The 71,379-nt window shown below is 35.0% G+C and overlaps 3 protein-coding genes across 7 annotated transcripts in view; 1 reads left to right on the top strand and 2 right to left on the bottom strand.

Moving 5' to 3' along the window:
- LOC131149745 (glucan endo-1,3-beta-glucosidase 4) overlaps nt 1-7,614 on the bottom strand; it is a 10,488-nt gene extending 2,874 nt beyond the window's left edge. Inside the window, exons 1-4 of one of the 4 annotated variants that reach the window (XM_058100462.1) lie at nt 7,190-7,580; nt 6,428-6,499; nt 6,109-6,237; nt 176-293 (exon numbers count right to left, since the gene is read on the bottom strand). In XM_058100462.1, coding sequence (XP_057956445.1) covers nt 176-242 — 67 coding nt within the window. In that variant the 5' untranslated portion in view covers nt 243-293; nt 6,109-6,237; nt 6,428-6,499; nt 7,190-7,580. Of the gene's footprint in view, nt 1-175; nt 294-6,108; nt 6,238-6,306; nt 6,500-7,189 lie in introns of those variants that run through there. The other 3 variants (XM_058100461.1, XM_058100459.1, XM_058100460.1) reach the window with 3 other exon arrangements.
- Nucleotides 7,615-10,523: 2,909 nt separating this feature from the next.
- On the bottom strand, nt 10,524-20,292 carry LOC131149746 (serine/arginine-rich SC35-like splicing factor SCL33). Its single transcript, XM_058100463.1, has 6 exons — nt 20,162-20,292; nt 17,411-17,572; nt 13,388-13,465; nt 12,373-12,537; nt 11,189-11,317; nt 10,524-10,959 (listed from the first exon to the last, which is right to left on the bottom strand). Exons 2-6 carry the CDS (start codon nt 17,551-17,553, stop codon nt 10,740-10,742), a joined length of 735 nt encoding a protein of 244 aa, XP_057956446.1. The 5' UTR covers nt 17,554-17,572; nt 20,162-20,292; the 3' UTR covers nt 10,524-10,739.
- Nucleotides 20,293-21,522: 1,230 nt separating this feature from the next.
- LOC131149747 (transcription initiation factor TFIID subunit 7) lies at nt 21,523-39,316 on the top strand. 2 transcript variants are annotated; one of them, XM_058100466.1, is made up of 6 exons: nt 21,551-21,899; nt 29,071-29,187; nt 37,894-38,027; nt 38,103-38,222; nt 38,443-38,528; nt 38,867-39,316. In XM_058100466.1, the coding sequence occupies exons 2-6, from the start codon at nt 29,073-29,075 to the stop codon at nt 39,033-39,035; spliced, it is 624 nt and encodes a 207-aa protein (XP_057956449.1). In that variant the 5' UTR covers nt 21,551-21,899; nt 29,071-29,072; the 3' UTR covers nt 39,036-39,316. The 2 variants fall into 2 exon arrangements, with proteins under 2 accessions (XP_057956448.1, XP_057956449.1); XM_058100465.1 differs by having other exon boundaries at nt 21,523-21,899; nt 38,443-39,316.
- The last annotated feature ends 32,063 nt before the right edge of the window (nt 39,317-71,379 follow it).

Consider the following 71,379-nt stretch of genomic DNA (forward strand, 5'->3'; position numbering starts at 1 on the left):
AAACAGGATTGATAGTCACTTCTATTAAGCCTGAAGGGATAAACCTCACATGCACATTTGAAACAGTTTACAAATAAAATTACTTCAAAACACTTCATACGAGGGAAAATAGATATGGGGATTCCCCTGACCACAGACAAATAATATAAGTATCGAAATCCAGATAATAACTTACCAAGTGCTCTGGAAAACATCCCAGCTAGGAGCAGAAACAAACTTCCAAGCCATCTTTTGGGCATCATCCACTGCAAAGTGAAACTTCAGCCTACACTTTCACTCCCACACCTCTAGCCCTTAGGTGGAAGTCAAAATAATAAAGGTTCAGCAATTAAACAAAAAGTGCAATGGAACCCCCAATATCCAAAAGCAATAGAGTTAAATACAGAACTGGAAACTAAGAGTGACATTTGATCACAAGTTTAGAATAACTGGCTTCACACAAGCTACAAATGGAAGCTTTTCAGTAAGCTCTTGTAAAATGAAGTTAGAATGTCACAGAAACAGAACTAACACAAGAAGCAAAAGGAAGAATCTTGTTTCCAAACAAAATACCAGCTGAACACATAAGAGGAAGATATAGAGTCATCATACAAAATAACTACTGAATTTTTACAAGGAATCTGTCAAATGGTATACACTCCATGGTACACACTCTGCATTTGGTAATTAAGAAGTATCAGCTACAAAATCTGTAACAAATAGGGCAAGGGCTCCTCCTAATGTGACATGAAAGTTTCTACATGCATATTGCTTGACCTATTTTGAATCAGTAACAAGTCTTTTTATGACAAAACCATTGCAAAGAAACAATAAACAGTTGCAAAATTTATAAAAATAAAATGAAAAATAACATATTAATGCTAGCTATAAACCTGACTGGCGCGGCATATTTCTGCTATAACTGAGTAGAAATTAAAGAGCATAGCCTATTCCCAGTTTCAGCATTCAGTTTTGACAGAAATCTATTTCACCAAATTCAATATCTAATGATTGCACGTTGCTTACTGTAGAATTGTGCAAGACTAAAATATTAGTATAAACTAAAAAGATGCATCATACTGCAAACAAAAGCCGGTGTAATTGGAAAACCTTAAATAAAATAGGATGATGATAATAACAAAAAATTTACAAACATGGACATCAAATGATATCATAAAGGCTAAGAAGATACAGACCTAAAGATGCCAAGACAAAATGATCAAAACCCCACGATATAGAAGTTTAATCACTTCTAAGTAATCCATTGGCCCAACAATATATTTAATGAATTTAGTATAATGCACCTGATGCAGGAGGCAATCATGAAAATCACCATATATTAACAGCACTAGTGATCCTCCGAAAAAGGAATTATGAATTGGCTCTGTGAGCTCAATCGTGGGCCATTAACATGGCCTAATTGGGTGTAAATTTTGCATTTTCTTCTATCAAGGGCTAGCACTGTCAATGAACCTAATTCAAAATTGTTCTAGTAAAATCCAAATAAGTTTCCCTCCCTCTCAATGAATGGGCAATGTAGATTTGGCTTTGTGAGCTCAAACATAGGTCATTAGCATGGCCCTAATTGGGTGTCGATTTTGCACTTTCTTCCATAAGGGCTAGTGCTGTCAATGAACCCAATTCAAAATTGTTTGAGTAAAATCCAAATAAGTTTGAATCCAAATCCAAAAGTCTCTCCCTCCCTCCCTCTCTCTCTCTCTCTCTCTCTCTCTCTCTCTCTCACACACACACACACACACAATTACAGCTCTCTTTGAATAGTCAAGTTCCAAAATTAATTCAAGGCATCCTTTCAAAAATAAGCATCTCCACCCCCCCCCCCAAAAAAAACCAAAAATTAGCTCAAGTTTGAACAGTCAAGTTCTAAAATTTTTTTAAGCCGTTCTTTAAAAAATAAGCAAATCCCTCCCTCCCCCCCCCCCCTTCTCTCTCTTATTACATTTTTAGCTCAAGTTTGAATACTCGAGTTCCAAAATCAACTTAAGGTGTCCTCTCAAAATAAACATCTCCCTCCCTCCCTATTTAGCTCTTTGAATAGTCAAGTTCCAAAATTAATTCAAGGCATCCTTTCATAAATAAGCATCTCCACCCCACTCCCCCCCCCCCCCCCAAAAAAAAAAAAAAAAATTAGCTCATGTTTGATTAGTCAAGTTCTAAAATTAATTTAAGGCGTTCTTTCAAAAATAAGCAAATCCCTCCCTCCTCCCTCCTTTTCTTACTAAGGCCATATACAGGTTATAACTCCATTCCAAATTGTCAAGGTCCCACATTGGATGTGTACTAAGAAAAACTTGGGCTTATAAGGATGGTTCTGATGTCAACTATCTGAGGTGCCTCTTATAAGACAAAATTGTGAGACCAATGGGTCAAAGACTCAAAGCAGATAATGCCTCATCAAAGTTGGACCGAGACCATTACATTTGGTATCAAAATCACCCTCGGGATACTACCATGTGGGTGGATCCTACATAGAGGTGTGGGTCACTATGATGAGGGCATTAAAAATCTAACAAAAGAGCATGTCACAATCCCACATCAGATGTGTACCATGAGGATCTTGGGCTTTTAAGCATGGAAGAACTGTTTGACCTAATAAAAAAAATTTCATAACTTTACACACACACCCTATAAGTGCATGCATTTCAAAACTGCAGGGAATTAAATCAAAATTCCCAAATCCTGTAAGAAACAAAATAGAAGAAATAGACACGCCAAAGAAAAATCAATTACACGCACAAGGTAGTGTTTACGTGGTTCGGCAATTTTGCTTACATCCATAGAGTTGCAGGGATTTCACTATTATCAGGAAGAAAATACAAAGAGTGCAGCAGTACAATATTTTCTCTCACACTCTCTCTCAAACTGCAATGACCAAAATTAACCCTAATCACCATAACAACGAATTTATATCCTACGCAAACCAATGGGCTACAAAATGGGCCCAAAAATTTTTCCCTTTGGGCCTATCGGCCCAATTCTTTGCTCCATAGACTAAACCATAGGATAAAAATCTCTCATTAAAAGACCACGCAACATTATTTCCGGTCAGGTCATCATTCAGATCAAACACAACTAGGCTCCACAAAACCCAACAAAAACCAAACAGATGGCTAAAATAAGAAAAGAAGGCCTCAAAGGCTCAAAGCTAGCTCTAATCAATTAACTCCAGCAGTCTAGAGCATAGTTAGTTGGGTGAGAGAAGACAGCTTCCGGCTGCTGGGTGAGGGAAGAGTACTATGCCTGCAGCTGCAATGGTGGATGAATTCAAACAAGTGGAGAGGGAGAGAGAGAAGGGAGGGAGGCAGGGCAGAGCTGTTTGAGTGACTAAGGACTTTACCTCCCCCCCACCCCCCCCTTGGTGTGGAAAGAAGGAATGCCAACAGTAGTCTTTGACATTCACCCCTGATTGTCTTTGAAACATAGAGGTGCTCAAAGAATCGTCCAATGCAACGCATGCAACCCAAAACACGCATAAGGAATGGTTATGGAAGTGTTTGGGTTGGGTAGCAAATTGGAATTTCATAAAAACCAAGCATGTGGATTGTTGACGAGTTCACTGTGCAAACCGCCCATCCCAAATATGATGGCAAAAAAGCAAAAGTAAACAAGTAAATAAATAAAAGGAGAGAAGGATGAAGACTGCATATTGCTACTGTTGCTCTAAGGCTGAGATTCCATGAAACTCTTTCCAATTTAATCTTCATATTTCAAGCCATTAGAGATTTAACCCTATTACCTAAGTTTTTCACACTTGTTTTCACATTGGATGGTCAGGATTGCACTCCTACAGCATTAGCTTCAACAGTTGATCCTATTGCTTCTCAAGTTGACTATATCACTCCAAGGTCAAATCTCACTTTATATTTTTCAATGACCTTGCAGATGTTTTACAAAATTGCAATCTCACTCATACTCTTCCTATTATTTGTTTCTTTAAAAAAATTGATGAATAAACTAAACCACTAACCCAACCCATGGTACAGAACCAATCCAAATTGCATCCAAGACAGCTCAACTTCGATTTGGGTTTTTTCTCAACCCGATCTAGTCAGTTTGATTGGAATTGTGAGCACAACTCAACCCAAAAACAGTCCTAATGAAAATGGTACATTATTTGAGTACAACCAGTAATTTATAAATTTTATTTTTTTAGATTAATTTGCTTATTTAAAGAGTTAACAGCTTTGTTCACTTAACAGTATAATATTACTGTGAAAAAATCAACACATTTTTTATTTATTTCAGAAGAAATAAATTAATTTACTAATGGTTGTTCATTTATAATATATATAATTTACTTGAGTAAGAATAACATCGATGTTTTCCATCCTAGGTAAATAATTCAAAATCCGAAATTTAACATAGCATACCAACTACCCAAGTAAGTGGTGTACCAACTACCTGTACCTCCTAAGAACCATGTACCTCTTAAGTAGCACCCCATCCCCATACCCATACCACGACCCAAGATGCACAGCTTTTGGGGTAACTGGTATAGAGATAAGAGTTCAATGAACAAAAATGGCACCACAGCAATTGCAGGGATATATAAATCCATGTATTCACAAAAACTGAATATGTGAGAGAAAGAAATAGAGTTACAGGGATGAGAAGCAGTCAATACTTAAAATTGAAAAGAAATAAGAGGTACAAGTGTACAACATTCCAATAAAAATAAAGAATATGAATAACAAATAATAATTAGAAAGATAAAAAACACAAAAAAATAATAATAATAAGGGCAAAAGACTCTGACCTCCCCTGAGGTTTTGCAAAAAAATACTGATCTCTCCTAAAGTTGCAAAAATTCTAGGGACCTCTCCTAAAGTTTCAAGAATTCCACAGACCTCTCCTAAGGTTTGTCAAAAGGATGGAAACTTGCTCTTATATTTTGCAAAAAGACTAAGACTTTTGAGCGGTGTAAGTATTTCAAAAATCAAATGTCAAAAGAGGTCCATGGGATTTTGAAAACTTAGGGGAGGTTTGTGGAACTTTTGAAGCCTCAAGGGATGTTAGTGTCTTTTTGTCAAACCTCAGGGGAAGTTAGTGTCTTTCGTCCAAATAAGTAATAACAATAATAATAATAATAATAATAATAATAGCAACAAGTAATAACAACAATAATAACAATAAAATAAAAGATACAACATCTCAATAACAATAAAGAATATAACAAATAACAATGAGAAAGATAAAAAAACACATATGTTGATGTTGGTAATACTACAATAACAACAACTACTACTACTACGAGATCCTTAAAGTTTTATCTTCCTCAAGTAACCATCCACTTCTCGTAAGACAGTCTTTTATCTGGTCGATAACTAGGATGGGACTGCAACTTCAAAATTGAAATACCAAGCAGTTGGGAGCTCAATTCAATGTTCACCCAGAGTAGTGTAGTCCATGCATGTCATTTTTCTAAATTTCTCTCAGCATGAAATTTGGTTAAACAACATTGCAAGCAGATTTTAAAAAAGGTATATTATTTAGAGAAAGTGAAGACACAACAGAGGAACAAGCCGATTTCTAACCCGAAACTTTAAGAAAGTTATAAAACAATCCAGGGAATGCAAATTTGTTAAGAAACTACAAATAAACCATAATAACACCCTCATTATGTACCATAAAGATTAATATTCGCAGCATTTCCAAAACCAAACTAAAACAGGACATTAGCATGGCCCTAACTGGGTGTAAATTTTGCACTTTCTTCTATAAGGGCTAGTGCTGTCAATGAACCCAATTCGCAGCATTTCCAAAACCAAACTAAAACAGGACAGTTACTCATCCTCAATATCACTGCACCTACCTAAAAACATAAACTCAGAGCAGCTTACCTCTGAGTTAAAGGAAAAACAAAAACAAAAACAAAAGGAAAAGGGAAAAAAAAAAAAGAAGGTAACTCTTGAGCCCATACAAGAACAACAAAAACCCAGGAACCCAGATGTCAAAACCATAACAAAACATAAAATAACTGCTTAATTGGGAAAAATATCCAAACCCCAGCGCAGTCACCTCACTCAAGCAGAACAGAGGTTCCCAAACCCTCAAAGACGAAAAAAGAACCAACAAGCTGGAGTCAACAAAAAATTAAGGAAAATGTACCTGATTCAATTTGCCCACCTCAAGAAAATCAGCAATCTACCCTTCTTAGACTTTTCCGAAGTATAGGTAAAACCCTAGAAAGAACCCGCTTACAGATATTATTTTCCGACAGAACCCAGTGCCCTGTACCTGCAAAAAAGAGAATCAAAGTGAGAATTCTAAAAGATTTAAAAAGCTCCATTAAGTAAAGCCTCATACTTATGTGGGAACCAGAACAGCATGCAAGCATGTAATACTTCAGATTCTTGCAAACCATACCCCACCGAAAAAACTAAAATAGAATAAGAATAAATGCAATAAACAAGATAGCTACCGAAACCTCCAAATCTGTAATGGGAGCTCCTCTGTAATCTCAGCTCAGCTCAACGACAAGCACAAATCTGCAAATTTGCTGTACGTATTTTGTCCTTTTGTTAGAACTATTTTTGAAATTAAGGAAATCTTTTTGGGTTTAATCTGCGAATGTACAACTCATAGAAATCGTCGCCGTCTATTGCCATTATTAAAATTTTAAAATTATTTTAAAGAAATTAAACACTGAGGAGCCCCCTCTTTTCATTTTACCTTTGGATTTCCCTCCAAAAGGTTTTTTTTTTTTGGTTTTTTTTAAGATTGAAACCTGAAAGAAGGCATAAAGTCTTGAGACGGTTTCAAATATGGAAAGGTGGCGGTGTGAATGAGTGGAAAATGCATTTACTGTGATTCAGAGAGGGGTGGGGTCGAAACCGTGATTCGTCCGTCCATTTAGATCGGTTTGTGCTTTTATACAAATTGACCCATTTATAAACGAGTTTATCCGGAATCAACCCGTTTATAAACGGGTTAATCCGGATTCGGGTTCGGGTCACCCGCACATGAAACCTAATTTCCATCCACCCTTCGCACGCCACTCTGCACTCCACTGGCCGCGTCGGTCTGCCCAGCACACCGACTTTATCAACCAGTTTAACAAGCAAATACAATTTCTAGGAGGGAATCACAAATTCATCTACCACGCCCAACTCCTCCATTGCAGCCATAACAGCTACAGAACACAAAAAGACCCAAACTGGGAAGTGGCAAAGCTTGAGGCTGGAAGTACCTGAATTTTAGGACTAACAGCACACCTCACGCCAAGCCAAGCTCCCCCCCTCACGACGGTGAGCGGTGGTCGGTGTTCGGTGGTCGGTGGCCTGATTCTTTTGATTCTTCTGAAAGCTCCCTCCCTCACGACGCTCGGACGGTGGATATCCGTAGTGCTGTTCGGCGTTCGTTTCGGCGAAGTGTTCACTGTTTCAGCAACGGAAAAGAAGATCCAAAGGAGAACTGTGCATTCTTGGGAGTAATTTCTACTCGGCTTTGCTCGAGTGCTCGAACTCGAATCAAAGCCGAAGATGTGGTTCCAGGATCCAGTATTGGGTTCGAGCGCAAGGTGTTTGACGTTTTGCCTGTGAGGAGTTACGGGCCACGGGCCAAGCTCATAGAAATCGCCCATCAACTCATCAAGGAGGGAGCCAAATGGATTGTTTTTTAAAAAAAAAAAAAAAAAAATCATTTTATATGCAATGCTTAAAAAATTTTAAAATAAAAAAATTTATATTTTTTAAACAAATAACCCGTGACCCGCCCGTTTATTAAGTTAGGATTGACATCGTTATGGTCTATTTAATCTTGACCCGATTACGATCCGATCCATTTACAACCCGTACGAATTCGTCGGGAACCCATTTTACCATCCTAGATTGGGGACTCTGTTTTTCAAATGTTATTTAATGATTGTTTATTTGAGGGAGAGATTATAAAGAGTCTTAGTTTTCACTTTACACTATGCAAAGAGTTGGGGAATGAGAACTTAATAGTAAAATAATAGATCAACTTTGTTAATTTAAGGTATTGGAATAAAGAGTTGGGCAATTTAAACATCTTGATTTTATCTTGATTTAAAAAAAAATGCATTGTATAAAATAAAATCCATATTTAAATAAAAAAAAAAGAATTAAAAATGAACGATTATTCTTAAATTTCTTAATGAATTTCTTTACCGTTCTACATTAGATGGAATAATACAAACTTTTGCATAAGTAGTTTGTTTCGAAATTAGTGCATTCCTATATAATTGTCATTACATTTTTATAGTATTTCATATAGTCAATAGGTATTATATGAATCAAATGGAACTTAAGGTAGTGTTTGGGAAATAAATTTCAAATGTTTGATTTGGGTTTAACCTTATAGTTAGAGAGCTTTTAGATTTGGATAAGATGTAATATAAAATTATATTAAAATTCATTTAAATATATTCAAATCCGATTTCGAGATCCTAAATTTATACTCTCAAAAGTCGGCATTAGTGAATTTGAAAGAAATTTAGTATAATTTTGTATTATCTAAATATGCACAAATCCAAATCCAAAACTAAAAGTTCACTCTCCAAAACTCAGGATCAATGTTATATCCAAATCCTTTTGGTATCAAAGTAATAATAAGTTATATTAATAGAAATGAGACTTTTTTATTTTGTTATTATGTTTTTGCCTGATTTTTAAAATTTGAAATACCCTCATAATTGCATTTTCCCCCCAACTTAAAAACTAAAGTACCATAATAAAACAAAACACAATTATTTTTAAAATCGATGCTTTTTTAAATTTCTAAAATGCTTCTACTCGTCTTCTATACTTTGAAAAAATAAAACTATTTTTATTATTTTCAACAATAAAAATATATATGTGGCTATTTTAAAATTAAAAATAAAAAATCAAAGAAATGTTGATCAACGTGTACATATTCCCTAATAACAATAACAACAATAATCTACATTATTAATTAAAGGAATACTTAATTGTGTTTCAATCTATGTTTTTACCCATTACGCTTCAAAATGACTTTCTCTTACAAATTTCTACTGAGTGACAAGTTGCGCACCCAACTATCGATGTGTGGTAGGTTCAAGCTTATTAATACAAAAAACAACAATGATAACTAGTTAATTGATCGAAGGGTTAGTTCCTAATAGAATTCTTGGACCCCTTTAAGTCATTAGGGTGTTGGGGTAAATAAATGGATTAAACCAACACAAATGGTGGCCACCAAGGGAAGCAAAGTTTCATGGATAAGGGTTTCCAAAGAGTTATAGCTGCGTTTGGTAGCATGGATTCAAATTTCGTTGGATGATTTTAGGCAAATTTCAGTACAATTTTATATCATATTTTGTTTAAATTCAACACAAATACATATCTAAGGTCTCCCCAAACATAAAAAAAATAGTGCAAATTTGGATTTGTGTACGAGTTGGGAAATGTTTGATCCCTGGCAACTAGGCAGGAGGAGGATTGTTTCAGCCTCAGCCCCCTGGATTTTTAGGGAACATAGCCTCCAAGAAAATCTTAAGGGCAGTGGATTTCCACCATGTGGCAAATCACTTGAGCAACAGGAGGGGACTTAAACTTGAATTTTATTTAAATTCAATACAAATGCGAATCTAGAATCTCTCTAACTATAGAAATTGTGCAGATTTGGATTTGTGCACTAGTAGGGAAATTTTGATCCCTGACAACCAAGCAGGAGGAGGATTGTTTCAGCCTCAGCCCTCAGGGTCTTTAGGGATCAAAGCTGGCATACAGATTAAACCCAAGGGTACCTCCCCCTGTTCCACGTTTGGAAAGGGAATTCTGCATTTTCATTTGGGGAAAAAACAAAAGGGTACGTTGAAAAAGCTGGCTACGGGGGACAAGAATCATGTGGTCTGTGTGAGGACTCCAATTCCGATGCGGGATCCATTTCATTTTTAGGTCACTTTAGCCCCTCTTTCAAAAATTTTATCCACGTTTACCTTCCATGCCGATCCAAGAAAAGATAAAAATAAAAACAAATGTAGAGCAAGATAAAAGAGAACGTTCTCTGCTTCTCAATTCAAATATTGTATCAAACACTTTGCTCCTCAATTAATTTGTTGAATGAAACTCAAGCTTGGGGATCCTACTCACCAAGCTGATCTCATGCTGACTAAAATTTTGCACTTTGTATACAATTAATCAATTATCATATAGAAACACTGCGTAATCAATTCTGAAAATAACTGCATTCTCCGAACACCCAACCAAACTTACAGCTTTAGAGTTGCCTTCAACCATTTATTTTTCAGGCCAAACTAAATTCAAATATTCCTTGGCAAAGCATAATTCAAGCCTTCCATGATCAGGCAAAGCACAGGTCAGGATGCAAAATGAGTCTCAGATACCAAAGGCAAAAGTGGGAAACCAAAAAGAACATAATAAAAACATCTCTTAGTTGTAAAGCGAGACGGAGACAATGTCAAAAGTCATTCTTTTAAAGCTGTTTTTCCACATCAAAAGGATTCCTTCCCTTTTCCCCAAGCAGACAAACCACCAGCCCAATGGCTGTGTAAAATCAAATTAGTCGCAGACATCTCGAAATTCAGAAAATGTAACTGTTATAAGCCATTATCAACTACTCAAAAAGGCTAGTTCATACACACTCAAAGTCCAGAAGATACCTACACAATCCAAACTGTAACAGCTACTAGAACTTCAAAACCCAGTCGATAGTACATTGCCCAAGTTAAACTACAGAAGTTTTCAAATCCACCCAGAAAAGCAGTGGCACAAACTATACTGTTTTCCCATGGAGACTCACTCACTAGGAGATTCGTCCCTGTTCGGTTCCCTAGAGTATTCTAGGCTGGGGCTGTGGCTCGGACTCCTACTCCGGCTCTGGCTTCTGACTGGACTTTCACCAGGGCTCCTTGAACCATTTTCAATCGGAGAGTGTGAGCGTGAGTACGACCTCTCTCGACTGTATCGGGAATGTGATCTCTCTCGACTGTACCTCTTACCTTGGGGGGAGATGGACCTACCTCAAAATGAAAGACCAGATCAGTGTCTTGGAGGCAAAAGAAGCCCATTATGGGAAGGTAGTGAGTAAAACTTTTTATAAAAATTCACTTGTGTGTGAATGTGAAAAAAGACTTAGTCCTAACAGGCAAAATGCAGCATCACCAACTTGATACCCCGACACCAAGTAGGAAAACATTTGCACACAAGAGAATGGGAATTATAATGGAAGCGTATTTATTACATACTTTGAATAATGCCTCCGTTTAGGAGAAGGGGAGTAGTAGTCGCGGCTGCGGGACCGAGATCTTGCATAGCGTGGGGGTGGAGAACGGGAATACCGACGAGGAGATCTCCTTCGATCATAAAACCGTCCCCTGCAGCAGCACAAAGAAAAAGGAGAAATATGACTACCACAATGCTCAATAAAAACAATTTATGTGCAGTACCAACATTGGAATTATTAGAAAATGTCAGTGATGAATGAATAAGAAAATCTTTATGATAAAAACATTTATATTATAGCAGACCAAAGACAACTTTAAATAAAGCTTCAATCTGTGAAAAAACTGGCTGGCCTCATTAGAGGGTCAAGCAAACCAACCTTGTAAGATGTTATAGAACCAAACCAAAAACAGTAACTGTAATACATGTACGAGGGAAGATGGAAATGATGTCGTTTCATGGGAATCTTGATCAGGATCTAATAAGTCTAATTTTGACTTTGCACCTAAAAAATGACCTAATACCAAGACAAGCATTCTCATTTGGATAAATTAAAAGAATACTTCAAAAAATAAAAGAATATAATTACATTTTATGAATTCTCATTTGGATAAATTAAAAGAATAGAATTTCAATTATTCCCACTTGTGTAAATTAAAAGGGCATTCTTTTTTTTTTAATGATAAGAGTGATTCTTTTGTAATCAACTCAAATATCATAATTCATTTTAAAGAGAACATTTGTCCGTTCAAGTATAAACAGTTAAATATATATCAGGAAACAGCAAGAGTACACATACATGGCATCAACAAGCTCCACTGTGCCTTATCTTTCTAAAGAGAGCACTTGATTAAAACTAGATTTTCTCTCTCTCAACTTTGTAAATGTTAAAAATCCCCTTTTAATGTTGAATGTCCATTTCCATTCAGTTCAATCTTTTGCACGCACTAGGTTGAAATTTAATGTCAGAGAATTCAGTTACATTTTGTTCCAAGTTCTAAAAAGCTCAAAAATGCCTCTATAACCCAATCAAGTAAAATGATCAAAAAGTACTGTTAAGGTTTTCAGCAAAATGGGGAAATTGTTTAAAAGATTGTTCATGCCTATCAAGAACAAATTGCAAAATTTCAACTTCATAGAAATTTTTTTGGACAAAAAAAAGAAAGGGAGGAGGAAAAAAATCAGGAATAGATGAGGAAAAATGTACCTCACTCGTTCCCTTGCCCTCATATCAGCAGGTTTTTTCCTATTCTCCTCTGCAAATACAACTGTCAATTCTCTTCCATTAAGAATTTGACCATCCATTTGATATTTGGCTTCTGCAGCATCAGCTGGATCAACATATTGCACAAAACCAAATCCTCGAGGCTCCCTGCCAGATAAGGCAATAAAAAAACAAACAAAACAAAACAAAATACATGCTGTTAAAAAAGAGGTTGAGGGAAAGTAAAATACTAAGACCCCTTAACTGCGTACGCCATTAACCTTTGCATCAATTAAATTTGGCAAAATAATCCCCAGATATATGGAAGGTCATGATAAGCACGTAAAAGCAAGTGCTTGGCTGCTGACCTTGCAAGTGTCAATTTTAAGATGACTTGAAATTCTTCAAGACTTGAAATCTTCACAATGTATTCAAAACCAAGACTTGACTTCAAGACTTGAGATCTTCACAATGTATTCAAACTCAACTTCCTTCCCATCTTCACTACCATTAACATCACCTTCAACAGAACTCTTATTACTTGATTGATGTCTTCATAACTTTAATTTCACTGTTATAACTCAAGAACTTTAATAAAAACGCCCAATTTGATAATACAACATATGATCATTTAGGGGAAGCCCCCCAGCGACAAAGCAGAGTTCTTTAATGAAGAAAAGCAAATAGAAAGGAGGGATGGAAATTGATTTCATGAATCCATGTGACAAAAGAAACCAAAAAAGATAAAATTAAAAATAAATCAAAATAATTCAAGGATCCATGTTAACATAAGAAAAAAAAGATGCAAGTTCTTTTTAAACAAAAAAATATTAACGAAGAAAACAAAAAAAAAGAGTGTAAAATTCAAACTAAACCAACAAAATTAAGTACATATAGACATATATGTATATACATATAGAAAACCTTCACACCCATGGGAAGGTCAGTCATTTTGGCAACCTCACAGAAGTCAGAGCATTTAGCCAACAAGTTCTATATAGTTAGTAGACATGCTCACCCAGTGTAATAGTCCCTAGGCAAGTAAATGTCCTTGAGAGGACCAAACTGCCCAAACGGCCTCCGAAGGTCTTCCGGCCTGCATTACAGCATAAATTCAAGAATATAAGTGGTGAATCAGTTGAGAAGAATACGCTAACAAAAACTGAAATATACAGAACTTGAACAACAACATTTCCATGTCGTGAAAAAGCTTATCCCTACATCAGAAGTCCACAAGAATATGTTAACAAAAACTGATTAACTGAAATATAACAGCATTCAAACAACAACATACCCATATTGTAGAAAAGCTTCTCTACATCATCCACAAGGATAAAAAGTTAACGCAAATTACCACATTCAATTTAAACACACAGTATTGCTCCTAATAAGGCAAGTACACGGTAAAACATAATAATATAAATGGATAGTTACAGATACATGCACTTATAATACACCCACAAAAGGAGAAATTCCTCTCAAGTTCAATCAAACATAATGATATAAGGGTACATTTGGTTTGCCTCCTAGGCAGGGCTGGGCTATGCTAGGCTAATGGCTCTTAGCCCATGTTTGGTATAGTACATAGGTAGAATGAGACTGGCCAAGAAGGGGAGGCTTGGCCCATTTGTGTGTAATATGGTTGGCCATTTCCACCACCCACCACCAAAACAAGTCAGTCCTGGCTAAGTCATGATCTGTCCAAATTGAATAATATCTTCTCCATCCTGACACCCCAACACAAGCTATCCTCCCTCAAACCTTCTGTTCATCTGCCTTCAACGAGGAATTCCTCAATTGCGTTGATCATCTAGTGGCTCACTGTCGTCTTACCCAACAAGGTTAGCCTCCCCTCTCTTCCTCCCTCACACTCTCTTTCTGGCCAGATATAGAAACATTTTGTACTCAGAACTGTGCACAAATGACAAATATGCCCATTATGGCCATGAAAGCCTCTATTGCATAACCAAATTGACAAAGAAGGCGATGTGTGAAGGAAATTGTCTGAAAATCGATATGTTGTTCAATCAAAGAAGGCAAGTGCACAATTACCAATTATGTCTACCATCCCATTCAAATCTCAAGACGACCTTCTTGCTTTTCCATTCTGGATCCAAATTCCGGCAATCATTCTCCACCAAAAATTCTCTAGGGAGAAAGTGAAGAGAGAAAAAAAGGAACTCTAGACCAAGAAACGAAGGGAACCACAAGCAAGGAAAATTGGGGTCATAAAATGTAAACACCTTACTAATACCACAAGCTTAGAGCTCATAGTCTGCCATCCTCTCCATTTGAGCTCCATATCAAAAATTTGAACAAGCCTTAGCAGTCCAGGGTGTCACAATCGGAAACCCTTTCTCAAACTGTTTTGTGTAGGAAATCCTTTCTAGAACTGTTTTGAGCTTGATTAAAGAATGTGGAGATGGTATCTTAAAGTCAAAATCTAACATCTAAAATAACAATTTTATGCTTTATTTTGCGAAGGGGTATTTTGGTCTCTTAAATGATTACCCTATTCAAAGAAAAAAAAAAAAAAGCAATTACAAAAAATTGGAACGATGTCTCACTTTCTCTCTTGTCCCCTCTCTCTTCTCCCCTCTCACAAAACAATCTCTCCCTCTCAAATGTACAGCAATATGGAGTCTTATGCAGCAGGTCATGCTGTATCAGTTGATCCAGATCAGAGGAAAATCTTTTCGATCTGCGCATGGATAAGGTTGGGGAGCTCTCTTCTTTGCTTGTGGTTGAGAATAACGTGATGCATAGCAGATGGATTAGGTTTTCTAGTAAGGTAGTTTCTTGGTTTGCTAATGGGTTGTTAGTGTTCAGCCAGATGAAAAGGAGGTGTTGGAGTTTTCGTAAGGGTAGTATGCAGTATTGGAAGTCAATTAGATGGACAAAGGTTGGGAAAGTTTATAGAGTTAGGGTTGAGACGGAAAGGAAGGAAATTTTCTGTGTTCAATCCCAGTGGTGGAAAGGGTGAGGGTTGGCAAAACTTTGCAAGCAACTTCTGCGAGATGGCAAAGGAATTTTGGAAGGAATCTGAAGCTGTAGATGCAGATGACGCAACACATCCCCGCTCATGGAGTCAGGCAGTGCTGGGAGGCAAAATGGGCAAAGCAGTGGATTGTAGTAGCCAATCTTGCTCTGGAAATCAGGGTATGGTGGTTGGAAAAGAAGATCCGTGTTGTTGGTGTGGATGTATGATGCAGTAGAAAGAACCTGGGTTTCTGAAGTCAGCATTTATTGCAGACCAACCAAAATTATTTGATCAGACTGGCAAGGAAAGCTAGAGTTTTGGCAGAAGCGGGGATCTCCTCAGTTTCAGTCAGGGCTGCATTTGAAGAGACTGCAAAGAGGAATGGGCCAAGCTATATTTTTATGGTTTTTGATCTGGCTCAAATAATAGAAAAAGAAGGCAACCTTTTATAATGCGCGCCAATTATTTGGTCAGGCCCAATTTATAGGTAAGTAAGAAGTGGACTCAAAGGGAGAGACTGCTCCTTTGGGCTTCATGCATATCGGCCAAGGGGGAGGCAAGCTTATGTCTTAGATAATAGTGATCCAGGTACTTCATTGCTAGATACCAAAAATGGGCAGGCCCAAAATACTATTTCTAGAAACCAGAAATCGAGTATTGATAAGGACACTCTACCTTTTGATAGTACAATACATTCTCAGTCTATAGATTTCCAAGTTATGAGTCGAATTGATCAAGATTTGGAACAAACTAGGATTAGCAGTAGTGAAGATTTGAAACAAGATTGAGGTGTTAAAAATGCAGCAAGTTTTGAAGAGGGATTAGAAAGTGATGTGGAAAAGACTAAAAGATTAGAAGTTGATTTGGGGGCCTTCTATGGGTACTGAAATGAGGAAGGTGTTTGAAGATAAGAGAGAAGAATCTGGTGAGTCAGTGCCAAAGTTATTAAAAGAGATTCTAAAAAAAAATCCTAGTATAGTGGAAGATTCTCATGCTAAGGAGGCTGAATGTAGTAATTGGGTAAGTTAAGAAAAAAAAGGGAAATAAATGGGAGACTTCTCAGATTCAAAAAGTAATCATATTAGTGAGTTTGATTGTGGTAGGGGGTTGTTGTTGGATGAGATTCAAGAACAATATGGACACGTTTCAAATTCTTTTGAAGAGAGAGGGGATTTATACTATCCATCCACCCCCATTGGAAGGCCTTGAGGGAGTTCTATATTTGATTATGATGGTCTCATTAACAATTCACAGAGAAAGGATGGAATTTTGCCCATGGAGGAGGTTCCTAAGAAGGACTTAGAAGCTCAAGATCTTTCGGATAAAATGGGATAAAAGTTGACTGGTTTTGGAGAAAATGTAATGCACATGGTGGCAAAATTTGAAAGTTGAAGGGACAAAGGGAATTAGCAAAATTGAAGAGGTCAAAAATTATGACAGGGAGGGTCGAAAAGGGGTTTCCTTGGTTTATATTTTGTAGTGTTTTTTGGTTTTGCTCTTTTTTTTTTTCATTTTTCTTTTTCTTTGGGGTTTTCTTGTTTTTATTTGGTGTTCTTGTCCTGCACATTGTACCATCCTTTCTTTCTATCTATCTAATATAGTTTCTTTTTTATCCCAAAAAAGAAATTGATAGCCTATTCAATGGGTGTCACAGTCCAGAGATGGGATGGGATTATAATCATAGTCAAGCCAGTCCAGTTCTATAAGCCTTAGCCATTGATCCAAATGCACTCCAAATGGGTATTGAGCAATTGGGAGGATGTTTGAAGGGCAATTTCATTTTATGCGAATTCTACAAATGGATCACATTGAACAAAATAAAACACAGAACATATTTTGAAAAATAAACATAAATGAAGACATAATTATGCAAAGCAATGTAAACTTCCACACCAAAATCTACGATACTGGAAGGATTATAACTAAAACAATAACAATTTCTGCGAATAAAAAAAAAATTGATGAAAACACAAGATATTATATTGCAGTAACAATAACATTAAGTTTAGCTTAAAGTAGGGGAAAAACCAAATGGGCGAAGAAAAGTTATTGAAACCTAACCTACAATCATGGCGAAGGTTACGAACTAAAAGACTGGTAGGAAGATCTCTACCCCGACCTCCATAGCGACCCCTGGGGCTAGGGCTTCGGCCTCTTCTGCCATATCCCCTGGGCGGTGATGGACTATAACTCCTTCCCCTCATTTGTAATGAATTGTTTCGTCTATATATAATTCAAAATGCACGAGTAGAACTTCAAGTAAACAAGAAGCATAAAAATGTAAAACAAATGTCTACATCAAGTAACATGTAACGAACATGAGATACATGAATCACTAGATTCAAAGGGAAAAATCTTAAATGGACTAACCTGCACAAATTCAAATAAAAAGAAACAAGGAAAATATTGCTTTTTCAACACATTAATAATTCAACAACAGAATATAGACATAAAACAGAATATCAAAATTTTACATCTAAATCAAAGCATATTTGCAGAAACCCTTAGTACTGTTCTAAGCTGAAAAGTTTTCACCAAAACTGCGTGATATATTTATTTGCTTCAAGATACTATGGTTTATGAATCGATACATATGAAGCTACTCCCAAGAAAATAGAATAAATGCATTGATGTGTTGTTAACATTTTCCATGGTAATTGTTGCCCCAATGTTTCATCAGCACTTTTGAAGAAGACAACAAATTTGTGATAATCTTAATAGTCAAAAGATATTTCATTCACTCAATAAAGTTGTTGTGAACATTTGCTTAATATCCACCATCTGTTATGTGGACATAAAATTTCAGTTAATTGGATAATTTTATTTTAGTATCTAGTTATGCTAAAATCATGGCTAAGATCCTTTAATTTTAGTCATCTCATTTTGTCGTTTTGGATGAATTGTACATCACATAAAGAAGTTTCTATTGCTCTATGATTTTGGACAACCTCAAACAGATTTGAGAAATCTAGAATCAGATAATCATTGACTTTGCATTACTTTAACATCCACATATTATTATTGTTTAATTATAGGATTTTTTTCAAGACTATTTAGCTCCAATGAAACAATTTTTTATTTGCAATAAATAAAAATTGATCAACGATCCATGATTACTCATTATCTTGTTTTAAATGTGAATCTGACTATGGAAAGGTCTGAAGTGTCTTGTCTCTTGAATGAAATAAGATATACTGCAACCCTAACAAATTACTGATGGGACTTAGAAGCTTAGGGATTTTCATATCTGAGTGCTCTTTTTTAATAACAAAACATTTGAATGATTTTTATTTTAATCTAAAATATTTGCAATCGATACACACCAAATATTTGGGGCAAATGCTTGATTAGGACCAAACAACTAGCACACTTTCTGAATAAGGATCTCTAACAAGGAGAGTTTGAGAAAGCTTACTTTATGATGCTCAAAATTTGAAGAACAACATAGACACATCTTATACTGGGGTGGAGGTGCAAATAGACAGTCTTTGGTGTGGCCAGGATAGGATCCATGTGGAAGGGTGTTCTTCATTAGTTTGTGGGAAAACAAATCATAACGTTAGCATGATCTTTATATCAGCCTAAATAACTTGATCTTCACAATTTTCCAAGAAATTCAAGTATTAGTAAATTCTGAATAAGAATCTCAGGGAGTGGACTTTGGCCTTGACTTTGAGCCAAGCCACTATAATTAGTAATTTCTTTCTTATCCCCAACTCTTTTTTATGCATTGTTATATTAGAGCATGATCCTCTATATGCTTCATATTTAATTAATTTAAGCATAAAAATGAATTCTCTTTTAAGCATCGTCCCAATACGTAACCTCTCCCCTCTTGGATTGCTAATAGGGCAAACTGCTACCTTACATTATCCAGTAGCATCCATGCATTTCTCTTTGAGAAGTAAAATGCTTATTTTTATTCTGAGTTGAGTTTCATACACTCCATTTTCCCAAAAAATGTGAAAATACATTCCTTTTGATTCTTCTCCTTACCTCACTGCCAAAAACAATAACATTTAAAATTAACTACAACCATCAAATGGAACTTTATCCCACACAGAGTAGTGGAATACAAGTCACACAACAAGTATACATACAAGACTATGAACAGTGGGTCTCATAAATAAGCAAATTCTTCACATATGTCAAGCAATAAAACACCAAGAAAAAAAATATTGCAGGGTATGGTGTATGAGTCAGCTAAAACCTTGGAATCCAGAGCACCGAAAAGTTTTTATAAAACAATGGATTAGCTGGAATGGGGAGATAAAAGATCAAGCCGAGATATCTGTAATGTAGGCCATCGAGAGTGTAATTTTTTAAGTAAACGCAATGCTTGCAGTAAAAACCCTACACCCTACAGAGCGAACACACATTCTAAAACCTACAACGGACTATTTCAGTTGAGATATCAAATGCATGCAAATATCCTTAAATGCCCTAAAGAAATACAAGTACACAAAACAAATCAAACAAATCTGGGTTTTTGTTAATTTCTCCAGCAGAGAAATCAAACCCCCGCGATTTCCCCAACCAGTCATCTTACCCTACGTTTCTCGAGTTTACGATAACAAGCAATAACAGGCGATACTTGTAAAATTAGCCATGAAAAACAAAAAACCCAGATTTCATAAGCCCACAAGATTCCCAACCCACCTCTCCCAAAAAGAAAAAAAGGGAAAAAGAAATCAAGAAAGAGAGAAGGAAATCAACCATGTTTGTCAAACAGCATCATCCACATTACAACTTACTGAAATCCCACAAGGAGAGAGAGAGAGAGAGAGAGAGAGAGAGAGAGAGCGAGCTTACCGGTAGAATTATCGAGAAGCAGGGAGGTGGGCGGCTGTGCACGGGGAGGTTCGCGTGTGTAGTCGGAAATGAGGGAAGAGGTAAATAGGGTTTGGGGATTTTGTATGTACTAATTTGGGCTTTTCTTCTTTGTTAAGGGCAAATGTGTCATGTGGTATTAATTAGGATGGGCAATGTGCAATGTTTGTCTAATGGGTTAAATTTTTAAATAAAGTAGTAATGAGTTAATTATCTAAAAATTTTGGATTCTAATTTTGTTGTTGTGTATATTGTATATTGTTTTAAAAAAATTATTATATTTTGTACTATAAGTGTTATTTTTCGTGTGTTATCTGTTTATGTTGTCGAAAATGTTAAAATTTGATGTACATTCTTGACACACGACCTAATAACTTAAAATTTTAAATAAATTGATAATCTAACAAGTTTTAAATGTGATTATCATAATCTTGAGTAATTATTATAATTATAGATAGAAAATTGTCAACTAACAATCAGTGTTTAGAAGTTTAAATTTTAGATTTTAAATTTTAAAAAAATTATTATAATTTTATATTATATTTTGTCTAATTCACACAAAAACCTAAAATCTCTATCAAATGTAGAATAAGTAAATATTTTATTTTTATTCTAAATTTATCGAAATTAGAGGATGTTTTTGGAATATAATGGGTGAAAATGTAAATTTAAAATTAGCACAATACTTCTTTGTGTTTGGGTAACTACGAATATTATGTATAGTTTGTATGAAAATTATGGAAAATCATATGCAGTCACTGAAAATTAGAATCTATTTACATTATTATTTTAAAAAAATATATATGTTGTTCTTGATATGCATTTTTGCTCATTATGTTTCAAAAAAGTAATTCAATTTTTGTAATTTTTTTATTGGGAACAAATTCTAAGTTGGGATCTACCTATTGTTACTTGAAAAAAATAAAAATAAAATAAAATAAAATACATGTTAGTTCTCAAGCCGCATTTTTTGCCGATTATATTTCAACATTATAATCCAATTTTTATATTTTTTTATTGAAAACAAAATTATCATAATTTTCACTCAATAATAATTTTATAAATATAAATACAAATCAATTAGCTAGTCACAACCATATTAACCACAAATAACTATGGATAAACATAATTTGGTTTTAACTGAATTACTGTTTGGGTAATTTATAGTTCAATTCAGTTTGATTCGATTCAATTTAAGAATAGAGTAATTTCGAGTATTCAATTTTCGGTTTAGTCAGGGGTAATTTGTATTTCGGTTAACGGAATTATCTAAAATTTTAATTAACTAATAATTAAATATAAATTATTAAATTATATCATTTATTATTTTAATTTTTAGGCTAGGTTGAACGCTAGGTTTCATTCAGGATTCAGCCATTTCTAAATCCCAATTTCCCATTTGCCTCTTCCAGTCTTCCCTCTTCTTTACCCTCTTCCCTCTTCGGCTCTTCCCTTCCCAAGTTCGCAGTTCGCAAGTCGCAACTTCGCCGGCAGCCGGCACTCCCTGACTCCCAGTGCCAGTTCCCTTCAGCTTCAGCTTCCCTTCCCAGTTCCCTTCCCACTTCGCAGTTTGCATACAGTCGGCGACGGCGAATTCGAACCTCCTGTTCCAGATCGGCAGATCCAGTCTTCCCCTTCGGACTTCGGCTTCCACCCTCCCAACTTCGCAGCTCGCACTCTCGCAGACTCGCAGTACTCCTTCAGACCTTCCGTCCTTCAGGTTTTTCATTTTTCCGTTGTGTTCAAAGCTCAAAAGTCTTTGCAGTTTGATGTTTATTGATATTTTATAGTACCCTAAGATGAGCACAATGTGTTTGATTAAATGTATGAGAGAATATTTCCTCCTAATCATTATATTCGTGTTGATCAGTCTCCCTCTTTAAAATGGGTTTCTTTGTGTTATTTGTTTATATTTGTTTGAGTGTTCATTGAAATTGAGTTTTGTTCCTTTTTAATTTTTTTTATATTTGTGTTTTCTTACTTTTGTTGTACCCAAAGTCCAGTGCCCTGTTCTCTTCTTCTTCGGTTCTTCCCTGCTCTTACCAATAACCCTTGTTTGTGCATCATGGAAAAGTTTTTTTGTGTCGAGAATTTGTCTGATGAGCTGTCTTCATTAGTGGATGCAAAATTCTCCGAGTACAAAAGCATAAAGTAAAGGACAGAAAGAAGATAAAAGGATGGAGGATGAAATTTTTTTGAGAATTACTTAGTTGTTTTAAGGGAGAATTTCTCATAATTAGTTTTATTTTATTTGGTTAAATTAGGTTAACCGAAATACCCAACAATTTGCTTTGGTAGGGTACGGTTCGGTTAAATAGACCAATTCGTTCGGTTCAGTTATGGGGTGGAGTTAATCGAAATAATTTGGTTAATTTGATTAATTGGCCGAATTGGCCGAACCAACCGATGGCACATCTCTAGTTATTGCTAATGGATTTCTAGCCATTTTAACTAAAACCTTTACAAACTTCAACTATTTTAGTTAAATGTATTCAGATTTTGTTATTAACAAACTATGTTACTACTGGGTTATTACTAGAGAAGTAATGTAATCTGACGTAAGCCTCACTATAAATCAAATGACGCTCATTTGAAATTATAGAAAATTTGTATAATGAATATAACATTTGACAAAACTTAAATGTAATTAAGGAAAATTATTCAATACTCGAACACTAATATCGTACATGTAAATACTAGATTTTTAATAATAACATATAACAATGTAATCAATCAATAATAGTGTGCACACGTGTTACTATACATAAAAAAAATAATTGACGTTTATTTATAATGTCATCCTGCACACAAAATAAATTACAACTTTATGTGTGACAATATGTGATGCAATGTTAAATATCGTCTACTGGCGATTGTGTCATTTTTACGTACTTGCATTCAAGATTGCAAGATTAGATGGACCAAGTTAAACTTTTCAATATTTGAATTTGGGGTAAAATGCACCTATGATCACTGAATTTTTAACTAAAATGACACATTAGGCAACCTAGTTATAACATGATGAAGTATTCTCTTCCAGTGATGCTTGAATGCAGGAGGATGTGTTTCAAATAATAGTCTAACAAGGTTGTAATACTAATTCAACTGGCAAAACAGGCCCCCCTTGTTGGAATGACCAGGAATAAATGAGCCCTGCTCATATATTCATATCAAGAAACGAGACCTACTCATGTCGATGGATAAACTTTGTTCATATCAACAAATGAGTCAATACTTTTATTGATAGATAAAACATGCTCAATAGATAATGTCTGATTATATTAATAGATGGGTCTTAGCGTAATTGCAACAATCAATGAAAAAAATGGGTGAAATGAAAGCTCAACTTGATCATGAAAAAAAAAAAGAAGGAAAAATCACGGTAGAATGCTTGTTCAGTTCACAAGTAAAAGAAAAAAAAAAAAAAATGAAAGGAAAAAGGCTTGATCGGTTTGGTAAAGAAAACAAAACATAGAGGGGAGTTATGCTTGGTTTTTTGAAGCACTAGTTGTACTTTTTCTTTACGTGCATGTGTGTGTGAGAGCACTTTGTTAACTTTCCCACCGCTCATGTCTCATAAGCATATGGGTCCACTGTAGCATAATTCAACTAGACAAAAATTTGAAGCGTTGCCCTTTGATCATTATTTGAAGGGTTGAGATTCAACTGAGCATCTTTGTGTATATCTCTATCTTGCTAGTTTATTTTGTATTTTAATATTGACAAATGAACTTTGCCTTGTAGATCGGTGAACTCTACTTATATCAATTGATTTTCCTTGAATGTTTATGAAATAAAGATGTGAAATATTTGAATGTTTATGAAATAAAGATGTGACATTCAAGGAGATAATTAGCTTCAGGATTACAAAAGCTTAACAAACAAAAATGTGGGAGGGCATAAATAAGGTGAGAAAATATTTATGCATGTCATATCAAGCATGTTTATAAAAAATAAAAAATAAAAAAACAACGGTATGCTTGGCTTAGTTACATACAACCAAAAAGGATGGCTTTTCTTAGCCATGTGCCAAAAAAGATAAAAATCAAAATAAAAAGGGTATACTTGGTTCATCAATATGGCCTATTCGACTTGGTGACTAGCGTGATATGTGGCTCAACAAATCGTAGCAAGAAAAGATTGTAAAAGGCCTCAACTAACCCCTTTTCCCCCTAAAATATGGGGGTTTAATCAGGCCCAGTCGACTCAGTTGGACAAGGAGTGTTAAAGTAATTCAAAAATCATTCTTACAATTCCATTGAAAGTTGGAATACTTCCCAAGCAAAGTAATAATTTTTACTTACAAATGACTTATAGACCTTTTAAAAAAAATTTCTAGGCTCAAAAGTGGGAGACAATTGATAAGATACAACATATCTTTGAGATCAAGGGCATCTTGAGGATTAATTTAAGACATTAAAAAAAGGGTTAGTAAAACGCTCCTAAACCCCAAGTAAATGGGGTAATAAAGGTATATAATTTTTGTAACCCTTTCTCAATTAAAAGTGTAGGATTAAATATAGGGAGGGTTTAACCACTGTCAACAAAAATCATAAGGAAGATTTAAAGCATTCCACAATTATGTAGTCTCCACATTATTGTCCATTTCTTATTCCCTGGTCTTGACTCAAGCATTGAAAAAGGCCTCTCAAGACCACCGGGGATCCCCAAAGTTTTTCTTTTTCTTCTTGATTGTAGGTGATCACCATATAATGTGGGTGTGAAAAATCAAGTTTTATTTTTGACATTGACAGTAACTAAGTGAAAAAATATAGTGAGTGAGTGGGCAAAACCCCTTCCCCTATCTTAAACTTCCCAATATCAAGAAACCACCCATAAGATTGATCTTACGCATAATGGCCTCTTTTATCGTAAGTGACCATTTCTTAGAAACAAGGAAACACTCATTATAATTTGCATTAATGAGAGCTAACTTAGGCATCAAAAAGGTCCCCAAAGGCCACTCCAATCCTTTCAAGCATTCTTATCTTCCTTGGTTGTGAGACAGTGGGTGGATGCTAGTCAATCGTTAATTGGCGTGGAATCATAGTCCAGTATAGATCAATTTTTGCTTTAACAATTGTTATTATTGCATATTAAATCACATATTATATTATTATTTGGATTTGATAACAAATGTGACATATCACAGCCAAACAACCACCCACAAAATTGGGAGGAATCCTCTGCAAAGGGACTTGAACCCTGGACTTGCCCAACCTAAGTTTGGTATTATTATTTAAAATATAAAGATTACATGATTATAGACATAATAATTATAAAATATAAGGTATGAAAGATGTAGTTATAACAATATATAATAATGACAGTAAATGTAATAAGATACAATATGCATTAATGGATTTAATTATTTAATGTGATTATAAAAAAATTATTACATAATTGATAACTAAGGTTGATTGTCATTTTTATGTTTACATACATAGCAAACATAACACTACAATATGTTTTCAATTACGATTATTGTGAAGCCAAGTTAGAGAGAGGTAGAGAGAGAGAAACCTGCTATTTGTTTTCTTATTCGAGTGCTTTCCAACTCGAATTCTAATTCTTTCCTTAGTTACTAACCAAATTCTATGTAAACAATATTAATTATGTGTGCATTCAATGTTTACGTTTACCAAAGTTTAACTTATTTGACTTTGATCTCGTTAAATTTATCTAGCCTAAATATTTAATTTATTTGAATTGTAGTTCATTGAGTTGATTGAACCTACAGTTGAGCTCGAGCTCAACTCAAACTTGCTATATAATTCAAACATATAAGAGTGTTATTTGAATAAAATTCAAATTGTTTTTGAATAGTTGTTACTTGTATCTCTGTAGGTATGAAAATTGTCTCGACTGTTATCATTTAATAGTAATAAGGTTGTGATGCCAATATTTTTCAAATTAAATGTAGTTTTATTCATTATCCATTTTTCTCCTTTTAAGGGCAATTGAAATTCCAATTGGGCCTAGGTTTCTCATCAAAGGCTAGATCATCTCGCACACCAACACATTCTCAAATTAAAACATGTTTGTATTACTAGTATATTTTTGCTTGAGTTTGAAATTGGAATAAGTGGAATTAGAAGTTTCATTGCAACCATTCCAATTATTTTGATTTAAAATGGATCATTCTTCTTCGTGTACCTAGATTAATAATGTTGGAATTATAATCATTATGATAAATTGAAAAATCAATAAACTTACAATTGTACCATTTTATACATCATTGCAAAACATTTGGGTCGAGTGCGTAGTCTATAAAGTATTTTATTAAGTATTGATATATTCAAAATTATTAAGGTATATCAATCAAAGATCAAAGTCAAGGAACCACCATTACTCCATATTATAAATACCTTTAAATTATATCTAAACCTCCCTCCTTCAAATAATTAACCGTAAATACAAAATTTAATAGAAGTATGACCTCCACTACTATAAAAGGGGTACTATAAAAAGAGGCTAGCATCTCATTCTCATATATTATTTTTTATTGTTATAGTCTTATCCTCCCATAGTCCCTAACTTAGGCATCAAAGCAATCCCTTGGAGTACACCTTGAGTCTTCCAATTCTTTTTTGTTTGATTCCTTGCAGTTGGTCTTGGTCAAAGATCAGCCTATACCAGCCAATTTTTTGCAGCACTGTCTAGGGGAAATTAAGAAGATTTTTATCTTTGAACTATGGTCGTGTCACATGACTCCAAATCAAAACCTATTGTTGAGGATCAATCACCGCAATCAGTATAGTCTACATTGGTAAACATTTCATTGCAAAGTGTGCCCCTAAACAAATTCTTGACTTTTCAAAAAAAGGGTGGAAGAAATGTTTAGCATGATCATACAACTAAAAAAGGATTATGTGGAAACAACACCTAAAGGAAAGGTTGGGTTGCCACCAGAGGCAGTTATGGAAGTATCGAACCCCAGAGCTTTGGGATGCATCATATTCAACTCGTAGGAATCTTCTGAGAGAACTGCACATCAATGGGCTACGTCAAGAACTACCAAAATATGTAAACCAAAGTCTTCAGTAGCGGTAGTAGAGGAAAGGGGAGGCGCTTCTTCCTGACATGATTCCCTTTGGACCATCTTCTTCTTGGAGTAGACATTTTTTTTTTCTTCGCAATCATTTGTTTAAATTCAGCCCAATCTGTCATTAAAAAAAAAAAAGTGAGAAATATAATAATACACACACACACATATACCTTTGTCCTTTGAAAGCAGTATGAGGGATTAGAAGAAATGATCCATTTGATGAGCACCGTTGATGAAGCCCGAGGACGCCCACTTGATGAGCATAACGCAAGAGACAACAAATAAGTGAGCATGACTCGCAAAAAAATGACCCATCTGATGGGCACCGCTCATGAGGCCTGAAGACGCTCACTCGATGAGCACAATTCATGAGACAAAGTGAACACAGCTCACAAAAGATGGCTTATCTAATGAGCATCGCTCATGAGACTCAAAGATGCCAACTTGATGAGCACAACTCATGAAGCAACAAAGAAGTGAACACAACTCGCCAAAAATGACCCATGTGATGAGTACTGCTTATTAAACCCGGAGATGCCAACTTGATGAGCGTGACTCATGAGGCAACAAACAAGCGAACATGACTCACTAAAATGATCCATATGATAAGCATTGTTCATGAGGGCACATGAGGTTCAAAGGTGCTCACATGATGAGTACAACTCATGAGACAATAAAGAAGTGAGCATGACTCACAAAAAATGACCCATCTGATGAGCACTGTTTATAAGACCTAAAGATGCCCATTTGATGAGCACAACTCATGAGGAAATAAAGAAATGAACATGACTCATAAAAAATGACCCAATTGATGAGCACCGATCATGAGACTTGAAGATGCCTACTTGATCAGCACAACTCACGAGGCCACAGAAAAGTGAGCATGACTCACCAAAAATGACCCATATGATGAGTACCGCTCATGATGCCCGAAGACGTCTGATGAGCACAACTCATGAGGCAACTGATATAGCCAAAATTAATAGGGTATACAATCAAAGATCAAAGTTAAGGAACCACCATTGCTCCCTATGATAAAATACCTTTAAATTAGATCAAAACCTCCCTCATTCAAGTAATTGACCATAAATACTGAATTTAATAGAGGTATGACCTCTACTACTATAAAATGGGTACTTCAAGAGGAGGTAAGCATCTCATTCTCATATATTATTTCTTATTGTTGCAATTTTATCCTCCTACACTACTTGACTTAGGCATCGGAACAATCTTCGGAGTACATCCTAAGTCCTCTAAGCCTCTATTGTTTGATTCCTTGCAAGTGGTCACGGTCAAAAATCAATCTACATTAACCAAACAATTTTTGGCAGCAACAAGTATGTTATTAATTAAAAATATATACAATTTATTTATTTATTTTGCTAGACACAATTTGTTAATTAATTCAACTAATTCCACACCATAAGAAATTAAATATTGTAGTTATGGTTTGTGAAATTATGTTTGTTTCATTGATAAAATGCTTGTTTGAAAGAATCTGGGCATCGACATCTTGGAAATCAAGATTCTCACAAATCTAGTCGCTGGGGAAATGGGTATCATAGATCCCCTTAATCAAATGGGAAATCAATATTTGTTAACCAATTAAAATTTGTTTCCATTTGTCTTTCTGAATGTTCTTTGTCAGTGAAGCTGGCTGTTTGGTCCCTCCTGGGTTTTGGGACCTGTATTTTGCATATTGCTGCTAGATTGAAATTAAACCTGCACACAAACATTGTTTGATGCTCTGGGATTTGGAGAAATGTTTCATTTGTAGAGTTGAGCTTGTATTTTGTTTCTGTTATTGACTAATTCTATTTGAATTGAGCTTTGAATTCTGTAGGCATGGAGGAACAATTTATACTTAGAGTTCCGCCTTCTGTCTCTGAGCGCATAGACCGGCTATTGAGTGAGAATGCCTCTTCTTCTGAAGATAAATCCCTGGATTTGTCCTTTTCTGGTATCTATTTTCTCCAAGTATTGTTTTACAATTTTTTCATTTTTTACTGTTATTGTTAATATGATCTCATTGGTGCTTCTGTATATGTGCACTATAAATTTACTTTTGTTTCTGCATGAGTTTATATCTTAACGTGATTTGCAATTTATCTTTCTTAGTGCATGCAAATATTAATCACACTGAGAAGCAAGCAGTGCATCTTTGATGCATGTAAATAGTTTTTGCAATTTTTTGTTATTGTATGCAAAATTTGTAACTGCATATTATATGAAAAAGTTGTCTCTGTGTTTGCACCAGGCTGAAGCTTTTAAATCTCTCTTTATATTCTTTGCTATTTATTTATTTGTCTGTTGTTCCTTTGGTTTGGTAGGAGGATCTATTATCCTCCACCCCTTGTAAATTATTTTCTCTCTTGATAATGAATTTATTTTTCTATAAAAAATATTTATTTATTTATTAATTAAGGATAACAATATACTTTGCAGTTGACATGGTCAATTGGGGTTTTTCTCTGTCAAAAATGATGGTTTAGAAAGGTTTTGTGCTCCTTTAAAGGAGCTGGATAAGAGGGTGTTTGAAGTTGACAAATATGTTTATGATTGTGAATAGATAACCTAGAGAATGGTTTGGGGCATCTTGGAGGTCAAGGCAGGGGGATCCCTTAACAACTGTTTACTTCATGTTTTAAATTGATTGATCTTGGATGTGCAGGGTTTAGGGGTGATTAAAGGTTTAACACTTACAGTAGGTGGGAATGGGGTGGAGATGTCACACCTTAAGTTTGCTTATGATACTATTTTTTTTCCCCCCTAGAGGATAACATTGAGAAATCCATAAGGTTATTATTTTGTATAGAGCTTTTGAAAAGATTTTAGGATTAAAAATTAACATGTCTAAGAGTATGGTGGATGGCACTAATTTTGATCATAGTGATATAGAGGGGTTCAAGGCTTTGGTTGATTATCTTTCTTTAGCCATTTTTATCCTATTTAGTTTTCACCCTTTGGGTTACCCTACATCTGTGGCTTTTTGGTATCCATTGGTCAAGAGAGTGTGTAGGAGGTTGGAGGGGTTGGTAGAGGATGTTCTTATCTCTAAGAGAGAAAGCAGTGTGGGTCATTTCGGTTTGGTTCATTTTTAGACAAAACTGAAAACTGAATTGAACCATTCAATTTTCTAGTTTTATGAGAAACGAAACAAAACTAAAAATGAAATGAGGAAGAATCAACAAACTGATTTTTGAACTGTGCAGGTCAGTTCGGTTTGGTTCAGTTTTGGACAAAACTGAAGACTGAGTTTGAACCATTCAATTTTCTAGTTTTATGAGAAGCAAAACAAAACTAAAAATGAAATGAGGAAGAATCAACAAACTGATTTTTGAACTATTCGGTTATGGTTTGATTAGTTTTTTAACCAATTCAATGTTCTTCCTAGTTCCTAGTGATTTTGAGCATTTCTCCATTCAAAACTGAAAGGGAAATCTCAACATACAATTCAATCAATCTCAAGGCAAGTTATTGGGGCTTACTTGCAGAACAACCAATTTTCCCCCAATGCCATTGTTAAAGTGTTGTGAAAATTGGAAGACCTAATCACAATGATAGGTCTCTCCCTCTATTTATAATATATTCCAAGTACATAATAATGATCATAACCATGGTTGTTAGAATCTTATGATTCATGATTTGATTCATACAAATCATATCAGTTCCGTAGCAAATCGATTCAAATCTTACTAGTGAATCTTAAAAAAAATTTGAATCATTGCCGATTTTATTGATTCACCTTGTGAATCTAACAAATCGATCCAAATCTATCAATTCACACAATTCTGGAGCTGTCATATCCTGACAGACTTGACCAGTTTAAAACTCCAAAAACATTTTTTTTATTTGCTTTTATTTTTACACACTTAACTTATGTTCCTTGTCTACATCAGTTTTGTTCCAGAAAATAGGAGAAAATAGAACTTTAGGTCTTATGTTGCCTTTCAAAACCATTCTTCACTCTAAGAGGAGTATAGTATTTCGATATTGAGAAGAAGGGCGGAGTATAGTTCTTTCAGTGGTTTGTTCAATTATTATCTTTATTTTAGCTTAATTATTTTTTTTCCTTTTTAATCCGAGAATTAATATGCATGAAATATTATTTTTAATTGTTGATAAATATCAAAAGTTCAATTTTTTGTGATCTTTTCTTGATTCCTTCCTTAAACAGCATAAAGTTCATTTTTTTATTAACATTTCCTAACTCATTCCTTATTTTTCATTTGTTTAAGGAAAGCATACACATGAATATGATTTTTTTAATGTCAAAATTAAATGTATCTTACTATTTTGCTTGTTGTTCATATATCAATGTATGCATTCCATCTAGAATTGGTTTTGAAAATTTTGTACCGAATCTTATGATTCGATTCGATTCTCAATTCTCAATTCCCAAATTTGGAATTTTAATTCATGATTTGAATCTCGATTTGACAACTATGTGCATAATACCCTCACCAACTCTTAATTACTTGCGTAGTGAATATTACTAGTTGACCAATAACCAATAACCTTTACCACTCAAGCTGGAGCATAGATATCACATGCTCCTAACATGTATTGATTAACTTGAGCAATGAGCACCCCCTAAAGTTTTAGCGAACGTCAAGAAGTTGGTGTTCATACTTCACCATGAGTGGTTTCGATGTGCTTTTGCACAACTTTGTCTTGGACAAAATGACATTCATCTTCGATAATCAATATCCTTCATTCTCTTGTGGAAGATTGGATCAGAGGCAATGTAAATGGTAGCTTATTTATCACACATCAACTCCATCAACTGAGATTGTAGGAAACCAAGTTCTTCAAACACGTTTTTTTAGACAAACCAACTAACGTGTAGTGCATAACATTGCGTTATATTTAGACTTGGCACTCAATTGGGCCGCAACAGTTTGTTTTTTACTCTTCCAAGAAACGAGATTACCAACAAATACATGATGCCTGGTTGTGGATCACCTATCACAGGGTGGCTTAGCGCAATGTGCATCTGTATAACCATGAATGCAGTTGCGATGCGGATTCTAATACAAAAGATCTCTTCCGTTGCACCTTTGAGATACTGCAAGATACAAATGCAGCAACATTTTCTGGGAGAATTTAGGAAATAACTCACAACACTTTCTGCAAAAGATAAGTTTGATTGCAGTTAGCAACAAATCACCAGCATCTGGTAATAATTTGCAGATCTGGTCCATAGGTGTATAGCGTTCTTGGATTCCAACAACATAGTCTCATCTAAAAGACCTAGAATATGCTTTCTTTGTGACAAGACATCCCTGCATGAAATCTGCTTGCTTTTGTACCCAAGAAATATTTTTGTGGCCCAAGTCTTTGGTGTGAAACTTACTTTGGAGAAACTGCTTCAGACTCTAGAGTGATGGTCCTAAGAACCCTAAAACCTTGAAGTCATCATCGTGATGATGTACAATATTGCGAATGCTCTCCATCAAAATTAACACACTCTTCACCAAAATCATTGCTGAAAACATATCTTGCCACTGTCTCTTGTGTCAACAATGCTCCAGAGCTCCTTTTGAAAAACTAACTTCATAATTGCATTCAGAGGTACTAATTAGCTTACCCCTTAAATTTTATATCGGCTGCCGATGCTTGCACTCTAACTTGCTGGTCACCTTCTGGTAGGGCAATGCCATGCACTGATGCATGACGAGTTTTCTGGAAAAGTTCTTCACTCCAATTTGGTTTGGATGGTCTTGGTTGTCTGGGGCTATAGAACATGTTTTTGAAGCAAAAAAAGGCTTGTGGGTGCTCTTGTGTTTGTTTATAGGTTAGAATTGTTTGATCTTGGATGATTTTGTTTGCTCATTACTATCTTATGTGAATGTTTTGCATCTCTGCTAAGGTGGCATTTATTGATTATGTGTGATTGACACTTGTCTAAAGCATGTGTTGCTATCCAGTATATCTCAGTGATGGAATCGATGAACCCCAAGTCTTGTTTCCTCTATGTTGTCACAAATTACAACTAAAAATCTATTTGGTGACAACTACTTGTAGTGGTTCAAGCCAGTCAAGATCTTGACCAGCCTAGGCAAGCTCAAACACCTTCTTTAGGCGTCGATTGTTTCCTTATTGTGCAACCCAATGACCCTTCAAACTGCTAGAAGGTGTATGCACCTTGATATGTCTTAAGGAGATACAAGATTATGCTAAAGTGTTGTATTCTAGTAATTTGACTTGTATATATGGTTTGTTGTCAGTGTATTTTCAACTAAAACAACAGGAAAACAAGTGTCACTGAGCACTTTGTAAAGATGAAGCGAACTAATGAGGAACCAGCATTGTCCAACTCATAGTAGTACATGTCTATTAGATGCCAAGACAGAGGGAGCATATGATTGTTCTTTGGGTCCAAGCTTGATTGAAGCCTAAGTTTGAAACAGTCCAATTTTAGATTCTTGGTAATACAGAGTTGCCTTCTTTAGCTGCTGTTTACCCGCTTGTACTTTGTACTTCTTCTGGCACTCATTCTGTGCCCTTGGTCTGCATGTCCTGGTTTCTGGTTCTGAAAAGTTTGTTTTTGCCGCGCAAAGTAGTTCTAGGGGCATTTAAGTAATCATGGAGGAAGGGATAGACGTGGGAAAGGCAGGGGTGTGGGATTCTATTGAGTGGTGTTGGCATCTCTCATGGTAGACTTCCACAAGTAGTCAATGCAGCCACCACAGATTCTACCTCTACTAGTTGAGCCACTGGAGATCAGCATACCATATCTGTCTCATTTGAAGAGTATATAAAGTTCTCGATCTTTCAACTACACCCCTTGATCGGATGGGTTACCGTACAGTTTGTGTGTCATCCAGAATCTTTCCCACTAGTTTTTTGTGTCATAGATTCCATTGTCCCGATCATATGACAGGTACAACCAATATATTTTCTGCCCTGCAGTTCAACTTACCTCGTGTTAGTCTTGCCAATGGGTCTATTACTACATTTAGGGGAATAGGGAGAGTTAACCCTACTTCATCCATCTCTTTTCTTTTGCTCTGTATTCCTTCACTTTTAATCTCATGTCTGTTAGCAAGATGACAAAATCAATGAATTGTTCCATAGCATTTTTCTCATTCTATTGTCATTTGGGATTTGAAGATGCAGAAGATGATTGGTGGAGGACATGTGGTTAGTGGACTTCTCTACTTTTGAGTCATTGTCTCCTTCTACTACTTTTACTGCTGTTGCCACACTGCTTCAAATCCATTTCATCTTGGTCATCCTTAGTTGGAGAAGACTAGTTTGTGGCTTTGGTTGTGTGTCAGTTTGGAGTGTGAATCTTGTTAGTTAGGAAAGCATCATCATGATGCATTTGCTTCTTGAGTCAATACATAGGTTGTTATCGCTAGCTTCTTATGGTGTTTGGTGTCCTAGTCATGTCAAAAGTTGAGGTTCTACCCAAAAGTGGCTTGGCCTTATTTAATAAAAGACTGTTCCAAGTTATTTAATATGTTTGGTGCCTTTTGTTCCAAAATAACGACTTAGTTAAATTTACCTACCTACCAACTATTTCGTAGTGAGAATGCCGAAGGATGCTTTAGCACCCAACTCAGTACCTATACGACTAGATCTAGAATGATTCTTTACTCATCTTGTGCCCACATTCCCCAACAAAATGGGGTTGTAGAGTGGAAAAATATGCATATTCTTGAAGTCACTTGTACCTTGTTGTATCAAATGAATATACTCAAAGTTTATGGCCTGATGTGCTCATTGCTTGCTCCCTTATCAACAGAATGCCATCCTCTGTCCTTGGTGATGTGATAGCTAATCTTGTTCTCCTTCATGCAGCTCCATTGTTCCCACTGCCTCCTTGTATATTTGGATGAGTCCCCATTATTAGCTCCAGGGTAGGTAATTTGGATCCTTGTGTCGTTCCTTTATCTCTGATGATGTTACCTTCTTTGAGGCTACCCCATATTAGTATTGACTACTAGAGTTTTGCCGATCATGATATGTCCTTTCCTTTGCCTAGTTGTCTTCTAAGTTTTCATCTTGGTTGAACCCTCTAGTCACTTGGATATATACTCAAAGTTTTATGGCCTGATGTGCTCAGTGCTTGCTCCCTTATCAACAGAATACCATCCTCTGTCCTTAGTGATGAGATAGCTAATCTTGTTCTCCTTCACGCAGCTCCATTGTTCCCACTGCCTCCTTGTATATTTGGATGAGCCCTATGTCCATTATTAGCTCCAGGGTAGGTAATTTGGATTCTTGTGTTGTTCCTTTATCTCTAATGATGTTAACTTATTTGAGGCTACACCATATTACTATTGACTACTAGAGTTTTGCCGATCATGATATGTCCTTTCCTTTGCCTAGTCATCTTCTAAGTTTTCATCTTGGTTGAACCCTCTAGCACTTGGATCATCTAATCTGCAAGCGCACATGTGACAAAGGAGGAGAGATTCCTCTAGATCCTAATGTCACTCCTTTGGATTCCTCGTGTGGTGATAGTCTCCTGTGATATTGATTATTGACCTACTTATTGTTGTTTGGAAAGGTTAACACACATGTACCCAATATCCAATTTCTAACTTTGTTATGATTTTTTCACCTTTGTAATATTTTTTTATTGCTATGTCATTTGTTTCCCTTTCCAAGTATGTGTTAGAAGCCTTATCCCTCTTTGGGTGGAGAGCTACAATGGAGGAAGTGATGTGCCACTTCCTGCTTGTAAGTCTGGTTTTGTTGTTATTGGGCGTATATTGTGAAGGTCGATCTTGTTGGTTCTGTGCCTCGCCTTGTTGCCCAAGGCTATAGTCATATCTATGGTTTAGACTACAAGTTCTTCTTGGTTGCCAAAATTACACAGTTCGTTTGTTTCTCTCTCATTGGCCATTGCATCAGTTAGATGTGAAGAATGCTTTCTTCCATTGGGATCTTAAGGAGGTCACTATGGAGCAACCACATGAGCTTGTTGTTCAAGAGGAGTGAAGCTGGTCTCAAGGAGTCTCCTCAAGCATGGTTTGGCAGATTCAGTGCTATAGTACTTGATTTTGGCCTTTAGAGATGTGTGATAGCTCACTTTTTATTCTACCACCATACTACTGTTGGAAGGATTTCGCTGGTTGTCTACGTGAATGATATTGTTATACTACTTATGATAGCTGGGGTATGCAACTAAAGGTTTGGAACCATTGAAACGCTTCTCAGGCATTAGAAGTATTGAGATCTCATATGGGAATTGTCCTGTAAGTATGTTATAGATCTTTCGGAGGAGACTGGATTTTGGCTTGAATAAATGAGCCAAGCCTGAACGTGACGACTTTGCTTATTTTAGCTCGTGAGTAGCTCTATTACAAGCTTGGTTGGTTTGATAATAGACTTGTTCGTGGGCTTGGATTAGGCTTAGATAGTGGGCTTGTTTAGTCTTAAAAGGCGTGGGCTGCTGGGCATGGGCTTGTTTTGCTCAATTTCAGCTGATGTGTAACTTATGAAACAAATCAAACAAAAACCCTAGTTTCAGTTCTCTTCTCATATAGTCATTCTGCTTCTTCCAGCTCCTCTTCCCCCCCTGGCTCTTCAATCTTGCATCTCCTTGTTGCTCTCCCTGCTCCTCTTGGCAATTCCTGCATGTTGCGGTCTCGTCTCAGGCTCTCGTCTCCCCTCTCGTCTCTGCAACTGGTGAGTTTATAGAATGCATTTCAGATTGCTTTAGTATAATAGCCCAAAGTTAGATTCCCTCTCATCACTCGTTACTTAGATGTTGCTATTTCAGATTTATATTAGATATTTAATGCTTTTTCAATGGATGAATAAGAAAAGCGGAATGGCTGCTGCCCACCCAAAATGCTGCCTGATTGCTTCAAACTTGATGGCAACTTCATGCTACACTATACACACATAAACATAGTGTAGTCTGCCTATCCAAACTTGAACATGTTAAGGCTTGGCTTGGCTCTGCTCATTTGCTGCCTTAGTTGAGCCACCCTCCGACAGAAGATCCACAACCTGACATTGTGTTTTGTTGGTGCTAACTTGGCATCCTTAGAACCAAGCTTTGGTTGCACAGTCGAGCCGATTCCTATATGACATCTGAATTGATTTGGCTGAAGAACATGTTAGAAGAAATTTGTTTTCCACAGTCGTGGCCTATGGAGTTGATTTGTGATAAGCAGGTAGTTATTTCATATTGTCTCCAATCTGGGTTTTCATGTGAGGACAAAATTTACTGGGGTTGATTGTCATTTTGTTCAGGAGGAACTTGTGCAGAAGCTCATTACAACCTCTCACTTTAAGTGAGAATATCAGCTAGCCGATTCACTTACCAGACCTTTAGGGATGCCCGGGTAGAGATCATTTGTAACAAGCTAGGAGGATGTGATATCTATGTTCCAGCTTGAGGGGGGAGTGATACTGGTTTCTTAGTGTGTTGTTGTTGTTCGTTAGTGTGAGTTGATAAGGGTATGATGGTCACATTATAATGTACATGATATATTATAAAGAGATAGGGAGACCTATCGGTAAGTTGGTTCTCACATTTCAACAAATTCTTTTATTCTCTTCTTCTCTCTGTGATATCTGATTTCCTCTTGTCATGGTTGAATGACCAAATTACCCAGTTTGATTTGCTGTTAACAATTATTTTGTTTTTTGGCACAATAATTTTTATATATTCAGGATATTGAACTTGAATATGTTGCAGAGGATGGGAGGAGTGGTACATTCGTCATTGGCAATGATCATTTTCCAGCAGCCCTCTTGGATCTTCCTTGCATTGTGGAGTCGTACAAAACATATGATGATAATGTGCTAATTAAAACTGCTGACATTGGTCAAGTAGGACACTGCAATGATATTAATGTTCCTAAGAATAGAAAGTGAGCACCTCTAAAAACTTTTGGTTTTTAACAGATGATTATGGTAAGAGAAGAAGGTGATGCTGCTCCAGATGATGTGGAGTATAGACATGGCCTTACTCCTCCCATGAGGGATGCTCGGAAACGCAGATTTCGTAGGGAGCCAGATCTAAATGTACAGATACTTTATCAGACGTAATTTATATATTTTTTTAATGAAAAAATGCCAACTTGGTGCAACAGAGAGAGAATTTTTTATTTTATGTTATTTATCTTTCAACAAATGAGCATGTGTAGGAGGAAACGAATGAGGGATGCCACTATCATGTTTTTTCCCTTTTTGTCTAGATTTATTGTACTGGCTGTGATTTTCTAACCCCTCCTTTTTTTGGCAGCCTGAGCTTGTGCGGCGTGTTGAGAAAGATCTTTCAAATATAATGGCTGGTGGAACAGCTGAAAATGTTGATATCCTTGCATGTTATATTAGTAACTCTACTTTTGCTATTACCCTTTCAGATCACAATGGCAAACTTGGCAACTGGTTAAATAATTTGCTGCAAGATTTTATTGGCTTCTCAAAGATTCATTATCTGAACTCTTTTTTTTTTTTTTTTGGGGGGGGTGGTGTGGTTGTGCTTTTGTTTAGTGCTCGATCATGTGAAAACAGAAGTAATTGTATCCTTGTGTGATTGATACAAGCACACGTCTTTATCACAAGCCTTTCTGCTTAGCATAACGGCTACTTTGGCATTTAGGGCCCAGATTATATTAGATAATGCCCAAATTATATTAGACCCTGATTGTTCCTTAACCGAGTAGCTCACATGTTGAAGCAGTTGAACAAGAGGAAGATGGTGATGAAAATGCTCGTAATGTGAATAAGAAAGCTGTGCCTGCACCTGCGCCAAAGCCTAAGGTTCCTGAAGCTGAAACTAATGCTGGGGAACCCGACAGAAGTGATTCCGACGAGTCTGATGATTCAATATAACACCTGCAGAACTTGAAATTTGACATCAACCAGATGGGTGTTTTCCACTGTAATGGTGGCATGAAGGTAGTGTGAGGCACTCTAGATTCCAGTCTCTTCCAATGTGTCTTGTATCAATTTAATTGCTGTCCTGTATTTATGGTGGGAATGTATTCCATTTGACGTGTTTTGTTATATTTCAGTTGTAAATTTGCTCGTATAAGCCTTAACACCAAGTCTTACACGCCTCGTTCTCTTGATCTCCTTGTTTTCATATATATATATATATGTTCTATTGATCACGAGAAAACTTTGGAGAGAAATGAGAAGTTGAAATCCCTGGCATGGGTTGCAGCAGGTTCCAACTGCCTTGAAATTGGATTTGTATAAATTTGAATGAAATTTAAATAATATTGGATTGCATTCAAACTCCCAATGTATGTTATGGTAGCTCTATGTTGGACTCTTGCCAATATGCTTGTGGAAGTGTTGCAATCCCCTAACATTACATAAGGAAGATCCTAGCTAATCTAAAGCTTGTCAGGAAACATCTTTGGATAACATAACTGAGAGTTCAGGATAAAGTGGGATGATATCGTTTGGATCGGAGTTGGGGTAGTAGTTATGAAATCTTAATAGAGATGGATCGTGGTTTGATCGAGATTGCTATATTATGGCTTTAGGCCATTAGAAGAGGCACGACCCTTTGGCCTATCATAATAATAAATGGGGAGCTTAAATAAGGTCCTGGTGTTAAAACTCACATTTCAGTATGCAACTGTGACATGGAATTATAAAAACTGTTGTGTACTTGAATACACACACGTGTGAAAAGAATGTAAGGTATAAATGAAATTGAATTCAATTATTCGACTGTTTTTAATAATTCAGATAATGTGACATCTAAGTGTGTATTTTGTAAGAGAGTGAGTGTAGGAGAGACATATAGTGTGGTTTTGTGGCGCTATTAGACCCAATCCTAAACCCTAAAAGAGAGAAATCATTTCGGATTCTCTATCCAAGTTTATTAAATTTGATCCACTTAATCATTTTTTAAGAATTCACATGATGTCACACTAATTGAGTTGTAAAGCAAGTAAGTGTTCGAAAGATATAGCTGTAAAATTTTTGACTCTGCAAACTTCCGTAAGAGCCCCATTCTAGAAGGTCTTCATTTTAAAAAGTGCTAAATTTTCATATGCTCGAAAGTGAATCGAACTCTACTAGTAAAAAGTAGATACAAGATTACTCAAACAATCTTTATATATATATATATATAAATTTTTTTAAGTTCACAAAATTGCATAAGAAACACATTTTCAAAGTGGATCGAATTCCATTATTAAAAAGCAGGCACAAAATTGCTAGAACAATCTTCGTTCCCTCTCTTAAAAAGAGAGGTAATGTGGCAGCATCCATTTTGAAAGCCATTCTTCTACATCTGATCCACATGGTTAACGTAATTTTTTCTAGTAGTAAATAAACTTAGACGATTACTTTGGAGACATAAATTGGTAGGGCATGAGGAATATAATAATGGAGATCATAACCAACTCCAATGGGGGGTGGCTGGCGTTGTTTTCATTAATTTAAGCTATTTTCATTATTCAAGATCAGGTAGATGCCAGCTTGCTCTGAGCAGATGTGGTCTCAGTGTTGACTCTTATCTCTTGAGATCTGCTGCCCTTCTTTTTCTAACCCATAATCAGATTTGTAAACCATGCAAATCAATTTATCAAAAGAAGAAGCAAACCCTAGTTTAATGCTACTACTACTTGGCTACCTACATAGCCAAACAGAGCTCTGCATAGGTCATCTATATATATATATATATATATATATATATATATATATAAGAAGATTTTCATCTCTTAAAATTTATCTTTGATTATAAACTTATAATTATGAATCTGTGAAAGAAGCACTTTTTCTTTTTCTTTTTTTAAATATGGAAAAAATAAAGATTGAAAATGTTGACTTCCTTAGTAGGGATGTTTGGAGGGATCCAAAAATAAACGAATTAATTATTATTTGAGCTACTTATTTTAAAACTTGTTCTTATTTCTATGATCTCAAACATTTCTTATCCTGCGTTTGTCAGTAAGAAATTCGAGTTTTGAATTTAAAGTTATGTGAATATGGACGAATGGTAATGTAAATTATATTTTATATAATTTTTTTTTCCAGATTCACAAAATTCAAATTCAAATCTCAAAAATTATATTGTCAAACACTATTTTATATTATTTTCCAATAAAATGACTGAATTAAACTATTTTTAAAAAACCAAGCTGGACCATGTGCAGTCCTGCTTTGTACTTTTACTTTTTTTTTTTTGAAAAAATAAAAAAGTAAATATTTTTAATGAATTATTTATTTGATCAGTGCAGTGGGTTTTCCAATATGAAACGACTGTGTGTAAATGTGTATATGTGCATAGACTAATGCTTAATTAATACACTTAAATTATGTATGTGATCATGCACAAATACTTTATTGTATTAATATGAAAGTACTTTTACGACATAATTAAAGCTCTTTGGATGGAATTAACCAAGAAGGACTTATTTATAAGTACTTAATTGTACTTAGAGACAGACATGATGAGTAGTAATACTCTGTTTAGCCACTAAACATGTTTTTGTTTTGTTGGGTCTTGGGCAGGCATGCAGCATACATTATTCTGTACGAATTTAATTTTGTTTTTCCTTAAGCCGATCTACGCCCATATATGTATTATTATTAAACTAAGTGCGATTTAAAAAATGTCAAAAATAATTTTGGATCATGGAATATTGTGTTTTATATTGTATAATCGCTAAATTATTAATTAAATATTAAATTATATTAATTATAAAGCTAAAAAATTATGCACGTATTATGTATTGAGGATATTAATTAAAAGATTGTGTCTTTTCATTAAAATACGGGTGTTTCTTGGGAAATGATTAGAAAAATTAAGGGTTTGTTTGCTTGTAAGAGTAGTTTTTTTTTTTTTTTTCCAAATTTTTAAAGATGTACAAATTTATCAATTTATTTTTATTTTTGTTAACATTTATAAAGTGAAGAGAAATTAATTAGGTCAGCAACTTCTGGGAGGGAGGGGATGACTGCAGCCACTCCCAAATTACTTGCAAGTCAACACAATGGATCTCTCTCTCTCTCTCTCTCTCTATATATATATATATATATATATATATATATATATATATATTAAGTTTTTTTTTTTTTTGGTCAATGATTTTATGAGATAGAGTGTAAAGACTCGGAGAATTTATAGTAATTAAATAATAAGAAAAGGAAATAAAAGGGAAATTTCATAGAAAAGGAGAGGGTCTCGTCAACGAATTGTCATCTTAGGCTCGTCGACGTTGACACGTGTTTCGTCGACGAGAAGATACTGAGAAGATAGTTTTCTGGACCTGAATTTCGTCAACAAGAAGTAAGGATTCGTCGACGAACCACCTTCATGGACTCGTTGACGAGGCCACATGGACAACATTTTATATATAGCCCTAAAATGGATTTTTGATGGGAAATTCATTTTATAATTCTTCCTTCTCTCTCTCTCTCTCTCTCTCTCTCTCTCTCTCTCTCTCTCTCTCTCTCTCTCTCTATAAAACGGTTTCTTTGCCTTCTCTCTAAGATTTTAGTTCTGTCTCTTCCCGGTTCGACGATCAGAAGCTACCACAAGGATTTTAGGAAGATTCTCTACAACCTAACTGGAGCGGAAATTCAATTTGAGCAGTTTGGGAACCATCCTAAAATTTGGGTAAGTGAATTTTTAGATATTTTCAATATTACCAGTATTATTTGGGGTTAGATTTTGTATACTATGAGAATATACTAGTATTTTGTGAAATAAATTTGGGGTGTTATATTTTCAGGAATAGGGTGTTTTGGGCCCCTATAGTCATAGGTTGAGGACCCCAGCAGGTATCTATTCGGGAGCCCAAGTAATTATAGTTCAAGAAATTATGAATAAGCAATCTTAAGAAATATGTGTATATTGAGTTTCTGGAAAATATGTATATGTAAATGCAGGTTTTTGGGGTTGGTGCACCAAGGGTGCGAGAGTTGAGTGGAGGCCAGTCTCCCAGTCGAATAGGTAAGAGAAATATGTTATGTTAAGAATTTTAGAAAGTTTCCAGAAAATTATGTATATATCAATATTATTATTCAGTTTTCCAGAATATTATTATTATATCAGGAGATGCAAATTTTAGAGCATGAAATTTAATTACTCAATTGTGGGCATGAGTTTATTACAGTTTAGTATAGTATTTATACAATTTTACTAATATCATGTTTTACAGTTTATTAGCAGAAAATATTGATATGCAGTTTTCATAAAATATGATTTATAGTATTATTTAGAATGTCATGACTTCAAAACCATAACATTCAGTTATTCAGTCAGAAATTTAGATTATGTAGATCAATTTAAACATGCTATGGTTATTTCAAAATCATGGTAAAAACAGTAAGATAATTATATATATTAGTACTAAATAGTATCAGACCCTAAGGAAATATTTAGTCAGATTCAGACAGCAGAGCACGTACCGTTGCAATTTCAGATCAAAGTGCAACCACATATCTCAGATAGTGTATGGATTCCGTCTACCGTGCTAGGAGAGATTGCAGTCTCCCTAGAGAGTTGGGTTGAGGTGGCCGGTTTAACGAAGTAGAGTAGTATCGTGCCCGGCGAGACTGCAGTGGGCCAGATTGTTGATTGGTAGAGTTTTAGATTGACTTACTTGGTAGGCCAACCAGAGTTAAGTCCCACTTACGGGCCGCACAACCCTATCATAAGGGGTTAAATCATGACATTTAGATTCCAGGGTATTATCACAGTTGTTTATATATATATATATACAGATTTACAGTACAGCAGTAGATTTACTATGATACTAGAATTAAGTGTAACTAGAAAATTCAGATATACAATTGTATTTTAAATTATAATAAATGTAATCTGTACGATACATTAGACTATCAATTTTACAATTTTAGTATTATATCAGTATATCACATGTGTAACTCAGTTGCCACACACTAATAATAGCATATTTCTTCTTACTGAGCGTTGTCTCATCCCAGTGACTTAACATTTTTCAGGTGATCTAACTAGGCGAGCATATCAGGCTCATGGGTAGAGAAGTTCTTGCGCTGCCCTTTTTGGAAGGGTGAGTGTGTCTTGGGTGTTGGTTGTTTGAGATAGATCCCAAAATTTTTGATTGATGTCACTGGGTATTTTGTGATGTATATTTTGGGACTTTCTAGATTTATTCTATTGTAAATATAGTATACAGTTTTATATGTACCGCTGCTTAGGAATGTATTGCGTACAGAGTTTCCTTAGTGTTCCCTTGGGCCTGAGATGTGTTTAGCAAATAATACAGGGAGATTTGCTATATATGTTTAAGTGGAAAAAAAAATGGCATGAAAAATCAGGTCGTTACATAGAGGGGCAATTTTTTAAAAAAATTTTAACTTTAATTTTTTTAAAAATTATTTTATGTTTGGGAGAGGCCTTCGAGACCTGAAATTCATTCTCCAAATGAAGTTATGATTATTTAAATATAATTTTAAATTAATAAAAATTAGAGGTTTAAAATCTTTGATTAGGACAAAGTTTTTTCATACTTTTTAATGATTTATTGCTGACTTAAGAAATGAAATCTTGGGTTTCTTTAAAACTAAAGACATGTAATTCCTAAGATATTTGATGTTTAGGAGAAAAATAGATGGGCATAAATGCCTCGTAAAGGAAGAGTAACCCCTAACCCCTTATCCAAAGAAACAATAAACCAAATTAAACATTTATAAAGGGAAAATACACAAGGTGGGGGGGGGGGCAATATATATTGTAAAAACCCAATCCGAGATACGTAGATTGACTAAATAATGAAAGGGTAAAAAGGTAAATTTTGCAGGCTTCATCGACGAAGCCATTGTTCTCGTCGACGAAGGCCCTCGTACTCTTCGTCGTCGAAATTCAGAGTCTCGTCGAATGAAGAGATACCGAATGTGTTGTAAAATATCGTAATAGGATTCATCGCCGAAGGAGCCGGTTCGTTGACGAAACGTGTGGATGACTCGTTGACGAAGGCGTTGTTTCATCGATGAGGTTGGCAAGGTCAAAGGGATTATAAATATCTGTTTCACTTACTTCATTGCTAAGAAAGCTAAAACACACACACACTCTCTCTCTCTCTCTAGAACTCGAAACTTCTCTCTCTCTCTCTCTCTCTCTCTCTCTAGGATTTCAGGTCGTTAGTTGCCAGAATCAATGATCCAACGTTACCACGTGGATTAGAAGGAGAATCTCTACATTTTTAGTGGATCGAAAAGTCGTTTTGGGGATTTTCGGGTTTTGACCCAAAAACAAGGTAAGGGTCCGATTTCAATTTCGTTTCTGAATATGTGTAGTAGTAAGAATTATAGTGAAATATAGTTCTTGGATGTTTAGGTTTTGGGAACTGGGTTCGTAGTTTTGAAATCGTAGAGTTCGTATTTTGATATTCGGGAAAAGGTAAGGGGATTCTGTTTATATCAGTTATTTTTGAAATTGGTATTGGTAAACCTGTAGTTTACAATCGTATGTATGTTTTGGTTTCTTATTTGGAAAAATCTATGAGTTAAAAATGCGGGATTTTCGAGTTACAATTTTTGAAAAAAATTAGGGATTTCAGGTATCATTTTTATTTCTATTGGAAAATCATATGTGGTATAAAATGTTAGTATTGAGATGACTGTACATGTATTTGTATTAAATTGTATTTCTCGAATTGAAAACAATATGATTTGTTGTATACTCAAATAAGTGTGGAATGAAATAATGTATGTAAAATGTTATAGGGTTTTGTAAAAACAGTTAGGGATGACTGATGACTAATTACCATACGCTGATGAGTATAGGAACATGAGTTCCAAAATTGTTCCAGGTTTTGTAAATCAGCTAAGGGCGGCTAATTATCGTACGCTGAATCAATTAGGTGCGGCTAATTACTGTACGCTGATGCCATGTCTCGGCTAATTACCGTGGACGAGAGTGTCCAACTCTATATCTGAGGGTATGAAATATCACCTGTTTGTTCCGGATGGTCACCAATGGGTGTGAGTGGACACCGTTCTGGCATGATATCACTGTGAGGCTTCAGTTATTGAAAGATATCGTTTGCTTGAGTGTGATGACACTGACCGTATGTTTGGTATCGGGTGTACTGGAATTGAATTGTGAAAATACTGGAACTATATTGTGTTATGTTTTATGTTGAAATAACACTTGTATGTCACACACTGATATAACCTACTTTCTTCCTTACTGAGAGGTGTCTCACCCCAAATATACAAATATTTTTCAAGTCCTTCGGGGTAGCTGAAAATTGCATCCTAGCGTCCGAAAGCATAGGTGTCGGTTAGCTGCATCTAGTACCTGTGTAAGTACGAGTTTTGTAATCGAGTTGTCATTGTTGGGTTTTGTAGACATCCGGAGTATGTATTGTATTTTGGGAACGTATATTCTAGTTATGTATAGACTCTGGTATGGTATGATGTATGTATAGAAAGAATATTTCTGCTACGTATTTGATGAGTATAGATATGCATGTGAATTTGTATAGGATGTACGTGTATCCCACAAGGTCGGACCCTCATTCAGTTTAGTATCATGTATGTTTTAATTGATACAAAAAGATGTTATGTTACTATATTCACACCTAGGACTCATCCGTGAGTTCGAGACGTGACACACACACACACACACACACACACACACACACACATATATATATATATATATATATATATATATACAACATTTATGTTTATATATATAACTTTTCTTCCACTTGGTTGTAAATGGTTAACAATGGTCTATAAATGCAGAAATTAAGGCTCCATTTTTGGCATCAAGAGAGCTAAGGACATCTCAAAATCATTTTTTCCTATTAATTGGAGTTTTAAATAAACCCATAGAGCATAAGTATTATACACTGAGACATAGCAAAATATTTGAAGTCAAGAGTTGGCTTCCCAAATCATGCATATAGTATATAACTATTTTTTTTATTTTTTATTTTAGGTATGGCTATCTATGCATGTAGAGTTTTAACTCTACAATAAGGATACTAGACCTAAACTTGAAATACACAAGCTCTAATTACAAAAATAATGTTTTAAAATATATAATTTAGACGATATACATCTTGTCCTTTCGAAATCCTCAGTGGGCGTGAGAGCCTTGTGCACGAGCATTAATTTTATTTTAAAATTTAGGGTTTCACAAAGTGTGTCCTTTCTAAAAGTACATGTCAATAAATTCCATAAGGAGAATGAATCAAAAGACTAATCATTCATCTCCCCTTGATTTGAAGGGTTAAAACTTAGTCAAGGGGGAAAAGATAATGGTAAGGCAACAAATGAGATGTCCAAATCATATATATATGCAAATCCCAAAGGGACCAAACAGGGAAGTCTAGTTTGCCAATTGATTCCATTCTTTGGAAAAGTTAGAAAAGGGCAGAGAGAAAAGAGATGACTGAGGAAAAATAGAAGATGGCCGGCTGTGGGCTGCTCCCCCATATGATGCATCCTAGCACTTTCTTGGTTTGACGGCTGACTCGTATAAACTTGCTTGGTAAGCATTGCTCCTTGTTTGGATTTTGAATTGACTAGCTGGTTGTGGTTTGCTGATTCATTTCTCTATTATTTTTTATTTTTTTTGCTTTCTTGGGGATTACATTTGCCATTTGGATGGTTCCAGAATGGGTATTTTCTCCATTAAAAATTGCAAAAAAAGTATTATGGTTCTCCTAAGCTCTTGTAGTTGTTGCAATTTGCCAAAACCCAAAGGCCCGTTTGGAACTCAGAAAGTTTTAGCGCAACGAAAGGAAAATGTGAAGAACCCTCCTTTTTATGTTTGGCTATTAAAAAAATGGGAAGGAAAATAAAAAATATGTTAGATCTATAAACAAAATTTTAATTTCACACATCATTAGTATTTTATTTTATTTTTTAAAAATTTTTAGTAGTGTTAAAATAAACTTTTATTTTTAACAGTATTTAATAGAGAATGAGAATATAAGAGAAGATAAATTTTCTTTTTTTTTTTCCCTCACGTAAAATCGTTGATCCAAACAGACCCAAAAAGTTTTTTCTCACAGTGCAAACCCTCTAGATTTCAACTTGAGATCACAATTTAAAATCTCAACTTCTTAATTAATACCATTTGGGTTTCCCAATCGAGACCCATATTTCATTTTTGTTGTGCGATAAATATGCATAAGTTAAACTTTTAAAACGGTAAAAGTAGTTTGGTAAGAAAGTAGGTTATCTTATTGAATAGTTAAGTATTAGTGAAGCTTTAAATGTGTAACTATGAAAGGATGAATGTGCCATTGTTTAGTCTTTAACACACATGAAGAATATATTAGAAATAATTTCTGGAGTTGTATCGCTACCGAACTAAAGATTTAGTTTAATTGTAGAAAATAGTTTTTATTTTTTATATCTTTCTAAATAATTATAAAAATGTCAACATATTTTGTAGTTTTTCAAAATTAATATTAAAAAGGTAGAAAATGAAGGATTTTTTTAGCTGTAAAAAATATTTTTTATTTTTTATTTTTAGATTTTTGAATAAGTACAAAATCATGCACTATTTTCTAGCTTTTTTTAAAAAAATTATATGAGAATATAAAAATATAAGAAACAATAATTTTTTTAACTTTCATATTTAAATTTAAATAATTACAAAATAGGGTTGTTCAAAGACTTGATGATTCACGGGGTTCTGCATTTCAGACCAACTGTCGCATTTTATGCGCTCTTCAACTATGCGAGAGTCGAAATATCTATTGTCAGTAGTCGTTATGATTCAAAAGCAAACATATCGCATTACACATTTTTACAAGTAAATAATATCCAAACTTTTTACTAATTTTTAATTTTATTATAAAATATTGTAAACTTGAAAAATAAGATGTTTTTTTATTATTTTTTTAATATATATATATATATATATATATATATATATATGAAAAATTTGGGGAAAAGGGGTTTTCCAGTGTGCCGACACTCTATCCATATGTATTTTCTTCCAACTGCTTCATTCTTTTGGGACATGACGTGGCATTTACTTGCAAAGTTCCAAAAAATAAATTTTTGAAAAAGCAAAGAAAATAATGGGACTCATCAGTTTTGTCTAGTTAGACTTGCCAGAGTCAAACAAATGGACGGTGATGGGCGGTCTTAGGCCTGGTGATGATGTACTGGATAAGGTTTTGTTGCCCGGCCCCACTCCATCTTCAAGATAATCTATTTTTTATTTTTTAGACTTTGTTTCAAAATTGAAAAATATTTAAAAAAATATATATTAAAGAATCCGTATTTTCGTGTTTGGTTATCGAGAAAAATAAGAAAGAAAATAAAAATATTTCAAATTCATAATCAAAAATTTGATTTTACACATTATTAATATTTATTTTTTAAAATTTTTTTATCATATAAAAACAAAATCCCATTTTTAATAGAATTTAATATAAAAGAATTATGAGTTTCTTTCTTATTTTTTTTCCCTTTCCTTTTTCCAAGTAAAATTTTTTTATCCAAACAGACCCTTCGAGTATACGAGTTTTTTTTAAGGAATAAATGGAATTATACACACAGACATTAGAATAAAATGAAAAAAATTATTTGTTTGGTTTGGTGGAATAATTATTTATTGAAATAAGATGAAATATAGTTTAAATCTTGGGAATTAAGAGAATAGTTATTCTTTATATATTTCTAATTATTTTATTCAACATGTAATAAGAAAGCAATTGTCATTCGCATAATGAAATTTTGAGAATAATTATTTCTTATCTATTCATTTTTATGAATTCGTAAAATATTTCTATTGACCTTATTGGTTACACCTAGTTTTGATAATAACAAATACTTATGTATTTAATGGTTTTCGAGTGTATATGCAAATTCAGATGAATATCCCAAGGAATGACACTTGAAGCAACTAGAAGACCCTGAAGACCTTTTACTTTGTAATTGTAAATTCAATATTTGTAATATGAGTCTGTAATAGTAACTTAGATGTGGTATGTATTTATCTTACTTGCACATCATGTATATTGGATATATGGTAAGCTCAAAATGACCATAGGGGCTGAATGACCTTAGGGCACCTTCGGTCGACCAACGCCGGATTTTTGGGACTATATCAAAATGGCCCTTGAAAAGACCCTAGTATGACTCTAGGTCCCAACACTCACACACACATCATATAATGTACATGAGTGTTAAATTTGTGCTAAAATTGAAAAAATCTAAGCAACTTGAAAGAGCTTGGGCGAGTGAACCCTTGGAGCACAAAACTCCTCGAGCACCCGAATGTTGATAAGTCAAAATGTTGACCAGGCTCTCGAGCGACCGAATTAAAATATACTTATCTTCCTCAGGCGCCTGAATGTTTCGAAAGGGACAATTCACCAACTCGGGCGACCTATCATTTTAGTTCAAAAAGGCCCCCGGGCGACCGAACACAAGGGTTCGGGCCACCAAACATTGGACCGCGCACCCCAAGTCACAAACAAATGTTACTAACTTTAATTCGGGCTGCCGAAGCACTATCTGGGTGACCGAACTGTGTTGAACACCTTTTGTCACTGAGTTAGGTCGGGCGACTGAACCAAGGTTCAGCCACCCGAACCTCGCCCGGTTAAAATTAGTTTAACCGCGGGTAAACAGGGTTATTTCGAGCTAATTATATTTTAATCATTTGGGACTTTTTAAATTATTCCCATCATATCCCAAACGGTTATATTTTTAGCCCTGGTTATAAATATGACTTCATTTGCAAGATTAGCTATAGATTAGCACATTGATTAGCCAAAATATCCTCTCTTTTCAAAATACTCTTTTTGGCCAAACACTCTCAAATTTCCATTCATTTGATATATTCTAAGATTGTGAGAGTTCTTTTTGTGTGATTGTGATTACTAAATCTTGCTAAATACTCCTACTTGTTTGTGTGATTGAGATATTCTTGTTGGGGAGTTTAGCTTAAGTTTATCCCACGAATTTTTATATTATAAATCTTGTGTGGGGATAAACTAAGGAAGCTTAGGGTATTTGCATCTTTGTTGCAAACATCCAATAGCTTGATTTTTTGTGTGCAAAAATTCTTTCAAACAAGCAAATATTTTCAAACTAGTTTTGTGCATATTACATTGAAGAAAATTTTCTTAAACTAGTTTGATTATCTGATTCGTATACTTGGAATATTATTTTGTTATTGAAATATCTTGTTTAAATTCCAAGTCATTGCTTGTGTTGAATACTCTGGAGCATCATACTGATTATACTGTGTTGAGTATTGATTGCACAAAACTTGTATTACTGAACTTACACTACATACATGTTATTGAAGTGTATGTGAATGTGCGTATTTGGGTACATATCTGCTTTATGTGAAAGCACTATTTCGGTACCATTTATTTGAGCGAATATTGTTGTATTTCCATGTGTGGCCTGAGGGGGCTGTAATCCAGCCCGGTAAGGATTGTGTAGGTTGAGGTAATCCCTGTGTTAATTGACCTAGTTGTAAAGGTTGAGGTCAGTCTTATGCTAATTGACCTGGTTTGTATAGGTGCCGCTCCACCTGTTTAAGTGAGCAAGTATAGTGGTAATCCTTGTGCTTGTTAGCCAAGGCGGGGACGTAGGCAATTGGTCAAACCTTGGTAACATTTCTGCATGTCACCTTTCATTTACAGTTCTATGGTGCATGTGTGTTTGATTAAATTGTTCTATTTACTTTTCAGTATACATTTTGATTACTTGCACTAGATTGACCAAAGGGTTGTCAATATATTGGTGTTAGAATCTTTATCTAGGGATTAAATTTTAAAAATACCAATTCACCCCCCTCTTGGGATCACAACAAAGCTAACAGTTTCACTTTGTTATTTATTTTATAGTAACAACGTAATTTTTTATATAATTAATCTATCATCGAGAATATACATTTCGCAAACCAAACGAAACCTAAAAAAAAGAGTAAGGATTGATAGGAAGGGACCTAGGATAAGACTTGAGAGATGAGTTAATTTTTTAATTCATAACTTCAAATTTTTAATTCATAACTCAAATTTAGAGTAACTTAATCAATACAACAACAACAACAAAAACAAGTCTTAAGTCCCACTAGGTGGGGTCGACTACATGAATCCTTTTTCGCCAATTTATGTCATCATGAATCATTTCTTTTAATAGATTCAGTGTAACGACCTGCTTAAATAAATGAGGTTTTTTTTTTTTTTTTTTTATATAACCACAATCTACATGCTCTGATACCATACTGGAGTAAACCCAGCCATAAACTTGAGCAGCAAGAAGCGGAAATCACATAAACATAACCATAAACCATTATCTACAATACCAGAGTTTTGAAATGTTTTCCAAATATACAAATGAAACTGTATCCCCAAAATATCCTCAACTAGTGAGGGTTGTACAAAAACGCTCCCAGAAATGATGCTCACTCTTTGACAGGGCACTACTGAAGCCCCTCTATCTGCGAGCCTGGTCTGCTCGCCTACCTAGATCACCTGAAAAATGATTCAACACTAGAGTGAGCCAAAGCTCAGTAAGACAAAATATGCTATCACTAGTGTGTGGTGAATGAGCTACAATACTATGCAAATCTATTTTCATATAATCATGTAACAATGAATCTGTAAAGCACAATGATAGAAATATAGTCTTCGTCTTTTCCTGTTGTTTAACATTTCTGTACTTTGGGTTTCCATGTAAAATACTAGTGATATATATATATATATATATGTGTGTGTGTGTGTGTGTGTGTGTGTGTGTGTGTGTGTGTGTTTTCTATTTCTGTAAAATTGTATAAATATAATAGTAACTGTAGAATTTCCCTTGTGGAATATTGTGTGTCATTATTAACCCCTTATGACTGGGTTATACAGCCCGTAGGCAGGATTTACCCTGATTGGCCAACCAGGAATAAATCACTATACTCCATGGTCTGATCAGCCCTCCTCTACCCATATCTAATGGGGAGTCTGTCCACTCATGGACTCTATGTGATCAACCTTTATACCACGTATTATGAGAATAGGTGGTTGCACTCTATAAACTGTGTGTAGCTACGGTACCGTGCTCTGTAACTGTATGGTCCAACAGGGTCTAATACTATATAATACACTTCTATATATAATCTATCTGTTTTACCATGATTCTGTATAACTATATTAATCATGACGCTGTAATAAACTGCATTTCTGTATTAACTGTATTTCTATATAAACTGTGTTTTTGTATGTCATGGTTCTGTAGAACTGTATAATCATGGTACTATGAAAACTATAAATACATTTCCCTATCTGTATATACTGTAAATATGATCCTAAAAATACTATAAAGTATCTTTCTGTTTAAATACTGTAAAACATAATTCTGTAAGAAACTATATAAAATTATGTGCTCTATCAATATTCTCATGCCACACAATTAAAATTCATTAAACATAATTTGATAAGCTATATAAATTCATGCTCTGAAAACCCAGGAACATATACTATATTTTACTAAAAATCTCTACTTTAACTAGCATAGCATATTTCCCTTACCTGTTTCGTGTTAAAAATCCCCTACTATAATGGGTCCAACATCCGCAGGGTTCTCCACTTAACACCCTGAAAATCATAAATCCCAGAACTAAACATCAATATTTCCTGGCCAAAAATTGAATAAAAGACCTTACCCTAGATTTGGGATGAAATCCAACTTCATTTTCCTGACGATCCGCTCCAGCAGACTTGTGGAGAACTCCGCCAAAAGCGTCGTGGTAGCTTCTAATTGTCGATCCGGCGACTGGTGGGGCCGAAATCGAAGAGAGAAGGGAGAGGGTTCATGGGAGTGAGAGAGGGGAGAGAGAGAGAAGCTTAAAATCTGAATAAAAATACAGTTTTTCAATACTTATAGGGACAAATTCGTCGACGAGACACATCACCTCGTCGACGAGTCCTTCAGTAAATTCGTTGACAAAACTCTGTATTCGTCAACAAAATTCAGAGTAGCCTAAAACTGTCTCTCGGTATTTTCTCGTCGACGAAGCCCTGTATTTGTCAATGAAGCTTGGCAATTTCTTTGAATTTATTTCCTCCAAAGTGCAATGTCGTCGATGAACTTCTACAGCCTTCTTCTGTTCATGTTTCCATTTTCTCTCCCCCTTTATTAAAATACTATTATTCTTTTCGGGTCACTACATTCTCCCCTCCTTATAAAATTTCGTCCTCGAAATTTGCTATCTGTATATCTCTATCTATTAATTCCATCATCTCGTAAAGAAGAACGAGTCTACTTATTTTATTACCTGCCCTCACTTATGGCGGAGGAATACCGTGGTTACATACTATGTTCTGGGAAATTACACATATACAAGTAAAATCTATCTACTAACCAAAATTAATACATGTACCTGCAAAAGAAATTTATTTAACTATTATACTTTACGTGGTATCTCTATTCCTCTTGGAACAACTATGGCTACCTCTGTCTGATATGCTCCTCAAGTTCCCAAGAAGCTTCCTCTATGGCATGATTCTTCCACAAAACTTTAACTAATTGTATTTCTTTAGTACGTAAAGTCTGAACCTTCCTATCCAAAATATGTACTGGTACTTATTTATATGCCAATGAATCCTTAAACTCAATCTCTGCATAACTGATGATGTGGGATGGGTTTGAAACGTATTTCCTTAACATTGCAATATGAAACACGTCATGAATTCGAGCTAAAGCTGGCGGCAATGCTAGCCTATAGGCAACTGACCCTATTCTCTCAAGTATCTCAAAAGGGCCAATATATCTAGGGCTCAACTTACTCTTCTTTCCAAACCTCATAACTCCTTTCAGAGGAGCTATCCTCAAAAATACTCGATCTCCCACATCAAATTCCAACTCTCGGCCGCGAGTGTTTGCGTAGCTTTTCTGCCGACTCTGTGTTGTACTGATTCTTTCTCTAATCAATCAGACTTTGTCGGACGCTTGTTGTATTATCTTGGGACCCAAAACTTGTCTTTCTCCCACTTCATCCCAGAATAGAGGAAAATGATATTTCCTGCCATATAATGCCTCATAAGGGGCCATGCCGATGTTAGCCTGATAGCTATTATTGTAAGCAAATTCCACCAATGGAAAATACTGAGTCCAACTACCCCTAAAATCCAAAACACACGCCCGCAACATATCCTCGAGTACTTGAATGGCCCTCTCTGTCTGACCGTCAGCTTAAGGATGGAAAGCAGTGCTGAATGCTAGCTGAGTCCCTAGTGCCTCCTGCAAACTCCTCCAGAAACGTGATATAAAACGTGGATCACGATCCGAGACTATGGATACTGGAACTCCATGGGATCGAACAATCTCCTGTATGTATATCTCTGCTAACCTGTTCATAGGGTAGCTGACCTTAATAGGCAAGAAATGAGCTCTCTTCGTCAGTCTATCAACTATCACCCAGATGCCATTCGGTCCATGCAATGCTAGCGGCAGCCTAGTAATAAAATCCATGGACACGTGGTCCCACTTCCACTCAGGAATGAAAAGTGGCTACAACTGACCAACGGGCCTCTGTTGCTCAGCCTTAACCTACTGGCACGTCAAATACTGCTGCACAAATTCTGCTATCTCCTTCTTCATGCCACTCCACCAAAAGGAATCTCGCAAATCCCTATACATTTTCGTACTGCCAGGATGAACAGTGTATAGAGATCTGTGTGCTTCCTCTAAATTGTCCTCCTGATGTTGTCATTTGCAGGCACACTCAATCTGGTGCGAAATCTCAGAGTCCCATCATCAGAAATACTGAACTCTTCCCCCTAACCATCATGTACTCTAACAAACACCTCCACTAACTCTAGGTCATCTCTCTAAGCAGCTTTAATATTTTCATATAATGTAGGCTATACGATCACACTGGCAATAAGCGCCTGGGAATCATCTTCCACTAATTCCACTCCGAGTCTCTCTAAGTCCATCTGAATCGGATGCTGGACTACTGCTGCTAGATATGCTGCGTCTCCTAATTTACGGCTCAAAGCATCAGCCACCACATTTGCTTTACCTGGGTGGTAACTGATGGTGCATTCGTAATCCTTAATGAGTTCGAACCACCTCCTTTGTCGCATGTTCAACTCTTTCTGTGTAAAGATATATTTTAGGCTTTTATGATCAGAAAATATCGCACACCTCTCACCACAAAGGTAATGCCTCCAGATCTTCAGTGCATGCACCACCGCAGCCAATTCTAGATCGTGAGTAGGGTAGTTCTTTTCATATTCTTTCAGCTGTCTAGACGTATACGCCACCACCCTACCCTGCTGCATCAACACACAACCAAGCCCTTTCAAGGACGCGTCACTGTAGATAACATAACCATCGCCTCCCGATGGAATCGTTAGAACTAGTGCAGTGATGAGCCACTGCTTTAATTCCTGGAAGCTCTGCTCACATTCTTCATCCCACACAAATCTGGCATTTTTCCTAGTCAACCGCATGAGAGGACCTGACAAGGCTAAAAACCCTTCAACAAAACGACGATAATAACCTGCCAATCCTAAGAAACTCCTAACTTCCTGCACATTCCTCGGCTTAGCCCAATTTACCACTGCATTAATCTTGCTGAGATCCACTGAAATGTCATCCCCTGAGATCATGTGGCCTAAAAATGCCACCTTCGCTAGCCAAAATTCACACTTGCTAAACTTGGCATTAAGCTTCTCCTCCCTGAGAGTCTGTAGCACCTGCCTCAAATGTACCTCGTGCTCCTCAAAACTCTTCGAGTACACCAGTATATCATCAATGAAAACTACTACAAACTGATCTAGATATTGGTGGAATACTCTATTCATCAAATCCATGAACACAGCCGGGGCATTCATCAGACCAAACGGCATAATGAGAAATTCATAGTGCCCGTACCTGGTCCTGAAGGCTGTCTTCACAACGTCTTCTGCTTTTACTCTCACTTGATGATACCCGGATCTAAGGTCAATCTTGGAATACACCCGTGTACCCTGGAGCTGATCAAACAAATCATCTATACGGGGTAGAGGATATTTATTCTTAATAGTAACCTTGTTTATCTCTCTGTAATCAATGCACATCCTCATGGACCCGTCTTTCTCCTTTACGAACAACACTGGAGCTTCCCATGGCGATACACTGGGTCGTACAAACCCCTTGTTCAACAAATCCTGCAACTGCTCTTTTAATTCTCCCAATTCAGCTGGAGTCATACGATACGGGACTTTAGAGATCGGCGCAGTCCTTGGAGGTAAATCTATAGAAAAATCTACATCGCGCACATTAGGCAACCCTCGTAGCTCCTTTGGAAAAACATCTAGAAATTCCCGTACTACCGGAGTGCTATCAATCTTCAGTTCATTTTCAGATATTTCTTTCACAAATGCTATAAACCCCTGATCTCCATCCAGAAGCAATCCACTCGCCTGCACGGCGGACGCTAATTACGTTGGAGCACGTACCCGTGAACCAACGAATCTAAATTCCTACTCTGCAGGAGGTCTAAAAATTACTTCTTTCTGGAAACAATCAATGCTGGCGTGATTGGCAGCCAACCAGTCTATACCCAGTATTATATCGAAACCACACATATCAAACACAATCAGATCTGCTGGTAGTACTTTTCCCTGAATTTCTATTGGATAATCTCTAAGTACCCTCTGACATCTGATCACTGATCTTGATGGCGTAGCTACTAACAATGCTATATCTAACGATTGGGTCTCACTCTCAGATAATTTAACATGCAGAAATGAAAGAATGAGTAGCACCCGAGTCAAAGAGAACAATAACTGGATGAGATAAAACAGTAAATGTACCTGTCACCACATCCGTAGCAGCCTCTACATCACCCGGCGTCAGGGTGTATACTCTCGCTGAGGCCACATTCCTCTACTGGCCACCACGAGGCACCTAATATCCTCCCTGAGCTATCTAATATCCTCCCTGAGCTGCCTGATATCCTCCTCGATAGGGCCTAGGGGCTGGGACCTAGTTTGGCGAACCTGGACATGCATGTGCCATGTGGCCGTGCCTCCCACATCGATAACATACATCACTTCCTACCCGGCATTCCCCCGGATGGCGTCTCTTGCACGTCTGACATACCGAGATGATCGATGCACCTTGATTTCCCCGAGGTCCCGCCATCTGCCCTTGGTCTCCCCTCTCGCGACCTTCTCTCCATGGGCCCTTACTAGAGCCAGCCTGAAAACCCTGAGGCGCAGGCCTCTTCCTCTGACTTTGAGTTGTTACACCCCTCTATATACCACTCTCAATGATCACAGCTCCATCTACAACCTCTGTAAATGTCTGAGCCCTGAAACCAATCACCTGCTCAAACAAATTCTGCCTCAATCACTCTTCAAACTTTCTTGCCTTATTCTCTTCATTAGGTGCTAGATGTGGAGCAAAACGCGACAACTCGACAAACCGAGTCGTGTACTGTGATACAGTCATCTGCTCCTATACCAAATGCAGAAAATATGCAGCCTTCGCACTCCGAACGATAGCAAGGAAATATCGCTCAAAGAACAGCTCCTTGAATTAGTCCCACGTTACTGGCATTAGAACCGGCCTCTGCTCCTCTATCAGACGCGCTGCTCTCCACCAGCCCTTTGCCTCCCTTATCAGCTTAAATGTGGCAAATGCTACCTTCTGGTCATCCGTACATGGAAGCACTACCAATGTTTCTTCGATATCCTAGACCCAATTCTCAGCTACAATCGGGTTATCTCCTCTAGCAAATGATGGGGGTTTCATACGCGTAAACTGCTCAATCGAACAGCCAAGCTCCCCAGAACTTCTGGCCATCTCAACCATCACCTGCTGAGTGACACTGTGCAGTACAGCATCTGTATCTCCTCCACCTATGCTGGAAGGTCCTGGCCTATCCTCCCCAAAATTCGTGCCGCTACTTCCTGGATCCATCCTGAAAACAAGAAACACCCTTAAGTACTTATCTCCTGTACGGACCTATCCTGCATCAACTCAAAACTAACTACCTTCCCTGACCTTACCCAATATTCAGTTCTATCACCTAGACACACAACCTGACAATAGTTTACTATAGTTTTCCTGAAATCGTCACCTTAGGAAAAACACATAAACCACCACGAAAATCCTGTACCCAGACACAGATCAAACCCCAAATCCTTTTCCTATACTCTGGTATTGCTTCTGCTACACTTTAAAGTCTACAGAACCTTGCAAACCTAGGCTCTGATACCAAATTGTAACGACCTGCTTAAATAAATGGGTTTTTTTATTTTTATTTTTTTTATTTTTTTTTATTTTTATATAGCCACAATCTACATGCTCTGATTCTATACTGGAGTAAACCCAGCCATAAACCTAAGCAGCAAGAAGCGGAAATCACATAAACATAACCATAAATCATTATATACAATACTAGAGTTTTGAAATGTTTTCCAAATATACAAATGAAATTGTATCCCCAAAATATCTTCAACTGGTGAGGGCTGTATAAAAACACTCCCAAAAATGATACTCACTCTTTGACAGGGCACTACTGAAGCCCCTCTATCTGCGAGTCTGGTCTACTCGCCTACCTGGATCACCTGAAAAATGATTCAACACTAGGGTGAGCCAAAGTTCAGTAAGACGAAATATGCTATCACTAGTGTGTGGTGAATGAGCTACAATACTATGCAAATCTATTTTCATATAATCATGTAACAATGAATCTGTAAAGCACAATGATAGAAATACAGTCTTCATCTTTTCCTGTTGTTTAACATTTCTGTAATTTGGGTTTCTATGTAAAATACTGGTGATATATATATACATATATATATATATGTGTGTGTGTGTGTGTGTGTGTGTGTGTGTGTGTTTTCTATTTCTGTAAAACTGTATAAATATAATAGTAACTGTAGAATTTTCCCTGTGGATAATTGTGTGTCATTATTAACCTCTTATGACTGGGTTGTGCAGCCCGTAGGCGGGATTTACCATGGTTGGCCAACCAGGAATAAATCACTATACTTCATGGTCTGATCAGCCCTCCTCTACCCATATCTAATGGGGAGTCTGTCCACTCGTGGGCTGTATGTGATCAACCTTTATACCACGTATTATGAGAATAGGTGGTTGCACTCTATAAACTGTGTGTAGCTACGGTACCGTGCTTTGTAACTGTATGGTCCAACAGGGTCTAATACTATATAATACACTTCTATATATAATCTATCTGTTTTAACATGATTCTGTATAACTATATTAACCATGACGCTGTAATAAACTGTATTTTTGTATTAACTGTATTTCTGTATAAACTGTGTTTTTGTATGTCATGATTCTGTAGAACCGTATAATCATGGTACTATGAAAACTGTAAATACATTTCCCTATCTGTATATATTGTAAATATGATCCTGAAAATACTATAAAGCATCTTTCTGTTTAAATAATATAAAACATAATTCTGTAAGAAACTATATAAAATTATGTGCTCTATCAATATTCTCATACCACACAATTAAAATTCATTAAACATAATTTGATAAGCTATATAAATTCCTGCTCTGAAAACCCATGAACATATACTATATTTTACTAAAAATCTCTACTTTAACTAGCATAGCATATTTCCCTTACCTGTTTCCTATTAAAAATCCTCTACTATAACGGGTCCAACACCCGCAGGGTTCTCCACTCAACATCCTGAAAACCATAAATCTCAGAACTAAACATCAATATTTCCTGGCCTACATCATTTCCTATAACTGTCAAGAAGCCAAAAATTGAATAAAAGACTTTACCCTGGATTTGGGATGAAATCCAATTTCGTTTTCCTGACGATCCGCTCTAGTAGACTTGTGGAGAACTCCGCCAAGAGTGTCGTGGTAACTTCATATTGTCGATCCGGCGACTGGTGGGGCCGGAATCGAAGAGAGAAGGGAGAGGGTTCGTGGGAGTGAGAGAGGAGAGAGAGAGAAGCTTAAAGTCTGAATAAAAATCCGGTTTTTCAATACTTATAGGGACAGATTTGTCGACGAGTCCTTCAGTAAATTCATCGACGAAACCCTGTATTCGTCGACGAAATTCAGAGTAGCTCGAAAACGTCTCTTGGTATTTTCTTGTCGACGAAGCCTTGTGTTTGTCGACGAAATCCTTTAAACCTTTGTTGACGAAGCCCTATGTTCGTCAACGAAATCCTTTAAACCTTCGTCGACGAAACCCTGTGTTCGTCGACGAAGTTTTACGGCCTTCTTCTGTTCATGTTTCCATTTTCTCTCCCCCTTTATTAAAATACTATTATTCTTTCGGGTCACTACATTCAGGGCTATTAAATCCTTACTCACCATCTCCTTCCAAGTTATTTTAGGTCTATCACTACCACTTCTACTGCCCCACACAATAACTAATTCACTCTTCCTCACTAGTGCACTACGTGGCCTACATTGTAAGTGTTTATACCATCTGAGTCGTCCCTCCCTTATCTTCTATAGGAGCTACACCTAACTTATTGCGAATATATTCATTCCTTAATTTATCTTTCAGTGTTATGTCACTTATTCATCTAAGCATTCTCATCTCTGAAACTTTTACTTTTTGGATATTATGTTTTTTCGTCGCACAACATTTTGATCCATATAGCATACCTGGTCTTATAGTCGTCCTATAAAACTTCCATTTTAATTTTAAGGGTATTTTACAATCAGAAAACACACTTGAAACACTTCTTCATTTAATTCTATGCAACATCAGCTTTAATTTCTCCTTTAACTTGCATAATAGATTCAAGGTATGGAAATTTATAAGTACTATTTATTTCTTCATCATCAAGTTTAACTTTATCTCCAATATTTCTCTCACTATTATTGAAATTACATTTCATACATTCTATCTTATTTCTACTTATCTTAAAGCCTCTAGATTCCAAAACTTCTCTCCATAATTTTAACTCAACCTCTACTTTGCCCCTAGTTTTATAAATTAATACAATATCATCTATAAACAATATACACTGTGGAATCTCATTTTGAATACTCTTAGTCAATTAGTTCATCACTAAAGTAAAACGATAAGGGCTTGTTGGCCTAACATGGTTTTCAAATATTATTTTGATGATAACAAATCAAAGTAAATTTAAAATGTTTTGGTTTAAGTGATGATGTTTCAGGAAATCAAGTCTATGAAGTTCAAAAGTTCAAGTATTAAGAGTACAAGATCACAAGTGACTATTAAAAGCTCATACTTCAACAACAAGTGATCAAAAGGAAATTTAAAGGATCAAAGACAGAAAAATCTTATGGAAGCTCAAAGGATATTGAAGCTCAAGACAAGAAAGACTCAAAACAAAGATATACATGAAGACTTAAAGTTTAGAAAGTTTTAAAGTCTTAAGGAAGTCTTGTGTAAGTACTTCATTTGAATATCAAAATAAATGCTTTGAAACTCATTAGGATTAATTATGAACTTAGAGACCTTATTTTGAAAATCCTAAAAAATATCTTTGAAATGTCTCAAAATAAGTTAGCAAGAGTTTTTGGAAATAAACTTTAAAAATAATGTTTTTAACTGTTCAAACGATTGACAATTTTTTTACTGAATTAAATTTGGAAAACAATATAGGATCAATCAACTGACCCCTGTGAGTTCAAGCGACTTATCCTGTTCTGACCTTGAAAATACGTTGATTTTCAAAGATCAGGCGACTGGCCCCGATGGGTTCAAGCGACTAACCTTCGTAACGGTTAGTTGTAAAACAGCGTTTTAAAGTTTCCAAATTGAGTTGCTTGTGCCTCAAACTTTGTAAAAAACCTAGGAAACACTCAAAGTAACATGGGCAACACAAATTTATGACTTTTAGCTCTATAAATACATGATTTCACAAATCAAATTGTATACCAAGAATTGAAAATCTGATTTCAAGCCTATATTGCTCATACTCTCTCAAAGTCTTCTTGCACATACGTACTTGCTGAGATTTTTTGAGAATTACTAAGTTATTGTTCACCGATTTCTGAGCAAAACTTCTGAGTTTTGAATCAATCAAAAGAAAGAATCCCGGTGATATACACTTTGAACTTCAATTCAATTCTTCATTGATATTTACATTGAAGCATTAATTAGTTGTGCTATACTTTGTACTAACTAATATGCTCTATTTGAGAGTAATTCTTGTATGCAAGAAATTGTTTTTGTTTTCCTATTTTCTTGGAGGTTCAGAACTGTTGAATCATTGTACCAAGCGTGAGATATCGTTTGGAGAGGTATACTCTAACCTATTGAAGGAGGAATTGTAAGGTTGCTTCTATCCTTCAAAGAGTGTTACAGTGCAATCCTTAAGTGGTGTTGCCTAACGCGAGGACATAAGCGAGTATAGCCAAATCTCATAAAACTCTGTCTTACTCTATTTCCCTAAACTCTCTTTAATTTTCAGCACATATATAACTGTGTGGTTGTTTATTTCAAATTTATAAACTGTGCAGATTGGATATTAAATAAATTGAAAATTAATTTAATTTTGAGGTTACGGAAACTAAACGAGAGTACGTTAGTTGATCAATACTTATTACGAAAACCACAATAGTTATTATAAAATATATTGTAAACTTGAAAAATAAGATGATTTATTATTATTTTTTAAAAAATTCAAAATAATGAAAATTTTGTGGAGGGTTTTTCAGTGTGCCGACACTCTATCCATATGTTTTTTCTTCCAACTGCTTCACTCTTTTGGGACATGACGCGGCCTTTACTTGCAAAGTCCCAAAAATTTAATTTTCAAAAAAGCAAAGAAAGTAATGGGACGCATCAGTATTGCGTTTTAGACTTGCCAGAGTCAAACAAATGGACGGTGATGGGCGGTCTTAGCTAGCCCTGGTGATGAGGATGATGATGTACTGGCGAAGGTTTTGTTGCCCACCCCATCTTCAAGACAATCTTTTATTTTTAGACGTCGTTTGAACTCAAAAATATTAAAAAAAATATTAAAGAATCTATATTTTCGTGTTTGGTTATCAAGAAAAGTAAGAAAGAAAATAAAAAATATTTCAAATTCATGAACAAAATTTTAATTTTACACATAATTAATATTTAATTTTTCTTAATTTTTAATTATATAAAAACAAACTTTCATTTTTAATAAAATTTAATAATAAAAAAATACAACAAAAAATGAATTTCTTTCTTTTTTTCCTTTTTTCAAGTAAAATTTTTTATCAAAGCAGACCCCTAGGGTATATGATTTTTTTCAAGGAATAAATGAAATTATATACACAAACATTAGAAAAGAAAAAAAAAATTACTTGTTTGGTTCGGTGGAATATTTATTCACTGGAATAAGACGAAATATAGTTTAAATTTTGGGAATTGAGAGAATAGTTATTCCTTGTATATTTCTAGTTTCTAGTTATTTCATTCAACATATAATAAGAAAGTAATAGACATCCCCATGATGAAATTTGAGAATAATTATTCCTTATCTATTTCTTATTATTATGAACTCGTTAAATATTTTACATTGTTATTTGTTTTATAGTAACAATGTATTTTTTTTATACAATTAAAACTAATTTATCATCGAGAATATACATTCCGCAAACCAAACGAAACCTAAAAACAAGAGTAAGGATTGGTAGGAAGGGACTGAGATGAGACTTGAGAGATGAGTTATTTTTTGATCGATGTGTAACTCAAATCTAGAGTGAATTTCAAATAAATCAAAAAATAACTTAGTCAGTACGTTACAATAATTGCACATCCGATTAAATGATTTCGTAATCCTAATGATTTATTTGGTGCACAATAATGCAATAAAATTGCTTTGTCTCACAAAAACTATTTCCATAGAATGATCTTTGGGAATTTCATTTTCAAGAATGAGATGTCCACCTTATGAAAATATTTTCGTTTGCGTTGCTTTGTTCGATTCTTGGGAATGTGTACATGATTTCCTTATTCAGAAGTTAACATGTGTGTAATAACATATGAGTTATATTTCTAATAAAAAAAATTAAAAATATATCCTTAATTAAATGCATGTTCGGAAGTTTTCAATAAATTAAAATTTCAACACTTGAATGATCATTAGACCAAAATAATCGAGAGCAATACAGAATCTCGATATCAACCACTATATTAAATTATTATAACACGATAATAATATTGTTCATTTTATTAACAATTTGTTATTTTAAGTATGATAATAAAGTGTGTTAATAATATATTACAAAGGTATTACTCTCTAACTCGTCAGGATAGCGAAGACAATATGATCCAAAAAGTAAGATTGTAATAAGAATGAGTTTCACTTGAAACGTATCCATAAGTAGGGGTGAGCATTCGATCGGTTTGGTGAATTCGGTTAATTAACCGAATTAACTGAAAAATTTTGATTAAAAAATCTCATTAATCGAACCGAACGAAATTCCATATTTAATCGAACTCAAAGCCGATCGAACCAAATTTTGGTTAAATCGATTGACCGATTTTAACCGATTTAATATTTTAATATATATAAGATATAGATTTTTAATATATATATAAAATATAAATATTATATTTAAAATTTTAATATAAATGTATAATAAAAAAATAAATAAAATTTTAGTATATATATAATATATAAAGTATTTTAATATATAATATATAGAATTATTTATTATTAATTTATATTATTTGGTTAACTTAATCGAATTAACTAAACCCAAAAACCGAATCGAAAATCGAAAATCGAAAACAAAAATTCAACGAAAGTGAAAATCGAGCCAAACCGAATAAATTTTTAATCGAACCAAACTGACCGAATTTTCAATTTTAACCGAATTATACTTACCCTGATTCATAAGTAACAAACTTCGCATTTTAAAGCATGAATTTCAAAATTCACACTTTGAAATCTATACTCTTAAACATTACATTAATATTTCTTGAAAAACAATTATACATACTAATCCTTATGTTTACTATTTTTATTTTGTGTAATTTATCAAATTTATAAAGTGCCAATTCTATTATTATAAATAGTCATTTTATAAACCAACCAAACATAACCTAATTGTCGGACCGACTAAATCATATATATATATATATATATATATAATATGCATTAATTAAGGGCATGTATGGGATAGCATGTGGGAGTCAAAAAGCTGTGGCACCGTGGCGCCCATTCTTACTTGGAACCTATTGGGAACTTGAAACTTGTCCGTACGTTCGTACCCCTCACCCTTAAATACTAAAACTATATATATATATATATAATTCACCGTCTAGGCCAGCTGATGATTAACTAATTAAATTTGAAGCACAAGGGAGAGTGGTTGGTGGACAATTGATGAAGAAATGAATACTATGCATGTCTTTTTTCTTTTTTTTTTTGACGATTCAAAATTTCAACTTGAATAAGTTCTTCGAACGCGCGATCTATTAAGCGTGTCTTTTTCTTATTTAATGATTTGAAATTTCAATGTGAACAGGTTCTTTGAACTCGATTTACTATGCGCGTCTCTTTTTTCTTCGATGATTTAGAATTTCAACGTGAACAAGTTCTTCCGGTCTATTGATATATCCCTAATAATTTCTTAGACAAATTGTAAGTAAATAACCGAACTTGAAACCTCGAGGTTATTAAAGACCAACTACGCGTTACTACTTGCATAAATAATATTATTGCAAATGATTAATTTAGTGAACTTCCTCCCATGTTTATATATATGTTTTCCACTTTGATTCCATAACGTAATTTCTATAATTTTTTTGTCAACTCACATTGAAAATTAAAATTAAATTAAAATTACAGGTGTTGTAGTGGAAATATATTTATTTATTTATTTTAATTATTTGACTTATATTTTTGTCAAACAATTCATTGAATAGAGAATATTTACGATTGATATTATTAAATAATATATATTTATCTGTATCAATAATTTAATAATGTTATGTTCTCTTTGTCGTTGATTTCTATAAGAGGACACATGTAAAACTAATCACAAAGTATGAAATATAATACACTTGTGTTTTTTTGGTAGTTCACAATTTGTGTTTTTCTTATTTTTCAAGATGATTCGTTGACATTTTCGATACTGTTCATCAATATTTTTATAAGAAATATGTTTTGCAAGTATGAATGTATTAACGATACAGATATCATTGAATTTTAGAAGAGTCACTATCGTAAAATTATTAGGTGGAAGAAAAATAAAATACGTTTTTCCCCTCTTATCTCAGAGATTATGCATATTTTTTCAATCTTATAACTTATGTTTTTTAAAATCGTTGACAAAATGACACTTATCATTACGCAACGAATTTTTATTTTTACTTTTATTTTTTTTAGTATTGGTCAATTAATGGTACGACATCATCATGTGTCATGACAGTAAGTTTTAATCATTATCTTCTTGATTTTTTTTAAATTATCGTAACTTATAATTTTATTTTCTTTTAGAGCAACCCATTTAGATCGATTCAATGACCCTTTATTTTTTCTCAAGAATTGCTCGGCCCATTTTATTTTTATCTCTCACATATTAAATTTCTTGCGAAAATTTACACAAACCGACCACTGAAATGCCTACTTGAGCTATAACTTTTATTAATATGTCGATGATTTCTCTAATCTAATTTAAAAAACGAACGTGTGAAGTGATTATCTGTAGTGGATTCCTTTGTAATAATTTTTAATTTTATTTTTCTAACTCAATAAGTAATGAGCGTGGAGGTGAGCGCAGAGGATTCCTCCTCCTCTGTCTACGTTGACAGCAGTGAGATCTAAATTCATTACAACCTCAGAAAAATAAAATAAATAAAATAAAAGATTTACCTGAAGTTTATTTTATTTTTCCGATAGGGCGTAGGTTGACTTTTAGGATCTTCCGGCCTATGGGAGTGGGTCGGTACTGCCACGTGGTGGTTGACGGAGCGGGGTATCACGGATGGTCGGTTCTGTCTGTCACAAACGCGTCTGCAGAGAGAGTGACGGCCGCAGTAACCGTATCTATAGCTGGCAGTATTAAATACGCCGTCATGCTTTCCAGCTGCGTTTTGCCGGTTACTCTATTAACGCTCATTTTCCCACCCAAATAAATAAATAAATATTTTGCTCCACAGACCTGAGGTCAAAATGTCAAGCCCAATCCACCAGCTCACTTGGCAAAACGACGTCGTCCCCACGCTGTCTCCTCCTCTTTTGACGCATTTGCCCCTCGGAAGAACTACTAATTTCGATGACGGTCACCCGACAGCCATTGACCCCGGTGCAAGTGACTGCGACTGTGACTGTGACTGTGGGTCGCGTCTTCGAATTCCGTGTGATTTGGTTGTGACGGAGCGGCAGGCGCTGTGAATGAGAATTATTCGGTGCGGGCACCCTCACCGATATCTTTTTGCCCTACACAATGGAAGGCTCCCACGTAAGAGTATGACTAGGCAGCTTAATTCAAATTTATGGACCATATGATTTAAAAATAATTATTAAATTTTATGGTGTGAATTTTAAATTAAGATAATTCCAACTCTAGTTGAAATTACTATTAAATATTAAATTTTTGTATTTTGCAAAATTTTAAGTTATTATAATTTTAAATTATTATAATTACGACTTAAAATTTAAGATGCATAAATAAAGAAAAAAATATTAAATAATATGGACTCGTAATAAAGTTCTCTCTTGAAAATTTTCTTTTTATTCATACACTATTGTGTGACAGTTGAAGCTTTAGGGAAGTCCAAAGAATCTCATTGAGGAGAGCATTCATAGAGGTTCCAGTTAGACACCAAGCATAATAGTGGAATTGAGAGATTGTCTAATACAACTTCGTACATATTTAAAAGAAATTCCCAAGATACAGGTAGTATAGGTAACACGCTTTTATTAATTAATTCTTCTTCCCCTTCTTTTCTTTTCCTCAATTTTTGAGTCCAGTAGGATTCGTGAGAAATTGGTACCAGAGCCTTGTTGTGGTTTTATGATCAGTAAAAGAGAAAAAGAAAAGGGTCACTTTTTTATTAGAAGACTTCTATAAAGTCTAATATAAGATTTTATGAGAACTTAATTTAGGTAGTGTGAAGAGAAATTTTTTTCAAATTACCTTCTTCTAGAATCAATTTTGAATTAAATCATATAGTACTTGATTTAAAAAGAGTTAAATCAGGTCTTGAATTACAACAATCAGAGATTGAAGAGCAGATTCGTCCTTATCAATGTAGAATTAGGCAGTGTGAGTAATAGTTAGAGCAACTCCACAGAACCTTAGGATTAGAATTAGACGGCCAAGATCTCATTAATCTTCAAAAATGATTGATAAAAAAGTCCATTACGAGTAAAATTAGAGAAATATTGAGAAGTTATAAAGATATAATGATAGATCTTGAGCAAGGAAGATATACACCTAGAGATTATGAGGAAGCATAGGAACAGGATGTTCAAAGTGCAGTCAAAGATATAGACGAAACCTTTGAAGCATTTTTATTAAAGTTTGTTATATTATTTGGTTATATTAATTATCTTTGCAGCAACTTTATTAAAGTATGATGTGTACTTGATATATTAAAAAGTTAAGATTGGAACTATTAAAGTAGGTTGGTAGACTATACATTTACGTAGTATTTTTATTTTTATTTTTATGGTAATTACTTTTCAATTAAGGAAAAAATAAGTTGTACTTATTCCTTGGGATCTATTTAAAGAATCTTCGACCCTTTATTCAAGGAAGAAAAATTGAGATGTGACATAATTAAATTGGATAATGAGATATGAATGTGTACTTCCTAAAAAGTTCTGTTACATGAATCTGTAGCATCATGAATTTGTTTTAGGTAGAATGGATTTAAATGAACGCGGTGTTGAATTTTGTTCTATGTTATTTTGTTAATAATTTTTGGACGACTTTGCAGGGATATGGTGGGTGCGTGTCGCGAGCAAGCAGGCAGGAAGCCACGTGGGTGAATGTGAGAAGGACACGTAGGCATTAAAGGCCGCAACCTCCCCGTACGGTGTGACGTACCCATCAGCCTCCCCATGCATTTGGTGAAATTGACAGTTGGACGTGACCATGTGTGTCTGAAATATTTTCCATTTAAAAAAAAATAATGAACAGATAAATAGTTATAAAAAATTTAAAATAGCAGGTGTGGGGTCCACAAAGGGCCGTTTTTTGGAAGGTAGGGGTTTGACTTGACGTGTCACTTTTAGGTATTTGTAATTTTTATATAGACAGTCTTTTTGACAACTTGCCAAGTAAACACTTTTTTAATGTTATTTTATTGAAAAATAGTGAAGTATGGAATAAGGTTTTGGAATTGAAAATTGATTTGGTAATCTTTGAAATAACTAGGTTTTGATTTTTCTGGGATGAATTAATCGAGCGAGCTCAATCTGAATCGAGACCTATCATTGAATTTGGTCGAGATTAATAATTAAACTCGTTAAAGAAAATAAAAATTAATAAAAAAATAATGTAGGATAAAAAATATATATTTTTTGATTACATAAAAACTTCAGCCACCAATAAGCCCTTTGGATCTCCTGGTGCGACACCAAACCTATGGATCTCCTGGTGCGACACCAAACCTATGGATCAACGTCCTCCCCCTAAGTCTCGCTGATAAGGTAAAGTCCGAAATGCGGATATGACTTTTGTGTATCAGTTGTACCTTCTAAAGATAATGACCTTCTCTTAGATTTTAAAGTTCTCTTCCAAAGTTTAAAAAATTTTAGGAACCTTTTCTAAACTTTACAAAGAAGACATAAATCTTCTCTTATATTTTACAAAAAAGATAATTTTTTTAAGAAAATGTCTATCTCTTTCTAATAAATCTTACAGAAAAGTCTGTGACATTTTTGAAATCTCAAAACAAAATTATATCATTTTTGAAACTTCAGGAGATGTCTCTATCGTTTTTACCAAATCTCAGGAGAGGTATACATTTTACCTTTAAATAATTTTTACATTAAAATCATTATCCTTATTATATTAAAAATACCTAGCACATGCATTAATCTATTTTATTATGGGCAATTTTTTTATAATTAGAGTATTGAATGTTTTGATTGAACTAATTAAATTAAGAATTGGACTGTCCTTGAATTTACGAGCTCAACTAATAAAAAAATCAATCATAAATTATCTAACCTCGGTAAAAATAAATTGATTTACAAGTACTTTTTGTTTTTACAAATAATTTCTACATTAAAATTAGTATTCTCAATAAAAGTATAATTAAAATATGTCCCTTCGTGTAGTAATAGATGGCTGAAAATTAGCTTGAGAAAATAACTCTT

Source organism: Malania oleifera, chromosome 2 (assembly GCF_029873635.1).
Source record: "Malania oleifera isolate guangnan ecotype guangnan chromosome 2, ASM2987363v1, whole genome shotgun sequence".
NCBI lineage: Eukaryota > Viridiplantae > Streptophyta > Magnoliopsida > Santalales > Ximeniaceae > Malania > Malania oleifera.

What these genes read in the sequence shown, in the direction of transcription:
- LOC131149747 (XM_058100465.1), top strand. Translation starts at nt 29,073, where the DNA reads ATGGAGGAACAATTTATACTTAGAGTTCCGCCTTCTGTCTCTGAGCGC. An exon ending in AAACTGCTGACATTGGTCAA is followed by an intron (nt 38,028 to 38,102) that starts GTAGGACACTGC and finishes GGTTTTTAACAG; the next exon opens with ATGATTATGGTAAGAGAAGA. An exon ending in GTAGGGAGCCAGATCTAAAT is followed by an intron (nt 38,223 to 38,442) that starts GTACAGATACTT and finishes TTTTTTTGGCAG; the next exon opens with CCTGAGCTTGTGCGGCGTGT.
- LOC131149746 (XM_058100463.1), bottom strand. Translation starts at nt 17,553, where the DNA reads ATGAGGGGAAGGAGTTATAGTCCATCACCGCCCAGGGGATATGGCAGA. An exon ending in AACCTTCGCCATGATTGTAG is followed by an intron (nt 13,466 to 17,410) that starts GTTAGGTTTCAA and finishes GCTGTAATGCAG; the next exon opens with GCCGGAAGACCTTCGGAGGC. An exon ending in AAACGGAGGCATTATTCAAA is followed by an intron (nt 10,960 to 11,188) that starts GTATGTAATAAA and finishes ATTTTGAGGTAG; the next exon opens with GTCCATCTCCCCCCAAGGTA.